The sequence below is a fragment of the Temnothorax nylanderi genome, unplaced genomic scaffold, assembly GCF_030848795.1.
Source record: "Temnothorax nylanderi isolate EJ_2023f unplaced genomic scaffold, tnyl_v1.0 TNYL_tig0480_pilon, whole genome shotgun sequence".
NCBI classification, from domain to species: Eukaryota; Metazoa; Arthropoda; class Insecta; order Hymenoptera; family Formicidae; genus Temnothorax; species Temnothorax nylanderi.
In genome coordinates, this window is record NW_027249542.1 from 1 (window position 1) to 72,089 (window position 72,089).

At 40.0% G+C, this 72,089-nt stretch overlaps 1 protein-coding gene, 2 long non-coding RNA genes and 2 pseudogenes across 5 annotated transcripts; 2 read left to right on the forward strand and 3 right to left on the reverse strand.

The window, feature by feature from the left end:
* Window positions 1–26: 26 nt before the first annotated feature.
* Window positions 27–8,758, reverse strand: LOC139783229 (uncharacterized). 2 transcript variants are annotated; one of them, XM_071722390.1, is made up of 4 exons: window positions 8,444–8,758; window positions 7,432–7,779; window positions 7,148–7,310; window positions 27–2,996 (listed from the first exon to the last, which is right to left on the reverse strand). In XM_071722390.1, exon 4 carries the CDS (start codon window positions 2,841–2,843, stop codon window positions 729–731), a length of 2,115 nt encoding a protein of 704 aa, XP_071578491.1. In that variant the 5' UTR covers window positions 2,844–2,996; window positions 7,148–7,310; window positions 7,432–7,779; window positions 8,444–8,758; the 3' UTR covers window positions 27–728. The 2 variants fall into 2 exon arrangements, with proteins under 2 accessions (XP_071578491.1, XP_071578492.1); XM_071722391.1 differs by lacking the exon at window positions 8,444–8,758 and adding an exon at window positions 7,990–8,126.
* Window positions 8,759–12,904: 4,146 nt separating this feature from the next.
* LOC139783230 (uncharacterized) lies at window positions 12,905–15,968 on the reverse strand. 2 transcript variants are annotated; one of them, XR_011721174.1, is made up of 5 exons: window positions 15,523–15,968; window positions 15,321–15,430; window positions 13,542–15,184; window positions 13,147–13,386; window positions 12,905–13,059 (listed from the first exon to the last, which is right to left on the reverse strand). It is a non-coding gene; the product is annotated as an uncharacterized lncRNA (long non-coding RNA). The 2 variants fall into 2 exon arrangements; XR_011721173.1 differs by having other exon boundaries at window positions 13,147–15,184.
* A 77-nt stretch (window positions 15,969–16,045) lies between these two features.
* Window positions 16,046–17,501, forward strand: LOC139783236 (uncharacterized). The gene is made up of 4 exons (XR_011721176.1): window positions 16,046–16,198; window positions 16,310–16,405; window positions 16,509–16,586; window positions 16,677–17,501. It is a non-coding gene; the product is annotated as an uncharacterized lncRNA (long non-coding RNA).
* Window positions 17,502–17,816: 315 nt separating this feature from the next.
* On the reverse strand, window positions 17,817–19,703 carry LOC139783234 (putative nuclease HARBI1; annotated as a pseudogene).
* Window positions 19,704–68,255: 48,552 nt separating this feature from the next.
* On the forward strand, window positions 68,256–69,982 carry LOC139783231 (putative nuclease HARBI1; annotated as a pseudogene).
* The last annotated feature ends 2,107 nt before the right edge of the window (window positions 69,983–72,089 follow it).

Consider the following 72,089-nt stretch of genomic DNA (forward strand, 5'->3'; position numbering starts at 1 on the left):
AGTAAAATTTCAAATTTACTTTTTGTTTATTTAATGTTGAAGTTTACAGTTAAATTGAATTTATTATTGAATGGATACATTTAATAATTAATATACTATTATCATCTACTTACGTTTTTTCACACATGATGACTTCTGGATTATTATTATCTGACGCACTAACATATATTTGGTCGTCTCCGGTATTCTTGAATTTTTGGACTATCAGTCGTAGTCGATCAATTTCCTGCGTCATGCATTTCATAGATTGACTACTCTTAAATTTTTTTTGGGACGTTTAGACTCATCGTCCGAAGATGTCAGCAACTTTCTTGAAGGTTTTAGAACTCTACCAGTACTCGAAATTTTCAAAACTTTTTTCTTTTGTTCCACTTTTTTCTACATGTTGCTACGATTTCAATGAACAACAAAGTGATTTGTAGTGATTTGAAACTGCATTTTAATTTTAACAAATGTTAATCTCGTGTTTTTTGTTGAAAGTAATAATAAAATGTGAATAATACATAGAATTTCTATGCGGATTGTGTAGTTTATTATTTTTGGAAGAGTAGTCGGTATAATTGTACTTAGAACTTGATCCGTTCACTCGTTATTGAGATCTCAAAATCTCGGGTACTCGCAACTCGTGCGTTCGCGTAAATGAGTTACGGTGCGTCTCGCTCCGCGCGTACTTGGCGCGAGACACTGCCGTCTCTCTTGATTGTCTTCAGAATTTCTTGTATTTAATATTAAGGTACTATTAGGGATGTAAGTAGAGATACGCATATCCACTCATTTGCAAGAACGCACTCTTCTTGGCCTTCTACACCACTCCACTTCGGCATTCTGTACATTTTGCCTTTGACATCGATTAAGTTGACTGCCTCGACTGCGTGTGACAGATTTAAGCAATGGTATACTCCTACAAAATCGGAAGTCAGTCCGACATCATATAAAGCAACCTGTGTACGAAATTTTTGTACAACGAAGAAAATATTTCTTTCCATTTGTACGATGTTCGTTATTAAGCAGACCTTAGAATTTTGAAGGAAAATGCAATTATCACGCATGGATGTTGAAAATGTGATTTTTCCAACTTGCAGCTTCCAAAATTGCTGGCAACGGCAGACAGGGATGTGTTCTACTAGAGGACCCTCTGCATGAGGTTTAGAGCAACGAATTTGGATACGGTTATCGACGTGTGCAAAACTAAAATCATTTAGTTCACACATTCTCTTATAGAATTGTTGGAGAGCGAGGTGCGGTTTTCGAATATGTTTTCGAAATTCCGGCATATTGTTCTCATAGCAAAATGCACTAAACGTTTCCAAAGAACCTAATTGCCTAACATCGTCGACTATGTGCAAAAGGCCATGTACATTATATGAAAGAAATTGTTCTCCGTATAGTTGCTCACACATATTGACGTAGGTCTCCAAAGCTTCTTGACAGAATGCGTATATTTCTTCAGCCACGTTTTCAAAACTGAGAAGGCGCATCACGCAATGTAGCAAAATAAAATGGTGATAATATTCTTCACTAAAAACATTTTGCAGAACAGCCGGAGCAGTGTATAGCAGCAGTTGTCTAAATTCAGTACCTTTGAAGTGATGGAACATAGACAATTTATTTGGGCGGCGATTGAATTCCGTGGGAAAATATGATGTAAGTGCCGTCATTCTCGAATCAAGAATATCCAGTTGTCTTACGTTCAATTTTTTAGGTCTATACTTCCCGTGAATATGAGCAGAAAAAACTTTCTTAACATTTCCTATATACACAAGGTGTAAGCTTTTGAAAGGAACTTGCTTCACTAATCCCAACACCGGAGATAATGGACTTCGGCCTTTGTGGTGATCTTCGTCTATCATATCACGGTACTCTTCATCCGTTTTTGGTGGATGTCGAATCTCTGGAAAAATCATCGCTCCCCGAAAACCAGGTTCTTCACAACGATGACCTTGAACTTTGCATTTTGAACAGGCGTTTGATGATGTATGCCCATAATGATTTAAAGCAAACGCCCTTGCAGGTGCATCGGCAATAAAACATCGGACATTTAACGGAAGCTGTCGATTGCGTATGAAAATTCCACCTTCTTCACGTATATCCACAATTTCTTGAACAAACTGAGCGAAAAAATCAAATGCATTTGATGGTTTTTGTTTTCCTTTGAACACACCCGCTATTACAGGCTTTTTATCAATTAAATTCAAAATCCGATATTGAATAGGCCAAAATTGATATGTGCCACTTCTGTGCATTTCAGCACCGTCGGTACTAAAATCTATTTCGATAGTTTCAGGCAACATATCTTCAGGAAGATTTTGCAGTTTCTTTTTAAGTGTGCATTGTAATCCCATATGTAGGTACTCTCCCCCAGGTATTTGTTGAACTTGTGTAGTAGCGACAGTAGTTGGAGTTTTTAATAACGTTCTCGTATCCTTGGGTAGACAAAGCAGGTTGAAAGGAAACTCACGTAATGTTTTAAGCAGTACATTTCCCTGTTTATGTTTTAAATTTGTTGCTAAAAATGTATTTTTTAATATCCTCTTCTTCATATCTGCAAGGTTTTGTAGTACATTGTCGTTCTCATCTTCTGAAGAGCTCGATGTATTATTGTGTTCTTCTATATTATCGTATCCCACTTCTTCTCCATTGTTTTCATCGCGGTCCTCTTCTTCTTCTTCTTCAGTACTTTCACCGTCTGCTGCTTCTTCCTCACTATCCTCTACTTCTTCACCTCTGTCAGAAGTTTGTTCATCGTCATCATCAGTAGATTGTTCCTGATTGTTTCTGATTGTTCCTGATTGTGCCTGGTTCATTCTCTGACACATCTTCTGATGTGGAGGAATTAGAACCATCAAAATCCTGAGCTATTGATACAAAGCCTCTTCGGTGGCCTGAGATTACAGACAACCGCCTTCTCTTGTGCCTCTCACTGAGGTTAACGAATCTCTTGAATTTCACAGACATCCTCGTCGATGTAAAATTCGTCTATTACTGATAAGTATGGCCTTGAAAATAATTTTTAGGATATGTATCTTATTTAAACATTTTGTACCAATAAAACAAGCGCAAACAGACGTGAGAGCAGAGATAAGGAAAAATTATTTTCATTCAATAATCGAAGCCATGAATTACGTGCAGGACCACCACCTTAACGTATTTAAGATATAATAAGTATATAAGCCCTATAATATTTAGAGAAGAGTAAAACTGCCTGAATAAAATAAAGCTGCCAACTTTTTATTTGAAAACGAAATAAAATAAAATACACTGTTCTAAAAAATTGGGGGATCACTTTTTCTCAGTAAATTTTTGTCCATTTTTAAACTGTGATTACTCAACAAATAATTAACGTGAAAATAATATAAAAGAAGGTTTTACAGGGCAAACTTTCTACTATAATGTGTCTCAGTTCAATTTTTACTCAGTTTAATACTCAAAGCCGTAGTCAGCTTTAACCCTTAAATGCCACCCGGGGTCCAGCGGACCCCAGATCCTTTACAATGATATATTTTCAAATGTTTCCCCCAAAAATGAAGCTCATGCTCCCATTGATAATAGTTGAGTGATTGACCTACCCGGTTGTACACTTAGCAGTAGGGGAGACCGCGGCTAAGCCGACACTATTTTTTCAAAGGCAATTTTTAATATTTAATTAAAATTTTTAGGCAAATTTAATGGTACATATTTAAAGAGTGTTTCTTCAGGTACAAAATTGATTCAGGAAGTTTTGCTGTACGTCGCTTTGTTTTGCCGCCAGGAAAGGAAAAGTGACGCGAAGACAAATTTTCGAATTGAAAAATGCCGGGGCAAACTCGACACCCCGCCGGGGCAAACTCAACACTTTGTCTGATCGACACAATTTGATCTGGAACTTATTTTTTACTGTCTGAAAATGAAAATACATTGTTTATTGTGTATTTAAAAAGTACAAAAAGTCGGAATAAAGTAGCTAGAACAATCATTTAAAATAATGAGAACAAAAATTGTTAAACTTTCAATTATCTTCATCTAAACTCATGTCTGAAAAACAATTAATGCAGGTAAACTCGCGATCGGACGTGCGCATACATTTGTCATGAGCCATACGGCTGCATGACAAGCATCGTTTGTTACTGGGAGCCGACGAAACGGCGTGGTGTTGACTTTGCCCCGGACGTCGTTTTTCACTTTTGTCACTTCAAAAACATAAAAATTTTGAAAATATGCAAAAACGATTATCGGATTCATATAGAGCATCAAATTTCCCATCAAAATCACTTACCGGTAGATTCGCAAGAGTAAAGCTCGATGAAAGAGTAGACATTTTCGAGAGATCAGAAAAATTACTTTTCACTATCAAAAACGCTTATGTCGCGTTAAAAATTACACTATAACTCAGAATGTTACCAAATTCCGTTGATAATACTGGCACATAAAGACGCATTTACAGTAGGAAAGGCAAGTTTCTACGATAGATTTAAATTGGTAAAAAGCCTAGTGTCAAGTTTGCCCCGTTGTCGGCTTAGCCCCGGTCTCCCCTACTCATTGTCAGTTTACTTAATTTTTTATACTATGTTAAAATTGAAATTTTAACAATATAAGCATTTTATTCTCTTTTCTAAGCCTTGAACAACATTGAAAATAATTTTCATAACTAAATATCAAAAAATCAATGAGTAAGGAGACATTTTTCATGCTGGGGTCTTTTAGACCCCATGTGTCATTTACGAGATTCTTGAGAGGTGTGGCATTTAAGGGTTAAATAAGGACGTATTTGAGATATCCAAATCTGGAAATTTGCAGTCTTCCACCGTACTTTGAGATGATATCAATAATTATGTTCGCCAATTTTTTTCTTAGGCGGTGGAAGACTGCAAATTTCAAGATTTTGGATATCTCAAATACATCCTTATTCAAAGCTGACTACGTAGTACAGTAAGATTAGGTCTGAAAATGGCAAAACGGATTGACAAGCCAATTTTTTGAGGGTGAGTAGAGGATTATAAGAGATGCCCAAAAAATTCACAAAGTTCCAACAAATTTTCCCTGTGTATCAGCGGCTATCTTGAAAATAGGGGTAAGTTTGGATATCTCAGCTCCTATTGGTCGGATTTTTTTCCATTTCTTTTTGTTTTGTAAAAAAAATATATATAATATATATATTATGTATATAATATATTGTTACAACTTTTGTTTGAAAAATTTTTTTAATAGCTGTCAAGGAAAAAAGTTACAACAAAAAAGTGCCGTTAATTTGAACATTTTTATTAACAATTATATTGCTCCCTGTTGGTTTCATCAAAAAAATATTCTAATAAAACTTGTAGAGGACTCAATTCTCTACAATTTTCGTATATGCGCTTTTGGTTTTTTTGATAAAACCAACAGGGGGCAATATAATTGTCAATAAAAATGTTCAAATTGACGGCACTTTTTTGTTGGAACTTTTTTTCCTTGACAGCTATTAAAAAATTTTCCAAACAAAAGTTGTAGACAATATTTTTCCCTACAAAACAAAAAAAAATGGAAAAAATCCGACCAATAGGAGCTGAGATATCCAAACTTACCCCTATTTTCAAGATGGCCGCCGACGCACAGAGAAATTTTGTTGGAACTTTGTGAATTTGGGCATCTCCTATAACCCTCTACTCACCTTCAAAAAATTGGCTTGTCAATCCGTTTTGCCATTTTCAGACCTAATTTTACTGTACTACGTAGTCAGCTTTGAATAAGGATGTATTTGATGTATTTGTTTTTTTTCTTTCGTTAAGAATTTCCTGAGATATTTCAAATTTTGTCATGTAAATTTTATTTTTCATGTAAAACATGAAATATTTCGTAAAGTATTCACTTTTCGATGACTTTATCTTGATACTTTTGTATGTAGATTCATGAAAGAAATCAAATAATAATATTGATTTTTTACATTTGTAATTTTTTAAAATAGAATGCATCTACAAAATGCAATCAAAAATTTTAAAATAATTTTGTTTTTTTTACAACAAGCGATTTTTTTCATTATTCTACATATCAAAGTATCAAGATAACGAGTGATATATACCTAACGAACGAACCAAGTCACGCTATATCTGATACTGAAGGTACTCTAATTTGAAGTCGTAATTGCGCGCAAAGCGTGGAAAGTATATATATGAATCAAATGGGATTTATTATATACTCATTTAGAAAATGAGATTATGAGTAAGACACATAGGCTATGAAAGATTTAAATTAAGAAAGTATAAAACAAACACATTTTAAAGTATTATAATTACACATTAGCATGTTTTTTTATTAAATAATTAATAAATTAATTAAAAGATTGTTACATGACACATGAGATATTCCCTGTTCTCTTATTTATTCTTATATATGACGTGCATATTGAAAAAATTTGAGTATTTATTTTTTTCAGCAGTTTCTATGATATTTAATCCTTGAAAGAAGCTAAATAAAAATACTTAAAATAGAATTTTACTTATAATTTCATTTTACTTTTTTATTTTTTTTCTTGCAGTATTTATTAAAACAATAATTCAAATTTAATCAATTTTAACATATTTAATATTAAAATTACCCAAATAATATTATTAATTTGTCATAATGTCACATTTTCATGATCTCTATTTTATTTTCTGAAAATCTGTGTATAGAGTGCTAAAAAAAAGTATAAGAAATGATATCTTTATCAGACTTGGAAATGACATATTTGTTAGATCATCATTTATTACTTTTTGTCGAGTTTAGTCTATCTGTTAGTATCTATTATTTTTCTTTTTATACTCACAAATTGTTCTTAAACATTTTAGACTATAATTGCTATCGCGTAATTAATATTTTGTCGTATAATAGAACATTAAAATGTGTCAATAAATAATATATTAATATAAGCCCTATTCTATACGCTTAATTCATATGTGTGCATCCTTGCATGCGCAATAAATCAATATCATGCACATATAATCCAGGATTAAATATCACTATTAATCTATTCTAGCCCATCCATTCCAAGGCAGTGGATATCTATGAGATATGACATTTTTACGTGTAATATTCTTATATTTTTAGCCTGATACACACGTCAACATATATCTAGCCATATATTATACATGTAATTCGATACAATTTTCGAAGATCCATTACTTCAAATTAAAATAAAATATGATTCATGACTCACCGATATACGATGTGCAGCAGCGGAGTTGTAGACTACGTTGTCAAATATTCAAATTATAGCAATGTCAAGAATAATTAATTGTTTCAAATAATGATGGTTATGCGGTAAAACAATTATTATAGCAAACGCTCGAGGATAAGCCAATCAATCAATAATAGTAAATCTGCAAAATACAAAATAAATAAATTTTTTAATAATATATATAAAAAAGTTAACTAAAACTATATAAATTTAAGGTAATTATAAAGGAAAGTGGTTTCCTCATCGATTTGACTGAAACTTACCAATATTGTATATTTTTGTACGCTTAAATGTGTTTAAGAAGAATGGCGATTTCTTAAACAACTCGTATTATTCTTATGTCGGTAGCAAACAGTCTTAACAACGAGCGTAGACTAATCATATCACGTTCCATAATCGTGTAGTTCTTGCGTCAATATGCGTCATGTTACATGATGGGAGTTAATAGCTCTTGTCAGGTGTAATGTAACAACGTTAATAGCGGTTGGCGATTAGCGACAACGCAACGTAGTTACTTAGCCACTGGTACCATTAACCAGAGCTTCTTTAGGCTTATTACTCTGCTACATACGAGGAGGATGATACCAATGTTCTCTTTGGCCTTTAGGTCCCTAAACAAATGTATATAGATTAATTCTATAGAATGTATTATATAGAATGTTTTCACATACATATATGTACAAGTGTGCGCGTCAGCCTACCGATCGAGCAAGACCGAGCAAAACGAGTATAAGAATGCCTCTTTGTATATGTAACCGATCGTCGTAAAGAGATGACGACGCGAGCTCGATACTATGACGGAGGCGAAAGGATAGGCCTACCTATCTGGCTAGCACTCATTGGCGTTAAGCTTCGTTGCCGCGAGCGCCGAAGTCGTCTTCGCCTTATTCCTTTAAGTCCTCCCTCCACACTCGATACTGACTCTATACATACACAAACCATTGTGACCATCCGTCAAACTCGCAATTGATATTTAAAAGGAGACTTGACCACAGATAGCGAAAGCTGCACTGCATACGTTAATAGCATGCAACAGAATACATATTTATGTAAATTTGACGATAACATTAGTGTTAGATGGTCACAAGAGTTTGCTCCACGTCACATGCTAATCTCTAAGCATTCCGATACGTCACACGTTGCTCTGTCTTTAGGGCGAAACGGTTATGGGGGATTGTCATAAATACGCATATATACGCACACGCGTAAACGCGCACGCACGCACGCACGCCCTCACACACGCGCACAACCAATAAGTATTATTATTATTATTACCTCTATCAATACTTGAAACGTCTTGGCTGTCTAAAAGAGTGAGTCTCGATTGCGCACATTACAAATCGGACACGACAATATTTCCCGATCGGACACATTCCCGATCGGACACGGTAACGATCGGACACGGTGTCGATCGGACACGGTGCCGATCGGACACGGTGTCGATCGGACACGGTGCCGATTGGACACGGTGTCGATCGGACACGGTGCCGATCGGACACGGTGCCGATCGGACACAGTTACTATCGGACACATTTAGTTGCATTCGGACACGGTGTCGATTGCACACGGTGCCGATCGGACACGGTAACGATTGCACACGGTGCCGATTGCACACGGTAACGATTGCACACGGTGTCGATCGGACACGGTGTCGATTGCACACGGTGCCGATCGGACACGGTAACGATTGCACACGGTGCCGATCGGACACGGTAACGATTGCACACGGTGCCGATTGCACACGGTAACGATTGCACACGGTGTCGATCGGACACGGTAACGATTGCACACGGTAACGATTGCACACGGTAACGATCGGACACGGTAACGATTGCACACGGTAACGATTGCACACGGTGCACGCGTTCATCGAAGGATCAATGTGCTTCCAGTATCAACACATATTTGCATAAACCGTTTATATTCATAGTCAGGTAATATCCGTGTATATCTGTATACTTTGCAATAATGTTTAAAGTAATCTTAAAGGTGCGATTTCACGATGACGCTCGACGCTGGATTCGAGCGTCAAATCTGGTCACGTGATAGATTCAGAGGGACGCGAAATATAACCTAACCACTGGATTGGCTGAATTCGAGCGTCGAGTGTCAAAGCTAAACACAGTTTAGCTTTTTGGCGCTGTTTGACGCTCGAATCCAGCGTCGAGCGTCATCGTGAAATCGCACCTTAAAAGTAACAGCCAATTACATTCGATTGCTACTGAGCGGCTTGTTCTACTGTACTGAACGCGCTCCTTGGTTTTATGGCTCGTCTACAATAGCCGTAAAGCTTTGTGTTCACGATGCTAGAACTGCGTCCGAGTTTCGGTTTAAGCCAATGAAACTGCTGCTTTTCTGTAAAAGCTGCAAGTTGATTGGCTTAAACCGAAACTCGGACGCAGTTCTAGCCTCGTGGACACAAGGCTTTAGGGCCCGGGCACAGAGAAAGGGCTATCGCACACAAAATTGCATAGGCTGCATAAACATAGCATAAAGGCCATCGCACACAAAATGCATAGCTTAGCATAAGCGTAGCATAAGACCGCTAAACCAATGAACATCCAGCATAATGTCGCCATATTAATTTACATGAAATGCTCATTGGTCCAGCGGTCTTATGTGGGGTCTACAATGCGAGTCGCAAGCAGTCGCAAGTCGCGAATCGCAAGAAATTGACCAATCACAGTCGATTATTCTTTTCAAATTCGAATGTGATTGGTCAATTTCCTACGACCCACGACCCATGACCCACAACTCGCATTGTAAACCCAGCATTATGCTATGTTTATGTAGCCTATGCAATTTTGTGTGCGATGGCCTTAAGACCACTGGACCAATGAACATCTTATGTAAATCAATATGGCGATTTTATGCTGGATGCTCATTGGTTTAGCGGTCTTAAGCGGGGAGCACACACTTCTGCACAACGCATAATGCTAGGTCGAGATACCATAAGGTACGCCTATTTAGCAGGCTAGAGTCTCGTTCGTTATCGGAATTAACCAGACAAATCGCTCCACCAACTAAGAACGGCCATGCACCACCACCCACCGAATCAAGAAAGAGCTATCAATCTGTCAATCCTTCCGGTGTCTGGGCCTGGTGAGGTTTCCCGTGTTGCCCGGCGTTGTGCAGAAGTGTGTGTCCGAGCCCTTACACTCAAACAATAGGTCGAAAATGTAAATATATATACATTACGGGATTTATATATATATTACAACTATAACTATAAGCTTAATTTTACCAAATTTTACTTACCAATTTATATGTATTTGTGAGAATATGCTCATACATGCACGACACATACATTATTTAAATACCACGGCATAGATAATATATTACGCTGCATTCTGTGGATAATTCGTTAAAGATGATTAATAAAGTATACACAGGTTTTACCTGCCTAAAAATATAAACGCTTTATACATTCTGCAAACATGTGTAAAGATTAGAAGCACATTGATCCTTCCATGATAAACACAGCAACCAAGTTAATCACAGTAGATGATTCCATAACATTTCACAAGATTCTGAAAACGGAGACAATAATAATCAACTCTCGCTTAACGGAATCTTATGGTTTGTAAATGGATTTTTTCTTTAATATCTGAGGATATTCCAGGCTTATGTAATTACTATAGATGCATAGAATATCTCATCCCCAGCTCCTATCAAGTTGAAGGAAAGTGATACTTAATAATCTAAATTAAAAACATTATAAATTAGAGTTTCGTACACAAGTAATTTTAATAGAAATGTCAACAATAGTATGTACCTTTACCAGCTGCTAAACATAACACATTAAAGGTTAGCAAACAGCAAATAATGTTCAGATTTGAAATTGGAGTCCTCACTGTAAATGCATGCCTTTACAGTGCTCCTGTAAATTACGTAGATACAGAGATACGTCATTTCTGACAGTAAAATAATTATTTATTGCGCTACACTGAAAGAAAAAGGAGCTAAATCTCTATTAAATCATTGCTAAAACATTGCTGTAAATCAGTAAACTGCAATCTCACATTATTAATAAGTAACACTAGTGTATCTTATTATGTATAAAGAGGAAGAATTAACTTCAAATTATTAAGATAAACAAGTTATTTTTTATTTGACAAAAGTATACTCACTTAACGCCACTTAGTCTAAAAGAGAACAAATATTTCGAAATTTTATGTACTGTTCGAGACTGTAAAAGCAATATAATGAAGCACTCTAATGAGAGGACGACTTGAGGTTAGGAAATATGTCAATCGACTTCATATTTGAAGTATACGACATTAGAGTATAATACGTATCCTTATATAGATTTTTAACCTGCCTACCGCTTAATGTGCTATCTGTAAATAATTAATATAAATACATAATACGATCACAGATTTTTTAACCTCGCGTAATGCTACAGTTTTTTAGTTTATTATTGTTTTACAATCTCAAACATATATATATATAAACTTTCGTATTTTATTTCCAAACGGGACCGTGTCCGATCGTTACCGTGTCCGATCGACACCGTGTGCAATCGTTACCGTGTGCAATCGACACCGTGTCCGATCGACACCGTGTGCAATCGTTACCGTGTGCAATCGTTACCGTGTCCGATCGACACCGTGTGCAATCGTTACCGTGTGCAATCGTTACCGTGTCCGATCGACACCGTGTGCAATCGTTACCGTGTGCAATCGTTAACGTGTCCGATCGACACCGTGTGCAATCGTTACCGTGTGCAATCGTTACCGTGTGCAATCGTTACCGTGTGCAATCGTTACCGTGTGCAATCGTTACCGTGTGCAATCGTTACCGTGTCCGATCGTTACCGTGTCCGATCGTTACCGTGTGCAATCGTTACCGTGTGCAATCGTTACCGTGTGCAATCGTTACCGTGTGCAATCGTTACCGTGTGCAATCGTTACCGTGTCCGATCGACACCGTGTGCAATCGTTACCGTGTGCAATCGTTACCGTGTGCAAACGTTACCGTGTGCAATCGTTACCGTGTGCAATCGTTACCGTGTCCGATCGTTACCGTGTGCAATCGTTACCGTGTGCAATCGTTACCGTGTGCAATCGTTACCGTGTCCGATCGACACCGTGTGCAATCGTTACCGTGTGCAATCGTTACCGTGTGCAATCGTTACCGTGTGCAATCGTTACCGTGTGCAATCGTTACCGTGTCCGATCGACACCGTGTGCAATCGTTACCGTGTGCAATCGTTACCGTGTGCAATCGTTACCGTGTGCAAACGTTACCGTGTGCAATCGTTACCGTGTGCAATCGTTACCGTGTCCGATCGTTACCGTGTGCAATCGTTACCGTGTGCAATCGTTACCGTGTGCAATCGTTACCGTGTCCGATCGACACCGTGTGCAATCGTTACCGTGTGCAATCGTTACCGTGTGCAATCGACACCGTGTGCAATCGTTACCGTGTGCAATCGTTACCGTGTGCAATCGGCACCGTGTGCAATCGTTACCGTGTCCGATCGGCACCGTGTGCAATCGACACCGTGTCCGAATGCAACTAAATGTGTCCGATCGGCACCGTGTCCGATCGGCACCGTGTCCGATCGACACCGTGTCCAATCGGCACCGTGTCCGATCGACACCGTGTCCGATCGGCACCGTGTCCGATCGACACCGTGTCCGATCGTTACCGTGTCCGATCGGGAATGTGTCCGATCGGGAAATATTGTCGTGTCCGATTTGTAATGTGCGCAATCGGGACAATCCCGTCTAAAATAGTGTCTTCGTCATCGGAAGTACGACGACGTTCGTCTCTACGATCTCTACGCTGGAATTAGTGGAACCTCCCTGATAACCACTTCTTACTACTTCTTAGCGGTAAATCCCGAACGCGATCTTCACTGCCGTCTAAAGTATCTCCACGTAATCCTAAAGAACGTATGGTTAATCGTTAGATTTTTGATACATGTAGGCAATTACGATATTTTTACTTGCATCTCGTATCATCCTACTAACCTCGCGCAACCGATGCCAGCTATCACATCACACGACACATACATTAACATATGAATACATACATATGAATACATACATGTCTGTACCGACGCGAAACTCGCAGCGCGATCTCGATCGCCGCATCATTGACCGCACGCACGCATCGGCCAATCACGCACGCGGAAAAGCGGCAACATTAATACCGACTCGACCGCGGGCCAACTTCTCGCGTCTACATGGAAACTTCTCGCGTCTACATGACTTTTTGAATATAGGAAGGACCACAAAAACGTGCACATACCGACAGGATTCGGGTAAAAAAAAAAATATGATCAGAATCGAGAAAAACGGCGGTGTATCAATTATTCATTCAAAATATAAATATTATATATATTTATATAATTAATCCCACTAACCTCGCGCAACCGGCGTTGATCGATTAGCTCGATCCTCCTCCTTACGACGGCGACGAGGGACGAATGGCGAGGCGCGGACAGGCGGACACGCGGACAGGCGTGAGACCGCGCGAGCGGAAGCGTCCCGTTGAGATATAGGCTGCAGTCCATTTAATGCTATAAATGCTTCGAATTCTCTTCTCTTTTCTTTCAATGAAGAAAGAAGAAGACAAAGAACGCTTCGAAGCATTTGTAACATATCAAATGGATCGCAGCCATAATCGACCGGCCGGTCGCGCGCGGACACGCGAGATTCTTAAAATTCACACCGCCAGACGGATAGGCAAGGCTCGAGGATAAGCCAGGAAGGCGTGGATGGCCCGTGAAGGCAGAAATGGGTACACGGGAACTATAATATATTATTTAAGCACTCGGATTGCTCGGATACAGAGCACGCGGAGCACGCGAAATGTTACCGCGAGGACGTTCGGATCACGAAGGACGACAAATGACAATCCAGCCGCTGCTGCCGAGCGAGTCACGTAGGCGGGCGAACAATGAAAGACGCGGGGTCGCTTAGGCGTGAGGCGTGAGATGCGCGTGAGCGGCCGGACCACTGAGGACAAGTTCGGGTGGAGATCGAGCTTGGATGAATAAATTAACACATTTCACGATCTCATTATATATAGACCCACACAATTTGCATAATTAAATAATATAATAAAAATAATAAAATGATATAATAAAATAACAATTACATTAAAATTGCTATTTTAATCGCTATGCGGGCATTTTGTTATTAAATATTATAATATAATAAATCGCGCGCGGATATTATAAATTATAATATATTATACCTATCCAAATAACAATTCGTGCGGGGTCATGTTACATTCACGGCGTGATTATCACACCGTGCATGCACGAACGCATCATGCTCGCTTCACGAAGTGATTTTGGCATACGTACCCGAATTTATACGTATTTGTAACGTTTTTGCCATTTTATCTGATATTTAAATATTATTTTTATATGTAGTGCGATCTTTTACGATCAATATTATAATTCATCATCAATTATATATTAATTGTAAAAGATCGCACTATGTCATCATGTGTGTGTTCACTATGCCATCACGTGTGTGTAATCACTATGCCATCACGTGTGCGTAATCACTGTACCATCACACGTGTAATCACACGTGATGGCATAGTGCGACCTTCTATACGCGCACGTATGCCAAAATCACTTCGTGAAGCGAGCATGATGCGTTCGTGCATGCACGGTGTGATAATCACGCCGTGAAGGTAATATGACCCCGCACGAATTGTTATCTGGGCAGTATAATTACAATTAATATGACCAACCTAAAATGTGATTTAAATTCAATATTTGTATATCTTACAACAACATTTTCCAAGTAATTTTTTATTTTTGGTGTTACCCTTCTTTCATTTATATCATTATTTAATAATATATTTTGTAATTGCTCATCATCATCATCGCTATCACTAGAAGACAAACTACTAGAAGATTAAAACATAATATTTTCGACTACAAAATATTCTTCCATAATAATAATAATACTGATTAAATTTGTAAGCTATTCCTGGCACTGACTTTTTCGTTTTTTGTTTAGTAGCAATGATACAAAGGGAAGAAATCTGTAAATACATTTACATTATGTATAGATAAATATAGTTTGATGTAATAAATAGTAGAAATAATTTATGGACTTGTATTGACAAATAATAATCAATTACAATTAGGTATAAATAATAGAAACATAAATATGAGTACCGTAATACTTATACTCTGTGCTTTGCCACCAGCGTTAATACATACGCAGAGTGCAATGAATTATCTGCAGCAGCAGAATAATTTAAGTTGCGGTAAACCTCTTTTGTATCCTGCAAAATAAAGAGAATGTGACTCAAAAATATATACAAAAGTAATGTGTTAAACTTTATTTTATAAATAAGGAAAGAAAAGGAAGGATTACCTTAGATTTAATCGATGTGGTTGAGATAGCCGAAGACGCAATAAAACAACGTACAAAATTATATGACAAGAAAAAGACCGATACTGACCAGGAACTCGATTCTTTCAGTCATATGAAAAATTTTCGTATATGTAAATAACGTTGCACGGTCCACTGATTGGTGTATAATTTACGATCTAAGCAGTATACACTAATCAATGTTCACACGGCGTTATTTTCGTATACGAAAATTTTTCGTATGCGTTTCAGAATCGGGTCTCAGTACTAGCAATAGGTTATGTTTCACAAAAGGCGTTGAGACCGATACAAATAAATATCTGCACTAGTTGCCCCCATTCTATCAATCTCCAACGTTTCCCAGTTGGGAGAAAACGAACGCAGTGTTGGGAATTCTCAATACTGCCAACTTTATTATTTTTCCCAACACCAGCCGAACCTATTTTCGAACGCACTAAGGGTCGGGTCGAGTCAGATCTCAAGTTCAATTTAAAACTCGATATCTTTAGGAACGCACTCAGTATCATGGCGGAAGGTGTGTCTCCTAACCTATTACTGACAGTTCACGGAAGCTCTAGCACTATTAGCACATGCGGAACTTCATGCTTCAAGATCTCGCGAAAGTTTTTCAGCTCGTATTAATAAGTAAATGTAATAAATATAACAATGAGTAGATTAGGTAAGAAAATTGTACTATGTTAGTAATTACTGTTAATTATGAAAAAGAACAAATGTACATACAATATTAATTGATCGTAACAAAAAATCATAAATGATATAATTTTTACAGGAAAGAAGAAGACAAATATGAAAATTTGTCGCGATGAAAATGGACAAATAATAAAAACGGCCGAAGGAATTCTGTATGAATATGTGGATAACGACGGTAAACATTTTATTTAAAATATTGTAAAATTAATTATATGCTTTATCGCCAATGAATTTCCACTGCTGTAGCATTAAAAATATAAAATCATTTTTTTCCTCAGGAAATACCACATTAAAATTTATACGGACAACACATCCGTGCTGTAGCGAATCATCATCATCAACATCAGTTGAAAGTGGTAAGTGATTTGTGTGCGCATTGCTATGCGAAAAACTTTGAACAATAGAAATATTGCATTTGAGATAACGATGAAGCAATTTCATTCCAGAGAGCATAAAGCCATGCAGTACAGCATCATTTAGGAATGAAGAATCTATTAAGGAAGAAAATGATTCACATGGAATTGTATGGACAGATAATGAAAGCAAAAAATTACTAGAATTATATTACGAAAATATTAGACAAATAGGCCCATTTGCCACATTTAAAAATAAGAAATGTATGTGGGAATTTATAAGTAATGAAATCACGAAAAAATTTGGAATTTTTCGTTCGCCCGTGCAGTGCGAATACCGATATAAAAATATGTTAAAAAGAAGAAATGCTGCAAAGAAAAATAACAAAAAATCAGGGAATGAAAAATGTAATATCGACTTTGAAGAAAAATTTGAATTAATCAATAGTATCGACGATAGCATCGAACCTGACGTTTGTTTCGGTATAGGCCAATGTACTATTAAAAAAAGAACAATAGACACTTTGAGCAGCGAAGATGAAGCTGAGAGGAAAATTCAGAAACCTTCAAACATTTTTGCACTGTTACAAGACATTAATAACGAGAAAGAAAAGCAGAAAGAGCGTCGGCATAAAGAAAAGATAGAAGTTCTTCGAGAATTATTTTCCACAAATAAAAAATAAATTATATTTCAAATAATACTTTTTATATGCAATAACCAAAGTTTATATTATAACAGCAAAAATTGAGAATTATATCGCCAGTAAGTGAAACAAATTCAACTCAGGTATACTTAATTCGACCCAACTGGCTAACTTTATTTAACAGAACGCACTGCGAACGCATTGTCGAATTAAGTATACCTGAGTTGAATTTATATTATAACAGTAAGCTTTTCCATAAGTATATATATATATATATATATATATATATATATATATAATATAGATTATAAATTTTTTATTTTATTTTCGATATCGTTATACTTTATATAACATTGTGATATTAAATGTAAGATTTGAAGAAGCAATGATATTAATTTGTCACAAATGTTTTAGTTAATAGAAAAATATGCATTAAGTTCCGTTTATTATCATTTTTTATTTTCAATATTGTTATACTTTAACATAATATTGTGATATTACATTGTAAGAATTTAAATGTATGATTTGCTAAAATAATGTGATATTATTTTATAAGCGTTTTAGTTAAAAAAAAAAAGATTTACTGTCATACTGATGACTTTTATGTTTGTATTATATGTTATTAAATAAAAAAATTTATTTAATAAAATTTACATTAGTATAACATTCTATTATAGGTCCATAAACAAAATTTTAATCAAAATTTAAATCAAATCAAGCGCTATGCGATCACGTTTCAACTGTCCTAACATTCTTATTCTATTATTACTATAAATACATTGCTGAATTGGAAATGGAAGTTCTTCATATTCAAAATATTCAAACGTATCATTTTCGTCTATGCATAAATTATGTAATACGCAGCAAGATATAATAAATTTGGACATTGACATTACGGACCACATATCGAGTCTTGTCAATTGTCGGAATCTGCACTTTAATAATCCAAACGCGTTTTCAATTTTAACTCGCGCTCTACAAAAAAGATTATTAAAATTTGCTTTCACTGGTGTTAATTTCCCATTATATGGGGTCAAAAGATTTATAGATATTGGATAGGCTGCGTCGCCAATAATATGATGAAAATCACCCATTGCACAGACACTTTTTCTTTAACAAAAGATATATCATACACACGAGCATCATGTAGTTTACTAGAGACTCCAGTAAAGCAATCTATAAATCTTTTTTTCGCATCACATATGCCTTGTAAAGTAAGTGCAGTTTCGTCGTATCTATTTACATATGTATGACGAATTTTTTTCGCAGGTGTTCTAATCGGAATATACCATCTATACATCCAACAATTCCATCAATCCCGCATATATTTCGAAATTCTTGAGCTTTTTCTTGACGTTCTTGTTCCGTTGCAGGAAATCGGATTATTGTTGGAGCCAAATCTACTAAGAAATTTGTAACTCTTTTGATAATAAGGTGCACTGTAGCGATTTGCATATCAAAACGTTCTGCTACACTTCTTATTACTGTTTTATTTGCAGCAAACCTGTATGTGTTAAAAAACATATATTTCTCGACAAGTAATATTTAATAAAACGGTTTCATATATTTGTAAATAAGTAATTTAAAAAATGATGTACCATAAGAAAACTAAAACATGTTCTTTAGCTGTTTTATTTTTTCTCCCTCGAAAGCCCTTAGGACAATATTTGCTCTGTTCGAACAAATTAATAATATGCTCACAAGTTCTTCTTAAAAATCTAAAATGTTTCTGAAACTAAAAGAGATCATAAGATAAAAAATAAGCTCATAACACATTGGATTTAATAAATATTTTTAATAAATATTATATTTACCTCTTCATCAGTACATTGATCAACGACTTTTCTAATATAATGTTTCACTCGCGGTATTCTCTTTTTCTGCACTAGGCATGTATATTGTAATTCTTCATTAGAACTATCTGACGAAGAAAGTAAAAAGTCATGTGCAATGACCAATTTTTCCACATTTTTATTACAATTATTTTCTTGCGTAGTGCTTGCTGTTGTACTGCATGGCATTATGCTCTCTGGAATGAAATTGCTTCATCGTTATCTCAAATGCAATATTTCTATTGTTCAAAGTTTTTCGCATAGCAATGCGCACACAAATCACTTACCACTTTCAACTGATGTTGATGATGATGATTCGCTACAACACGGATGTGTTGTCCGTATAAATTTTAATGTGGTATTTCCTGAGGAAAAAAATGATTTTATATTTTTGATGCTACAGCAGTGGAAATTCATTGGCGATAAAGCATATAATTAATTTTACGGTAATTCTTCAGTTTAGCTACAGCAGCACAAAAAACGATGAATTTAGGCTCATTCGACGCGTTTTTGCACGAAACGACCGAATCTGGCAGAAAAAAGTGTCGCTCTGCTCCGCGACGCGAAATATTAAACGTTAAAGTTGACAGGAATCAGGTTATGATTCCTGTCATACCGACGAGATGCAGCGACTACGACCATGCCCTGCGGCCACATGCGCATGCTCAGTAGCCGCACGCGTATGTAAAACTGCGCCAATTTGAAACTAGTGTCAATCGTGCAGAATAATCAAGCATCTCGATTCAAGCAGTTAGGTCTCACGCTGGGAGTTTCTTTAGTTTAATTATGCGGCGGAGCCCCTTCACCGCCTAATTGCGTACTATTTACACGCATGTATACAGTACATGTGTATTGTTGGTACATGTACTGTATATATGCGTGTAAATAATTAAAATTGACTGTATTATTTTGAAGTTGTGATTTTCATTAAAGCAGATATTTTGTATTTAACTGCTTAAAGCGCTTCACTAACCTACATAGGTTAGATGACGCGCTTTAAACACTTAAATACTTTTAAAGCGCGTCATCTAACCTATGTAGGTCAGTGACGCGCTTTAAACAGTTAAATACTTTTAAAGCGCGTTATCTAACCTATGTTCATCATTGAAAGCTAATTGTAAGTGATATGTAAGTGATTTATTATTCTAATAAAAGAGAATTAATAGATTTTTTAATTCAGCATTTTACATAATATCGTTTTCCACATCGATATGTTAATGTATTTTTATCAATATTTATATCATTACCACACTGACTACACTTAATTGTATTTGCTAATACGCCATGCTGAATTAAAAAATCTATTAATTCGCTTTGGCTATATGTTAAATGGGAGAACTCTAACAAACCCAACATTATTGCACGTGTCTGCGACTTCACATATGACTTTAGCGCGTTTTATTTGTTTAATTCTACTTGTTACTTTGCACACTAGTTTCAAATTGGCGCACTTTGCATGCGCGTGCGACCACTGAGCATGCGCATGTGGCCGCAGGGCATGGTCGTAGTCGCTGCATCTCGTCGGTATGACAGGAATCATAACCTGATTCCTGTCAACTTTAACGTTTAATATTTCGCGTCGCGGGGCAGAGCGACACTTTTTTCTGCCAGATTCGGTCGTTTCGTGTAAAAACGCGTCGAATGAGCCTAAATTCATCGTTTTTTGTACTGCTGTAGCTAAACTGAAGAATTACCGTTATAAACAACGAATAACAATGTCCACGCACTACTTCTGTATTCGTGAGACCCAATGTCCACGTTTGGGTGTATACTTCTATAGGCACGACCGTCGTTAACGCTATTACCGAAATACTTGCACCTCGTTTACGATTAAACAAGTTATTGTTGCTGGTATCTCTGTACCTCTCGCTATTGTTGAACGAGTATTTAACGCGCAAATACGCGGGAGTATCCGGTTGTAATATACAGTCAGGAGAACGTCCGCACGCTCCTACTGTATCCGAAAGACTGCCCGGAGGAACGTCGCTCGCTCTGCCTCCCCACTACGCCACGTCATTCCCACTTTCGAACTTTCTCTTTTCGCCTATTGTATTCGGCACGTACGCCTGGCGCGATTACGCGAAAACAACATGACTATCACGCACCCGCCGAATGACTTACTTCTAGAATGTTCTACGCGTGGAAGATTCTCGTCGTTCTTTCGGTGATTCCTATACCTCTCCGGACGTCCTGAACTATGCAGTTACGAGGAATTTGACAGTGACCCGTGGGTGTCGCCTACAATGGTGACGTCCGGAATCCACGCGGATTACAGACTTACATATTTTGTGCACGGTGCGGCGCGCGTGCACAACTATGAGATTACGCGTGCAATGATGACTGGAGGAACGGAGAGCAACTCGGTTGACAGAGGAATCGTCGTCCTTAAACCGACGTTCGACCCGAGAATTATAAACGTTTATCCGTTGTTCTCATCCAACATCAAAACGATATACATGTTGCCTATAAAACACCAGTGGTGCATAACAACAGCGGTTGAAAACTTGGCGTTCGACGACAACGGAACGCCTAAGGAGGATCAACACATACTAATCTTTAAGTACTTAATGGCATCCTACGCCTCGTGGGCATATAGCCATAACATAAAAGAAGACACGACCGACGAAAAAACAAAGGAAAGAGCCCTTGAATACTTCACACATGAAACTAAGGCATTCAAACTGAATACCTTCACCGAAGAAATAATGAAACGTCCACGGGAACACAGACAAACCGTACGTGCGTCATATAAAGCGCTAAAAGCGAAAGACATAGCCGAGGAAATGATTCGGCCAACGGTTTCACCATTCGCCAAGATTGTCAGAATGACACTGCGCGTTGAAGACGACAAAAAATTGATCGCGACAATTTGCAAATACTTAAAGCGCAACGTCCAAGTTTTCCCAGCACATTTAGTCCAAGGACGCGACAACTTATACGCCTGGGCCAGATTAGAAGTCGACGACGAAACAACGCAAAAATTGTCCTACGAAAAGTTAAAGGAAACCGTACAAAACGCTCGTTTAGGGAAGAAAAAACGTAGCAGCCGTCGAAAATCCAAATCCTTACCAAGACTATCTACAGTCGAAGAAGAGCCAATGACGGTGCCAGAGTCCGAGACGGAGAGATCGGCCTCGACGTCTCGTGCCGTGAAACGCCGATCAAAACGAATCGTTTCGTCGAGCGAAGACGAGGACGACGGCGCCACCGCCACCGCCGTCCTCGCCGGACACGACGTCAGGAGTGGGAACGTCGATAACATCGACGCCAACGACAAGACTGGCATTCGCAAGACTGTCATTGAGAAACAAGTCCAAATCTCCAACGCCCGTGATGGATCATCCGTCGCCGTCGCCGCCACTGCCGCCGCCACCGCCACCGTCGCCGCCGACATTGAGGAGATCAGCGAGGCTGTCCGCGCGGGAATCCGACGCGGCAAGGACCGACGACAGTACCAGTACAAACAAACCAAACAGAAAAATGGTTATGAAAGTACGTCACTTCAGCGAGGCGATGGACCTCACTTTAATAAACCACGGGTTAAAGACGTGGGCCATAAATAATTTAACAACGTGGTTATGCTTGAAGGAGACACGACCAGACTTATTTGCGGCGTTCACGCCATCGCAGATGAGATATCGAATTAAGCAGCTCAGTGCCGGGATACACAAGAACGAATTCGGCCAAGCGCACGAGGAGGAATTGTCATTGATCCGCGACATAGTAAAACGCCAGGGAGTGCGATAGTTTAAATACTTCTAAAAAAACAAAAAAAAATTTAAAAACAAAACACAAAAAAAACATTAACATTTAAGTCTCCCAATATTCCCCTTCCCATTCCAATTTCCCTTTCCTTCCCATTCCCCTTCCCCCCCGCCAATGTGGCCACCACCTTGTTGCGGTAGCGGGGCTTGAGCGCGCATTCCCTCCTTGGGGACGCATTGACCAAGAGCGGTCACGATTTAACAGAGAATCCCTTGAAACTTAGAAAAATTTTGAAAAAATTTTCAAAAAAAGTAAAAAAAAAGGGGGAGGTCTAAAACGCGTTTCTCGACATTTGAAATTGCATGGCATGGACACTGGGAGGTCGATTTTTCAAAGGCCACCCCTTGGAACTTAGAAAATTTCAGCTTCAACCCCCCTGGTCCAAGTATACAGAGCCCAAAAGGGGGGTGCGGGGAAATGGGACCTGGGGGGATGAATAGTCCTCCTCGAGGGCGTCAACTTGCCCTTTTACTCCACCCCCCAGCTCCCACCCCTTGGAAGCTACAGTCAAAAAACCAAAATGCCCAAAATCACCACCAGAAGGGGTTGAGCTAGGGGGATGGGACCTGTGCCACTTTTCAAATCATGAAAAAGCGTTTCAGGTTCCATCATACAAAATTTTGGCAAAATTTTCAAAAATTCATAACTCCTGAACGGGGGGTGGTGGAGGAGTGGTTCCGGGGGGATGGACGCGTCTCGTCGAGGACTACCTTCGGTCCTCAGAACCCAACCCCCTAGCTCCACCCCCTTGGACGCTAGAGCCAAAAAACCAAAAACGCCAATTTCAACCCCTTGAAGGAGGGGGGGGGTGGGACCATGACCTAAATCCGTTTCATGAAAAAGCGATTCCATATATGCAATTGTGACCGAACGGAGGTTCGTCACCACCATACCACACGCAAATTCCAATTATTTAACGGTCGCCACTCGATTTTAATCTATGTAAACCGAGAAAGATATGACTGTGTTATACCGACCCTTCGCTGGACCTCCGTTAATTCCCCTCACTCTGCTTTAGGTTTCAGGTTCTCATCGCCGGGACTCTGGACCGCCGCTGGACACCGCATCTCTGGACCGTCGTCGGGGCCGCAGCTGTGCACCGCTGGACTCTCGCCCCTCTGGACCTCCGCTGGACCGCCTCTGGATCTCTCGTCGCCGTATCGGAACACCGACAGGTAAGTATTTCTCGGGAACGGGTAAGTCTCTTACGCGTTACGGATTGTTAGACGGGAATCATTCAAATAATCGTGACTCTGTGATTGAGCAAGGAAATAATAATTTATTCTACCCTTTTATGTTTCAGGTACAACGATCAAGATTCTCTCGCAATTTCGTACAAGTATTGTTCGCGTCTTTGCGCTATGCTACAAATGATCGCGATTATCGATTAACGGTCGAGTTGGGTTCTACGTTTCGCGTATTATAAGGATAATTCCGCGTTGTCACAAACGTATGTTACGGACTATCGCGCCGCACGCGGGTAAGTTCCACTGGTTCTGGTAATGAGTATCTCCTAATATTTAACCGATCGACCGCACTCGTCGAGAACTCCCAGTGGACTCCTCGATACTCCGGTCTGACTGGGCCTCCCGGCAGTCGGGCCGGCTTCCCACTCCTCGACCGGCACGCCCATTATCACGCACCTGCTGGATGTGGGCCTTTGTTCCCCTCGGTACTGGCTTTCGCTCGCTTCCGCGTTCCTCGATAATTGTTCACGGCTGTTTCGTTTGCAAACAATAAGTACAATGGGCTATTCATGCATTCCGCAGTTTTTGCATGTTTTTCGGTCTTCGACAATTCGGCTTTGAGCACGTACGCTTGGAATAACTATATTTCCATACTTTACTATGTCGCTCGAGAATGTTCTCGCATCGCTGCTTACGTTTGCCTTCGCGAACTTTCGATTCGCTTCTACCCGAGGTTTCGTTTCCTTTTGATTATTATTACGAACAAATTTATTTAAATGACTTATAGTCAATGCCAACCGCGTCACATCGTGGAAACGGAACTTCGCGTTTACAGCTTGGAAGCTCCTCGCTATACATTGGGATCACGATATCCCGACGCCGTCCGCACATCTGGGTCGCCTGAGACCGGTTCGCACTTCCGGTTCGCGTTCTAGCGTTCCGCTTGTCGGACAATGACGGAATCCACATGGTGGACATCCTTGTGACCCACTGAGCTCAAATATACCGCAACATCTCGTAGATTACCCTTGGTTCGGGATTACGAGGTGATCGGATAACGTCGCGGGTCGCACCGCTGTGCTGTTCTGGCTCGACTTGACCCCATTCGACCTTCGCCTCTCGCCGCGGAGTCGCGGTTCGCGATTTCGCGATCCGGTGATCCGATTGCCTCGGTGATCGATTTATTGGCTTTACGGTAGCCCTACGCACGCGTCCCTATCGATAAATCACCTCGATATCCGTTGGACTCCATTAATTAGCACCGGCTAATTAATTTCGCAATTAGGTGCTTCACCGCCCATATCGCACTCCCCCGTGCGTCGTAGTCGCGTTACTGACTCGCTCGTATACGCCGTTCAGGATATCCGCGTCCACGCGTTTGTTTGGAATGTAACCCTTGCGACACCCGGTATATCCGTACTGCCAACGATATCGGGCATCAATTTACTTCTTACGCTACACTCCGTACTCATTCGCCTGCCGTACACCCGAAATTGCTCTTAATCCATGCGTCACGATTCCGAATAGCAAATGTTACAATTAATCGTAGCGATTAACAAAGTAAACGAGAGCATCGCTCGGGTCGGGGAAAAAGGAAGGAAAATAACGCATTACTCCGAATACCGTTACTAATATTTAATAGCCGTTGTGAAACGGTCCTTAATCCGCACGCAGACATATCCTAAGGTCCGTTTGACAACGCCTCGCAAGTCGTTTCTCCCGCTACCAACATACCGTTGTGAACAGGCCTTTCGGGCCTACGCAGAGGTAACTTAAAGTCCGTTTTACACCGCAATTTCCATCGCGTAAACTTAATTCTAGTCGCTGTACTCTCTTGAACGGAACTTTGACTCTTTTGATAATTCGTCAAGACGAGAAAATAAATCATTGAATCATTTTATATCGCCACGCGGGAACAACTGGAAAATCAAATAATATAATTTGCTTAATCTACGCTATGAGAAAAACACGCACGCTTACATACTACCGCAAACTTATTATCTATGTTACACTCTATTAATGATCATTGACGCGCTTGTCGGTAATGAAATTAATGTTATCGCAAATGAACCTTAACGCGCCTATCATTAATGAAAATAAATCAATGCTATCGCACTCGCGGAAAATAATACATTCATGATTTATGTAGATCAATATTATCTAATGGGAAGGAAAAATTCTTACAACTAACTCCTTTTTCTTTTTATTTACAGACGCGCCTTTCGTCGCTTATTCGCGCCCCGTTGGCCTTGTCACGCTCCGTGGAGTCGACGTCCTGCTCCTGGATTGCCTCGAGACGGCGTTTCAACACCTGGACCTGTTTCCTGTACGCCCTCCCGGCGTGTACCATTGGCTGGGACAGCAGCACGTTCCCCAGGACGACTGGTCGCTTTGGTTGCTTCGCCGGCGCCTCCTTGATCGCAGCTGACGGCTGCACAATAAAAAAATTTTGCACGTAGTAATTTACCTGTAACCTGATTTCTGTCAACTTTAACGTTTAATATCTCGCGTCGCGAGGCAGAGCGACACTTTTTTCTGCCAGATTCTTTCGTTTCGTGCAAAAACGCGTCGATTGAGCATAATTTCAACGATATTTGAGGTGAGGCCCCTAAACTAAATAATTACCCCGTCGGGTCCGGGTGCCGTGCTGCTAGACTTCTTGGCAGCGATAGATTCGCTGACTTCGTCCGGGGTGTTGGAGTTCTGCCCACTTCACAGTCCCCCAGATTCACGCGAGACAACTCCCTGCCAGGTGGGAACAATTTATATAATAATCGGTTTAAAATGTCTGGCTCCAAGGTAATACTGAGCCCCGGAGTGGATTTCCGCAATTTATTTAACACTATTTTATAAGGGAGACCCCAAGGGTCCTCGTCCAACGTAGATATTAATTCCTGCCAAGCGGACGACTTGGCTCTACGGATCTCGCATTTTAGTTCAAACTTAGCAGAAACGTACGCAATCCTCTTAGCCTCCATTATCTCCGGTCGATCTCTAGCCCGACCGCGGGTCCAGACTCTCCTAGTCGCAATGGTCTTAATCCTTAGCTGTGCGATAGACTCGTTCCACCAGTATGACCCTCCGGATCTTCGAGCACGCAGGCGGGGAACAGCCGCGCTGCATGCATCAGATATGCAACGGTGGATCCAGCGGTTAGGTTTTGCTTCAATCATATACTCCGGATCTTCTGGAGTAACGGCACACCTCCACTCAATAGCCAGTTGATATAATCCCACGTCTATTTTCTTAAAGTTCCATTTAGCAGGTGATGGCCGCATCAGATGCTGTGAAGATGTGTTCGAAATCCTGAAAGATATGTAGAAGTGATCCGACATTGACTCCATATCCTCGTGTACCGTCCAGTTTAGAATCCTATTAATCAAATTCGGAGAAGCCCAGGTCAGATCTATGATAGAGCTTCCCTGATGGCTTGCGAAAGTAGGATGTCTACCAACGTTCAAAAGACGCAGGTCTAATTGGACAGCCAATTCCTCCAATGCTTCGCCCTTAACATCCGTTACGTTCGAGCCCCATGAATGTGCGTGGGCATTAAAGTTACCACATACAATTATTCTGTTATTGTGGGTTACACTCGAGCATCTGTTGGAAATTTCCTCAAGGAAATCCGAAAATTCTTGAAGATTAATATTCGGCGAGACATAACTGGACATTATAAAGAAGTCACCGAATTTCACGAGGACTGAGCTCCGGCCTCGAGCAATAAGCACCGCGGGATGGGCCGCAATCTTCGTGTTAAGATAAATACCCGCCAGCTTATCGTGGCTGTAATACCATTGCTGGAGGGCTGGAGACATGAGCAGGTTCCGAGACCAAGCAAATGGCAGGCCCCACCTCCTCCGAGTGGTGCACAAAGAGATCCTGAGCCTCCTTGTTCCTATTGAGATTAATTTGAAGACACAGGGTCATTGTCTCGGTCTTTGTCCTCTTCCAGCCGTGTCCCTCCGCTGTCTCACAGGTGGATCCCTGCTTGCGCATCCCTCAAAAGAGCCTAGGCGATGATTGCTTGGCCTTCCAGCATTCTTACAAATAATGCAGCAAGGGTCAGATCTGCAACCGCCAATCTGGTGATCTCTCTCGCCACACCTAAAGCAAGCACCAGTACGATCCTCGGGAAAGCTGCACGTAGTGCAAACGTGGCCGAAGCGCCAGCACTTGTAACATTGCACGGGCCGAGCCTCCAATAGCTCGACCCGCGCCACCGTCCAACCAATTTTAAGCTTATTAACAGCAGTAACTTTCGCAGCTGCAGATAAGGGACATTTGACCCATATAGAATTTAAGCCATTGTTCATCTTGCGAATATTGCCAAGCTTTATCATGTGCTCATCGCAGTCTCCCACGATAGAAATCTCGTTCAGAATTTCAATAGAGGTAATAGAATCGTCCAAATTCCAGATGCGCATCTCTGCCATAGTGGTTGGTCGAGTGATACGCACCGTGTTACCATCCAAAACCTCCCTGAGTTTACCAACCAGAGTATCTGCCTTCGAAATCCCATCCGATCGATGATGATACCACCGTTTATACCCCTTCTGATTTTAGACTTTTCGATCCCCATGGTATTCAGGCTAATCTTATCTCGCGCCTTCTTGAGTATTTCAGCATAGCTAAGATCTTCCTTGAAGCTTGTGATCGAGACCGCTGGAGGTCTGCGAGGACGAGTCACCGGGCGAGAACCGCTTCTCGCAGAGTCAGTCCTGATATTTGAATTAGTCAAGGCGCGCCGATTTCGTCTGACATCTACAGGTGTAGGTGCAGGTGCAGACAAGACAGCCTCACCATCAGAAATACCTGAATTTTCGGTAGTCTCGCTTTTAAATGAGGTTTTCCTGTTCTTCTTGGTTTTCCTTATCTGGCTATCCGGGAGTCCATCATGATGAGCTCTAAGCATAGCGCGAAGTTCCTTCGTTCTAGCGGATAGCTGAGCAATCTGCCTATTCATCTGATCCAACTCTCGGGCGGGGCCCGTGTCGTCCTCGGAATCCATCACGCGATTAGGAGTAAATCCGATGCGAGATCTAGAGTTCTTTTTTGAGTTATCTCCGGAATCTTCGATCAGAGGTTCGTCGTGCGTACGAGCCTTATCAGATTTACCATTCCTGAGGGAAGAGATATTCTTCTTATCCGGCACATCCATACGGGAGGTTCATTTCCTAGTATGATTGGTATTGGAAGACAGCTCAGTGTCAGACTTACCAGGAAGCAGTGTCATCTTATTTGTAAAAATCAGGTTATCGGTGATCCTCGGTTTCCTCTGCGGAAGAGGACGTTCTATAATACGATTATCGTCGGATCGTTTAGACGGATCCATATATTTAACCTGTTTAGAAGTTTTCTCAGTTTTAGGTGTTTCCTTGACCGCTTCCTCCTTTTCCAATTCAACTGCGTCCACCGGAAAATCCGAGAAATCAGTATCGGTTTCTTGAAACCGACCATTTTCATTTCTTACATTTTGAGAAGAGGAACCAGATGGTTTTTGAACGTTCTTCTAGCTTAAAATCTCCTCACGGAGAGCCTTTATTTCCTCACGAAGTTCTGCATTTTCCTTCCGTAACTGGGAATATTCCTTTTTCTGGACTTCCTGTTCCCGAGTAACGTTACGCAGTTGAGCCGTCAGGTTTTTGTTCTGAAGCTCGAGGTTGGAAACATCGCCAGCAGCCTCCAACCGTTCTCCGAGTATGGTGATAACCTCCATAACGTTACTAAGTCCATCCCTCAGGTAGCCGGTAAAGTTGCCCTTGAGGTTTTTACTACGAGAACGTACAGATTCCATCTTCCCAATACAATCAGACGCATAATTCGTCAATTTCTCCGTATTCAATTCTCTCAATTTACCGCCAGAGACTGGATAAATACTATCCTTGTGTTTGGGCAATTGAGTCACTGGAGAGAGAATCAGGTCATTGGAGGTGGTATATTTCCTTTTTATAGGAAACTTGGCAGGAGGGGAGATGTCCTGTGAGTGAGGCGACGACTGCGCCTTCCTCTTCTCGTTTCGACAAGGAGTAGGCGGGGGTGGAAAATCCTCCTCATCATCTTCTGGATTAAACTCTGGAAAATCCTCTCGAGTGGGATCATCCAAGGGGAGATCAGAATTCTTATCTCGGTCCACACTCTCCAAATAGTCACCATGCAAAATAGATCTGGCCAAGTCCACCACAGGGGACCCAGCCGGTGGCAGCATCGGTGTAGATTCTTCAATTGACTGCTGAGATGACGTTCGCAAGTCAGGGCATGTAGTCAACGGTTGTCTGCCCTCTTCCACGGTAGCAATTTTACTACCGACGCCCGTAGGCAACGCCGGTAGTGGCCCTTCGCCAGTTATTGACGACGCCTCCGCCCCAGGGACGATAGGGGGACTGCGCCGGTTGTTAGGATCCGACCTCAACAGTGTTTCATTCTTATCCTTTGTCATTGCCATAGTTGTCTTTTGTGGTTTTTTATCGGGGTGGCCTTCCCCTAGGACTATGCCCGACAGACACAACTCGCCCACGTTGTGTCTAATCATAGTCGATGTTGTGACCACGGGAAGATCTCTGCGCCAACGGGCAGTACGCAGAGAAATTAATATATTTATCTTCAATTGGAAGATCCCACATGTTTAAATAAGACTCAGAGAGTCAGTTGTCCATAATGATAATTGATTTATATCTTCAACAATTGAAGATCCCATTCGTAATATAATTCAGAAACAATATAGAAATCGCAAAGGGTTTTGCAGTTTCATATATCACATATATGGTCATAGATTGATCAAAAGAGAGATTCCAATATATATCACCCGGTAAGTATTTATTTTATTTTATTTTATTTTATTTTATTTATTTTTATTTTGTTTTTGTTTTTTATGTTTTTGATTTTTATTTTATTTTATTTTATAGTTTATATTTTTTCTAAAATACCAGGTGATTTACAAGTCATAGATTAGTTATAAATATAGTAATTATGTTTAGGCAAAGTGATTTCCAATCAGTGCCAGATATTTGGTCCAATAACAAGTTATCAGCAAAGCAGTCAAAATTTGAACAAGTATATAAATGTGAGCATTCAATAATTTCATAATTTTATAATTTCATAATTTCATAATTTCATAATTTCATAATTTTATAATTTCATAATTTCATAATTTCATAATTTCATAATTTCATAATTTCATAATTTCATAATTTCATAATTTCATAATTTCATAATTTCATAATTTCATAATTTCATAATTTGGTAATTATTCAGTTTACACCCCTCACCTCCGATTTTGATGAACTTAGGCTTATTCGACGCGTTTTTGCTCAAAACGACCGAATCTGGCAGAAAAAAGTGTCGCTCTGCCACGCGAAGCGAGATATTAACAGTTAAAGTTGACAGGAATCAGGTTATGATTCCCGTCATACCGACGAGATTTAGCGACTGGTAGCGACATAAACATGCCCCGCGGGGGCATATGCGCATGCTCAGTGGCCGCACGCGCATGCAAAACTGCGCCAATTTTAAATATGATGACTGGTCAATCATGCGGAATAATCAAGCGTCTTAATTCAAGCAGTTAGGTATCACGCTGAGAGTTTGTTTAGTTTTATTATGCGGGGGAAGGGGTTCCGCCGCAGGCTACTTCTATGTAAAAATCACAACTTCTATAAAGCAGGGCATATACACACGTGTGTATGCCCTGCTTTAACGGAAATCACAACTTCTATAAAGCAGGACATACACACGCGTGTGTGCCCTGCTTTAACGAAAATCACAACTTCTATAAAGCAGGGCATACACACGTGTGTGTGTGTGTGTGTGCCCAGTACATGCGTGGGCGGGGAAATTTTGCTCTCCTGCACCCCCCTCCCCATGCATGTACTTTATAATTTCGCTTTACAACTTAGCATGTACTTTAAGTTGTAAAGCGAGTTCCACGCTGCCTACCGGCGGGGTGGGTGCGGGGGAGGGGGGGGGGCGAAGGCCCGCCCCTCGCACCCCCCCGTTGTGTGTGTGTGTGTGTGTGTGTCCACGCGAAACGAGGTGCCACATGGGTTCATGACGCGCTTTACAACTTAAAGTACATGCTAAGTTGTAAAGCGAAATTATAAAGTACATGCATGGAAAGGGGGGTGCAGGGGAGCAAAATCCCTTCGCCCACGCATGTACTTAAACGAGCTTGTAAAGCGCGTCATGAACCCATGTGGCACCTCGTTTCGCGTGGACACACACACACACACACACACAACGGGGGGGTGCGAGGGGCGGGCCTTCGGCCCCCCCCTCCCCCGCACCCACCCCGCCGGTAGGCAGCGTGGAACTCGCTTTACAACTTAAAGTACATGCTAAGTTGTAAAGCGAAATTATAAAGTACATGCATGAGGAGGGGGGTGCAGGGGAGCAAAATCCCCCCGCCCACGCATGTACTTAAACGAGCTTGTAAAGCGCGTCATGAACCCATGTGGCACCTCGTTTCGCGTGGACACACACACACACACACACAGACGTGTGTATGCCCTGCTTTATAGAAGTTGTGATTTTCGTTGAAGCAGGGCACACACACGTGTGTATATGCCCTGCTTTATAGAAGTTGTGATTTTTACATAGAAGTAGCCTGCAGCGGAACCCCTTCCCCCGCATAATAAAACTAAACAAACTCCCAGCGTGATACCTAACTACTTGAATCAAGACGCTTGGTTATTCCGCACGATTGACCAGTCAATAGTCATCATATTTAAAATTGGCGCACTTTTGCATGCGCGTGCGGCCACTGAGCATGCGCGTGCGGCCACTGAGCATGCGTATGTGGCCGCAGCGCAGGGCATGTTCAGTGTTGCTACATCTCGTCGGTATGATGGGAATCATAACCTGATTCCTGTCAACTTTAACTGTTAATATCTCACTTCGCGTGGCAGAGCGACACTTTTTTCTGCCAGATTCGGTTGTTTTGAGCAAAAACGCGTCGATTAAGCCTAAGTTCATCAAAATCGGAGGTGAGGGGTGTAAACTGAATAATTACCCATAATTTCATAATTTCATAATTTCATAATTTCATAATTTCATAATTTCATAATTTCATAATTTCATAATTTCATAATTTCATAATTTCATAATTTCATAATTTCATAATTTCATAATTTCATAATTTCATAATTTCATAATTTTATAATTTTATAATTTTATAATTTCATAATTTCATAATTTCATAATTTCATAATTTTATCATCATGACCATCAGAATTATAACCCGTCAAATCCATCGTTTACAATCAATCGATATATACATTCAAAGTATGATAAAATATCAGCTTAAACATAATGAGAAAAACTTAAGTATTTTACATATTTACAAATTGCGTGTATATATATACAGCAATAGTGCATTATCGGGTCACAAAATCGTCATGATGATGAAAAATCACCGATTCGCAGATACACTTGGGTAGAATAATCGCCAATTTAACCAAGTGTCTTCATAATGAATAATTATTAGGTAATAATCAAGCTCTGTACAATGAATTTTATCTAAAACAGTATTTGGACATAAACGGATCCATAATTATATATAAGTAATTAAATAGTATTTACAATAAACAGAGTTAACTCAAAATTGTCCAAAAGTTGTCCAAAACTCCTAGCATAAAGGAGCTGACACATGGAAATCAGCCCTAGGGGAAAATCCCTAGGTCGCAAAGAGTCTACCATCTATGTCCAGTAAGTTGGCATAGACTCAAGAATTCATACGCGCGTCGATCTATCTAACCTTATACGCGTGTGACTTAACAATAATAAGTGTCAAATAGTTAATTACCTACCGTAATAACATCATAATAATTTATATAGAAGATGGAATATAGGTGCGTGTATATATTGTACGTATAAAACAAGTAAATAAACATTAATACATAACGGCAAGATCAAGTATATTGTTTATAAAATAATAATAATAAATAAATAAATAAATAAGTCATTCAAGTCTTAATAATAGTGTTTCCTTTATTTCTTCCTTCCCATAATCCTGAAAAGAAGTAAGTGTATTCAAAAAATACGATTCAGCACCGACACGCGATAGTAGTATTAATTAATAATTAACAACCATCGTATATAAACAGAAGTCAGTTCACGTGCATGTAGTGCTGAAAAGCATTTAAGATCTCGCCGTATCTAACGAGGCATAAAACAAATAGTATCATATTCATTGCAGAGTAAAACACACATAACCTATAAGGTCAGAGTGAACCAGTATAGATATAAATCAATTGATCAATAATTATATAATAAATAAATACATACAACGAAAGCAGGCCTCAATAAGTAAAAATTGCCCAATTGTAAGTCCTAGTCTCTCAAGAGATTGCAACAAATATAAAGTAACCTATATAGGGTTAGTGCAAAGTAAGTTGTAATGTTTAAAGGTGATCATTTATCAAACATTAAGCAACGAGATGTAGTCTGTGTTCCAGATATAGTATAGTTTAGTTCAGGTTAATAATTGTAGTAGATTCAGTAAATTTCATAGATAATTCAAGGTCTAAGTTGATGTCTGAGTGTGACATTTACAGTCACGCATCAGTCCGAGTTTAGCAAAAGGTAGCACATTGTGTGGGAGAATAATTTAGAGACGGAATAAATACTAGAACAAAACTTTATTGCACGCCGTTACACACACGACCTACTCTATTCCGCCATCTTCTCTATTCTCTACCTCTACCTTCCGCTCGTCGCTCGCTGCGACTTCGATATATCGATACGATACTTCTCGCTCGACTCTCTCTTCGACTTACAACAGATTCGGCCATCCTACTCGGTGACGTCCTCGTCACTCGTATTATATTGAACATTCCAGAACATAACATAAAATATCTAATCTTGGAAGTACACAAACTTAAGAAATTGAACATATATAAACTCTAAACTTATATTCCAAATGCAACTATCTTAAACTTAAGAACTTAATGTTATAAACGCAATCTTAATTTTAAAAAAACACATTTACTTCGGTATGATTTTCAATCGGTCAGCTGCAATAATTCCCTTATATAATCGCGAAGACTGTTGTTCACCCTCAATATCCTGAATCAAATATCGATCTCTTTCTAAGGATTTAACAATTTCATAAGGTCCCCGGTATTTTGGCTCTAATTTTCTACTTCTACCAGTAGCCGGTGCGTCGCTTCTGATCATTACTAAATCGCCCTCCTTGAACTCAGGCGCCTCTCGTCGGCCCTTATCGAACTGCTTCTTTTGTACTTCGCGGTTTTTCTCAAGGAGACTTTCTACCGATTCTTTTTTTTCGCTTAAATTTTGCTCCTCATTTAATCGTATAACCTCAGCTGTTAAAGGATTATCACTAACGCCACTACTTCTATGACGGTATACTATCTCGAAAGGAGTTCTTTTCGTTACTCTATGCTCGGTATTGTTCATCGCCCATTGTACATCTAACAGTCTTTTGTCCCACTCATCTCCTTCCTCGTTTGTTGTTGTAGCAAGACTAGTTGTAATTATTTTATTTATCCGCTCGACTTGACCATTCGCACGCGGTGTTGCCGAAACTACCTTTACATGCTGAATGTTTAGATTTTTACATATTAACTCGAAGTCGTGAGACGTAAAAGCTACTCCCCTATCGGTGATAATCCTTGTAGATCGGCCGTACGTAGTTACAAACTCTCTGACGAACTCGATCGCTTCTTGTGTCCCTGCGCTATGTACAGCCTTCAATACGCAATACTTACTAAATCCATCTATCGCCGCAATTACATAATTGTTCCCGTTCTCAGTACATATAAACGGTCCAAGGTGATCTATATGAATGACCTCAAATGCTCGGCTTCCCTTGTCATATGGGTGTAAATATCCTACTGGTTTTCCTGTGGGTGTTTTATAATAAATACAATTAATACATCGCCCGACGTATTTCGACACAAACTCTCTCATCTTCGGAAAGTAATACGTTTCTTTTACTGCTGCTAATGTTTTGTCAATTCCCATATGGCAAAGTGCTTTATGAGCTTCCGAGACTAGATCATATCGCAATTCATTTGGTACATATAATCGCCATTTACCCTTCGTAATTTTATAGACTCTTGCCTTATACATTGTAAACTTTTGATGGGTTTCCGCATCTCCCGCTTCTAATTTTCCGCGTATTTCTAGAATTTCCGGACTCGATCGTTGCATCGCTGCTACCCAATCAGTATTTATCTTAATTCCTAGTACAGGTAATCCTTCAACTTCTGTTTCTACAGCGTCTTCTACAGGATTTCGACTCAATGCGTCTGCTACGGAATTTTGTTCACCTTTATGATATTCGATAACATAGTCAAATTCGGATAATCGAACAAACCATCGTCCTATTCGTGGTTTCAATTCTCGTTTTGATGCTAACAATTTCAGACTGTTACAATCCGTTCTTATCGTAAATCTAATACCAATTAAATACACTCGGAATCGTTCCAAGGTACACACAATCGCTAATGCTTCTAACTCGTATGAATGATAATTAGATTCCTCGCGCGTCGTTTTTCGGCTAAAGTATGATACTGGATGTAACTTCCCATCTTCTTGTCGCTGTAATAGAACACCTCCTAACCCCAGTGAACACGCATCTGTATGGACTTTGGTCTTTGCACTCAGATTGTATACGCTCAGTATCGGACTTTGAATCAATTTTCCCTTAATCTCGTCGAATGCTTTTTGTTGCTCTGTTCCCCATTCAAATTTTCTATCTTTCTTTAATAATTCGGTCAACGCTCTAACAATCAAAGCAAAGTTTTTTACGAATCTGCGAAAATAACTCGCGAGACCTATAAAGCTACGAACCTCCCTTATGTTTGTAGGAGTTGGAAACCCTCGAATCGCTTCTACTTTTTTCTTTCCCGGCGCTATTCCGTTAGCTGTAATCTCGAATCCCAAATAATCAATTTTTTGTTTTAGAAAACAACATTTTGAAAGGTTCAATGTTAAGCCTGCTTCTCTAAGTGCTTGTAGTACACGTTTTAATTTTCTAAGCCCTTCTTCAATAGTCTTAGACGGAATTATCACATCATCAAAATATGCCATCGCATCGTCCCCTAAATAACTGAGAACTTTACTAATTAATCGCTGAAATTCTGCCGGTGCGTTACACAAGCCAAAAGGCATACGCTTAAAATGATAGTGACCATCGGTCGTACTAAACGCGGTAATGTGCTTTGAATCGTCTGACATAGGAACTTGATAATATCCGCTACTCAAATCTAAGGTTGTAAAATATCGCATACCCTGAACACGGTCTACCTGATCATCAATCCTCGCCATCGGGAACGGTCTTCTAACAGTTTGTTTATTTACTCCACGATAGTCGATACACATACGTACGTCGCCATTCTTCTTTCGAACAAGTATAACTGGACTCGCAAACGGTGAATCGCTCTCCTCGATGATTTCCGCTTCCCTCAAGTCGTCGATCATACGCTGAATTTGTGCCCGCTCCGCTTGAGACATTCGGTACGGCCTATAATGTACAGGCGTCGTGTCATGCAATTTAATCTTCATCTCGGCCTTTTTTGTGCACCCAATCTGCCGCATATTTCTAGCAATCAAATCCTTATACTGGTTAAGTACTTCGAGAAGTTTAGGAATATCTTCCTTCGGCGCGTCGGTGTCTATCTCTTCCAGCTTTATTTCTTCTTCGTTGACCTCTTGTCGCCTTGGTGTTTCGTCGGATAGAGTTGAGATATCGCCCCTCGTGATCGTTGCGCCCTCTTTAATTTTGAGGTCCTTACCCGTCATGTTTAATACAGGCAATATTGATCTTCCATCGTCATCAGCACTTATCAAACATCTTGGAATTAACTGTCCATCTTCTTGGATTCTTCCTTCGACACTGACGTCACATCCTTGCAAGTCTCCCCGAACCATGACATGTCCTAAGAAATTGTTCGGTATCACTGTTGCTTCTGTCGCCCACAAAACGGTCTTCCTTGTCGATTCTGGCTCAATCCGCAAAAGATCGGACTCGTCGGTGCCAATCCTCAATTCGCCAGGCTTGCTTATCATCACCACGTTACTCGCCTCCGTATACGGGTGACCGACAATCAGAGGAATAGTTTGATATTCCTTTGGCACAACATGAATTTTAACCCTTGCCGTAACACCGTCAACCGTTAAGTTTGCTGTAAATAAACCCTTTGGTTTCACCTCTCCGCTTCCATAACCTATCAGCGGCTCGAAATCTCCTTCCAGGTATGTGAATCCTTCCTCCTCAGCGATGTCGTCTCGTAACACCACGCAACTGCTTCCCAAGTCGATGTAGCTCTTCACGTATTTGTCGTTGATGTACGCATCCTTGAAATATTTTATATGCGTCTGCGTTCCTGTGATCTGCATCACTGTCGTTGCAGTATTGCTTGCTCCGGTTTTATTCGTCTGCTCCTCACCTTTACAGTCTTTTGCGTAATGTCCCTTACCACTACACTTAAAGCAAACAATCACTTTCGCTTGTGGACACTTATTAGCATGATGTCCGTCCTCTTTGCACTTGAAACATTGAATCGACTGAGACGATCCCTTCTTATCCGAACTTCCTCGTTTCTCTGGTTCTTGACAGAATCGTTCGGCGCTCTTCAAGTCAGGTAATAATTTACTAGGCCTATCGTATCTGCTCAACGGACCAATGTATTCACGAATCTTCATATTTTCGATACCTAACACTAACCACTCGATGGTCTCCGCATCGGACATTTGAGCTTTGTTACAGCGAGATAACTTTTCGTAAAAGTACTCCACCATGTGTTGTCCAGATTTCCGTTTGTAATTTTGCGCCTCCAAACGCTTCTTAGTGACACTATCGTCCGACGGAAAAGCTTCTACTAACAGTTCCTTCCATTCCCGCCAGGTGAGATTTTGCGCGGGAAGGCTATCCCGCCATTTCTTTGCAACACCGGATAGCTTCACTAGCCCGTAATGACGAATGGCTACATCGTCCTAATTGTACAATTCCCCGAACTCTTCGATCTTGTTTATCCAATCTTCGATGGAAATATCCCCTATAACAGGATAAAATTTCGGAAGTGCCTCGTGCACATTTCGGAAATAACGCGGGCCATTGCCGTTGGTCGTTCCGTCGCCTGTATGCTCGTCCCGGTTATCTCGTCCGTCATGTGTATTCGCCATATCTGCCAGAGTTTCTCTTCCACGAACGTTTTCAGCACTCGTGCCCGCTCGCCCTTCACAAGGTTTCAACACTCGGCCAGATCGTAACGTCGCCACGCTGCGTAAATTCTCGATCACGAATTTGTCCAAAATATCGCGTTATCGCCACTCTCGGCCGCAATATTCGAACGATCGCGACGTTTATCCCACTTCTGAACTGTGGGAGAATAATTTAGAGACGGAATAAATACTAGAACAAAACTTTATTGCACGCCGTTACACACACGACCTACTCTATTCCGCCATCTTCTCTATTCTCTACCTCTACCTTCCGCTCGTCGCTCGCTGCGACTTCGATATATCGATACGATACTTCTCGCTCGACTCTCTCTTCGACTTACAACAATTGTTGCAGCCAAAGCATATAATAATGGTTTATTTAGTGTTATTTTATATTATTAAGTAAGTTTCCATACACAATTGATAGATAGCTTGAAATAGATAGCCATTTACAGAGGTAAGATAAGCTCTCAGAATATGACCTCCGTCACATGTGCCATCATCCGTATTTAACCAGTAACAATAGGACATTGCATATAATATTTAATACTGGTTTATTTGAGACTAAATTATAATTAAACAAACCTCCATACCTGTTACAAAGTGTAAGTATTGAGTTCACGCAATGTGGTGGTTAAAACTCACATTATATCCATGTTTGATTAATAAGAGCAAAATATTACATATAAGTGCTCAATAAAGGTTTAAATAGTACTTATTTATTATATAGATTTTAGTATATAATTCAGAAGATATATGACTATTGATAAAATAGATTAAACCATCAAAATATGACACTCAACACACACATTATTGTCCATTGTTAACTAACAGCAGTAAAATATTGCATATAAGCGCTCAATAAAAGTTTATATAGTGCTAATATATGTTATTAAGTAAATCTTGATACATAATTCAAAGTACAAATAGCTATTAGTAGAAATAAGTTGCAATATCAAAAAGTGACATTCAACACGCGCATATTTACCCATATCTGATTAATAGTAGCAAAAGGTTGTAATTAAATACTTAATAAAGGTTTATTTAGTGTTAACTTATATTATTAAATAGATTATAATGTATAATTCAGCGTATAAATGACTATTGAGAAAAATAATTTGAAGTGTCAAAATGTGACATTCAGCACATATATAATTGTCCATATCCGACCAATAACCAAGGTATATTACAAACAAATACCTAGTGGAGGTTTATTTAGTGCTAGTTTATGTTGTTGGATGGAATTTAATGTAAAGTTCTAAGTATAAACAGCCATTGGTAAAAATAGGCTGAGATATCAAAATGTGGCGTTCAGCACACACATGATTGTATATATCTGATCAACAACGACAAAATATTGCAGACAATCACCCGATAGAGGTTTATCTAGTGCCAGATTATGTTATTAAATAAGATTTAGTGTGAAGTTCAAGGTATATATAACCAATGATTAAAATAAATTGAAATATCAAAATGTGATATACAGCACATACAATATTGACCATATCTGAACAATGGTGACAGAATATTATGAATAAATTCGTGGTAAGGTTTATTTATTGCTAGTATATGTTATTAAGTAAGTTTTTGTATTTATTTTAGAGTTTAAGTAGCCATTGGTGGAAACAAGTTGAAGTGTCAAAATGTGACATTCAGCACACACATAATTGTCTATATCTGACTAATGGCAGTAAAATGTTGCAGACAAATACTTAATAAAAGTTTGTTTGATGTGAATTTATGTTATTAAATAGGTTTTAATGTATAATTAAGAGTATTAATAACTATTTATAAAAATAAGTTGAGATATCAAAATGTGATACACAGCATATACAGTATTGTCCATATCTGAGCAATAGAGGCAGAATATTATGAATAAATTCGTAATAAAGGTTTATTTATTGCAAATATATATAATTAAATAGGTTTTAGTATATAATTTAGGGTATAAATAGCTATTGATGGAAATAAGTTGAAGTATCAAAATGTGACGCTAATCACACACGTAATTGTCCATATTTGACCAATAACAACAAAGTGTTGCAAGCAAATAGTTAATAGAGATTTATTTAGTACGAGTTTATGTTATTAAATAGATTTTAATGTGTAATTAAGAATATAAGTAGGGGAGACCGGGGCTAAAACGTCTACGGGGTAAATACGTCTAATCAAATATCTCGGAACCTGTATATTGTGCGAACTCGCTATTAACATTGTAAACGCTGCTTATAGTACCAATGTGACCAACGGAGTTTCGGCAGGTTACCTGCCGTGTTATGATTTTTACGAAGGCAAACGTGTTTTCGGAAGGTGAAAGTTACATTTTCTGCGCGTGGAAATTTTGTAATATCTGTAATAATATTTGCTCTCCAAATCTCGAGGTACGTGATTATAAAGAGTAATGCATGCTGAACACGAATCCAGTGTAGTTTTTTCATTATCGTTGATGTCTAATATTTCGTGGGCGATCAAACCTGAAACTTGTGTTTGGGGCTAATCGGTCAGTAAGCAGTCCGGGTGCATTTCCAAGGCATTTTCGGGCTCACTGCATATGGAATATGGATGAGACGGGAATTACAACCGTTCAGACACCGAATAGAGTCATCGGACGTCGAGGAGTGAAACAAGTCGGGCGAGTGACTTCTGCGGAAAGAGGAACCCTCGTAACTATTTTTTAATAATGTTTTGCATAAAAATTTTAAATAAATTTTTATATTTTTCTCTTAAAAAACAATTATTGCATGTATCCTATTATTTTTTAGGATTAGATGTACGTATATGTATTGAAAATGCAGTGCAGACTGTTATACCCCGGCATTTTTGAAATTTCAATTTTTCCACCGTTGTCGTTTTTGCTCTATACCGGTTAAACAAAGCGACGTAGACAAAAATTTCCTATATAAATTTTGTAGCTAAAGGTTCACTCTTTACAGTGGTATACCACATTTAACTACAATTATTTATTTTGTTGTTAAAAATCGGCACCGAAAAAAAACGGACTGTTTAGCCCCGGTCTCCCCTAACTATTGATGAAAATAAGTTGAGATATCAAAATGTGACATTCAACACACACATAATTGTAAATATCTTATCAGAAACAGCAAGTGCTGCAAATAAATACTTAATAAAGGTTTATTTAGTGCCAATTTATGTTATTAAATAAGTTTTAATTATATAAATCCAAGTGTAAATAATTATTGACAAAAATAAGCTGAAATATCGAAATGTGACAACAGCACATACATTGTTGTCCATATTTAACCAGCAGAAGCAAAGTATTATAAATAAATGCTTAATGAAGGTTTGTTTGTTACTAATATATATTATTAAATAGTTTCTGGTATATATATCAAGGTGTAAATAACAATTGATTAAATAAATTGAAATAAATTGAAATATCAGAAAAAGACATTCAATACCTACGTTAATGTAACTAGTGGCAGTAAAATATTGTGTATGAATACTTCATAATGGTTTGCATAATTCGTATTACATGGTACAGAATATAAGTAGTTATTAGAAAAAATAAAGATAAACTTTCCGGAACATCAAACATATTTAAAGATAACAGTAAAATACTATGTATATAATGTTAAAAGTAAAGAATAACCCCTTCGTTGGCAGAGAGAATTCGACAAAAAGTGCCCAAAATGGCAGAAAAATTTTTTTATCCTGAAAATTTGTACCCTGGGGTTTTTGAGGGCGCTGATTACGAATCTGAACTTAAAATTCGAAAATTCAAAATGGCGGATCCAATATGGCGGACAAAAATACAAAAACGGCTTAATTTGGATTTTGTATTTCGCTCCATGTTATTGGATTCGCCATTTTGAATTCCTTCATTTTAAGTTCAGCTTCGCACTCAGCGACTCCAAAAACCCCCGAGTGCAAATTTCATCCCAATCAAGTAATTTTTGGCATTTTCATCCGCCATTTTGGATCCGCTATTTTGAATTTGCAAATTTTTAATTCAGATTCGTAATCAGCGACCCCAAAAACCCCCGTGTAAGATTTGGATGCCAAATCTGAGCAAGTTAAATAGGAAAAAAAGATTGACGCACTATTGCGTCAATGCCACACAGGGCACCGATTAATTTGACGCACTATTGCGTCAATGCCAACGAAGGGGATAAATAGAGAATAATAATGTAATTTTGTAATCTTAATATTTATTACATTTTGTCACGTATATATTCACCAGAATGTCATGTATGTAATAAACATACATAGCAGAGGATAAACTAACCTCAAATACTTATGAGAGTGTACACTCACCTTCAGGCAAAGAATTATATTCCTACAATACAATATATTAGAGGCAGTCTAAGAATCATTACATATATTCGTTTATTTATTACTAGCAATAAATATTGATACAGTAAAACAACAGACAGTATACACTCCACCAACATATACATTTGACAGAGCACACTCACTGTTCACTAGACAGAATAACAAAACGAAGAACATATTTTGCAGGCCTATTTGTTAAAGCCATCGTTATCATATATATATATATATATATATATATATATATATATATATATATATATAAACTGTAAGATAAAGGTATCGCAGGTAATCTTACAGAGCTAGCCTACTGTTAAACTATGCACCTATTCAACGCATGAATTCTGTCATAATTTATCAAATCATTTACAATATGCATACGATCCAGAACGATATGGATATAAATTAGTTAATAAATACAAGTTCGAAGTTGTGAATAACGCACGGTAAAACGCTGTAATAAACGCTGTATGGTGCGCAGAGTCTATCCCACGAAAAACGTAACGAGAAAAACGTTCCAGACGGAGAACACTCCCGGAGTTGATACACCACACTCGGGGAACGGCGTCTCGACTGCCGACCTGAACACGCCGCAGACGGCCCGACAATATGATAGTCTCCTGACAGCCACACAGTTCCTGACAGGAATCCTGCCCAGAAGACACGACCCGACGATGCCGTCACCCGCGCCCACGCGGGGTTATGATCAGCTTGTCAAGACGCATACTGCTTCCGGCGATCGTACTCGAAAAAGAAACACCCGTCGTGAATCAAGGATATCAGCCTGACGGTACCGTTCTTCGCACACGAAAGTACATCCGAGCGAAAATATCACGCCCGTCATAGATCCAACTGGATAATGGCCCGACGGTGCCGATCACTATACACGCGCGAAAGCATGCCAACGTGAAGGCGATATCTGAACGAAAGTATGTAAGTCGGCCATTATCGCGGAGGGTGGAGACGATTTGACACACAGCCATGTACTTCATAGCCATTTTGGTCATGATCACCACGAAAGTCGGCCATTATGATAGATGTTCACGATTATACACGAGGCAATCCGCCTCGATCTTTCAAAAATGGCTGCATAACGGCATATACAGAGAGACAGAGTCAAACGCACATTTCTCACACAGAAAACAGTTAAGACTCACCAGAAACCATTGCGAAATAAACAAAAACGTCCTTCTTATTATACTTATGTCCGTATATTCCTATATGTAGGTCCGTCAATTTCATATAAGCTCATCAATCGATATCCAGATAATCGCAAGTCCGCCATGTGAGCATAGTACATGATGCTCTTCCAGAAAATTAGATGTGGATCTCATTCAATAATTGTATATCATTATAATATATACATCTTTGGATATTCCAGAGATCCTGGTATGGAGTCATTGTCTGATTTCCAAAGATACACGGCGGATTAAGACTGTATCAAGATCTTAACGGGCATCACGAAACATAACGTAGTGACGTGGCAGAACAGACAATATTCGATTTCTGGCAGAATTCACCGAAATCACTTAAAATATACATCTAGCAAGGTGCACAAATACATCCGGTGATAAACTAAAGTCAAAGTTGTCAATAAATTGTTCGGATTATTGAGATATCCGAATATTTTAAGTGGATGCGACTCATAAGTGATATGCATGGGCGTGCCCGTATATGAGATGAAAATGTTAATAACTTTCGTATATTAAGTGCGAATGACAAAAATTGTATATCATTCAGCTTGTTTTCGTAGCACAGTTCACCACTGATATAAGTTTTTCGAAAATTACAAGGTTTAAATACACCTATATAGTACTTGTACGGAGCGCTCTCGAGACACGTCCACACTCGACGAGGGGCCCCTGCCAGACTCTAACCTTGCAGCCGCTCACTTCGGGTAAGCAGCCGAGAGCGGGTGACACTGCGGGAAACGCGTAAAAAGGCGGAGGTAACGACCGAGCCGACTTTCGACGGCGGTGGAAGCCCAGGCAGCGGCGTGGGCGCAGAAACTCGCGTATTCCATTATGTCCCGTTTAGGAAAAAACGACGCCTGCGCGACAGCGAACGCATCCGGTGCAAGATGAGAACAAATCGCCCGGCGAGCACGAAACAGAGACTCGTCGTGAGGAGTAGGCGTCAAATCCAGGCGACCATTCGGATTACTTATTTCCCCTTAGACTAAGACTGCGCATTGCCCATATGGCTATTTCTTCTCTTATTAGCATTTAAGTATCGCGTTAGGCCCATATGGCCATACGAGGTTATAGGCCCATTAATAATTGCGCGCGCGGTCCACGGGGCCAATCTAGGTTAAGTATTTTGTTGAGTAGACCGCTGACCGGTTGACACATTTAATCTTGACGGTTCACTGTTTTGGATAAGGTTTATTTTAACGCACAAAGGTCGGCACGGTAGTTCGTGCGTATATTAGGTGAACCGCGATAATCTCCAGGAATAAGGTTCGGAGGACCATCAGCCGGACCTGGAAAACACACCTACAAGGTCGGCGTCGTCGGCGGGACACAAGTTCCGAAGGGGAACATCTTCCCCGAGAACAGAGGCCCAAATCACAATCCGTGAGACCTGGGACACTCGCCCATAAGGTCGGCGTCGTCGGCAGGTCACTGGTTCCTATGTGGAACATCTTCCACAGGAACGGAGGTCCGAAACTATATCCGAAGGACCTAGTAGACACCGAAATGGGGTCGGCGTCGTTGGCAGATAAGTGGTTCTCTTTTGGAACATCTTCCACGAGAACAAAGGTCGAAATCACAACTCTCGGTACCTGGTAGGCGAGCCTACAAGGTCGGCGTCGTCGGCAGATAAGTGGTTCTCTTTTGGGACATCTTCCACAAGAACAGAGGTCGAAATCGTAGCCAGCGGGACCTAGGAGACACGGCCACAGGGTCGGCGTCGTCGGCAGAACATTATTTACCATCCGTAATGTCTTCCATAGGAACAAATGTCCGGACCGATTTGCCGAGGACCTAGTACACGCACCCAGGGGGTCAGCGCCATTGCCCGATCACCAGGGAGTTTGGCAAGGACCTTCGCCGAGAAAAAATACCCGGGGAGGCATTGTAAGCGCCCCGGAAGCACGTATAAAAGGTCGGCGTCAACGGCAGGCGATGACGAGCGCACCCGGACATCTTCCACGGGGAATTGACCCGGAACCGTCATCAGGGGCATCTCCGACGAGGTGCGCACGAGTCGGCGTCAGCGGCGCACGAAATCGGTCAACCGAGGAAACCTGGTGCAGCGGCACCGATAGAGGAGGATCACCACGTCACGGCGCAAGTGGAAATTTCCAAGGGAAACACCGCGTAGAACGTTCTGGAAACATGTCAGGTGGCGAGTGCGTGATAGTTATGTTGTTTTCGCGTGATCGCGCCGGGCGTACGTGCCGAATACAATAGGCGAAAAGAGAAAGTTCTGACGTCACAGCGAGCGGCGAATAACAACCCGAGAGTAGGGATGGTTTAGCATAGTGGGGAGCCAAAGCGAGAGCCATTGCTCGAGGCAGTCTCTCGAGTATAGCCATAGCGAACGGACGTGTCTAGAGATAATAGCGCGTAGCGCAAACATAGGCTACGACATTAGCTATCGGGGATACTTAACAATCGGGAACTCCCGCGTAATTGCGCGTTAAATACTCGCTCGACAATAGCGAGAGGTACTTAGTTACCAAAGTAACATTCAGTGATAGTCGAATACAGCGGTGACGAATAAGTGCGTATCGAGTATACTACCATCGCGGACATCGAGTCTCGCGACTACAAGATATTGTACGAACAACGTTGCTTGTTGTATTTAATATGCTGGGATCAATAAAATCAGCGATTACGGGAAAGCTCATACATAAAGCGCGATCCACATCGAAGCGCGGCGACACCATTGTGAAGCACCTTTATGAAATTGTGAAACGACCTGTAGAGTTGAAATAACGATCTGAAATTAAAGAATTGTTAATTCTGAAACAAAGTCTCAAGATTAATTATACAATTATTCGTACTTACCTTCTACTTACCTTATCCATCGACGATGATCCATCGTTGTCCAGCGGCGATCCGGTACGCGATGAAGCGGGGATCCGGGGAAGTCCAGCAGCGGCGATGATCCATCCGCGGCAGGAACCTGAAACAAAAGAAGAGTATTAGTACATTAATAATAATAGTTAGCGAGACATATGGTGATCCGGTATGCGATAAGGCGAGGATCCGGGGAACCAGAGCAGCGGTGATGATCCATCCTGGGACGTCATCCTAAAACAAATAAAATAATATTAGCGTCTTGTGAATAATCAAGACAAAAGGCGAACTTACCTTCTCGGTAGTTAGAGGTCAAACCGAGTGGCGACCGTTCGATGGAAAGATAACCGCGCGAATCGGGCTCAACTTGTACCGTCCGGTCACAACCTAACCTTAACCTTGCAGCCGTACCCTCCAGCGCAGCCACAGGAGCCGATCACACGACCAACCGTGCATATCACGGTGGACCCACGGGTAATAGTGGAGCGAATGCAGGCGACAGGCGTGACCAGGTCAGCGGAGGACGAGCGCCCCAGCGGACCCGAGAGCAGTACGGCCGGACAGGAGACCGGAGTTAACGACCGGTCGGCGGAGATAACGACCGGGAGATAAACCTCCCGTAGAATGTAACGAATCCGTAATGGATGATCACACCGCGGTCATACGTAGAATTAAGTTGTTTCTGTTCATAATAAAGATATATACATATATAATTTGATAATTGGTGACGGGTAATATTATATAATAAAATATACGGGGAAATAAATAGATTAGGATAAGTTACGAGCCGCGCTCGTATAAGATTACGTTTCGTGAGACCGAGTAGTCTCAGGTTGACCATATAGCAGATCACACGAGTGATCCGACGACCCACGGGGGAGATAGCATGACCGCGAATGCGCGATGAGAGAATGGTCCGCGAACACGCGAACCGAGCATCGAGGCCGAAAATTAATGATTCAGGCGAGCATAGGAATCGCATCGTCATCGTTCTAAACGACCCGCGGACGAATAGGGCCACCGGGTCCGTAGATCGCGAACCCAGCGACTTCCGCAAGAAGTCGGCACACCGGTGCGTCAAGGAGGCGCCAATTAACGTGACGCATGGGTTGACGTCAAGCCCAGCACCAGGGCCCGCGAAAACGCGAGCCGGCAACCCCCGCGAAGCGAAACCCCGCGAGGCGATCGAGGGGGGTCCCCATAATCATCCCATGAGGACGGTGTCAAAGTCCGAATCCAGGTTCGCGAAATCGCGATCCCGACCGCTTCTCCAGGAAGTGACGACGGATTCACGTTCCGGGGAGTCCGACGAACACCCCGATACCGTTCCCGTCGACGTCAGGCACCGGGCCTGGAAAATCCGAGGCCGGGAATCGGACGCGGAATCTGCGAACGGATATCGCATGAGAGCTCCCACGGAAACCGACGTACGAAAACGCATCGAAAAATAAACGAATTTCGATTCCGGAGGTAACGACCGAGAGTCGGGAGATAGCGAACATTGGCATTAGGATAGTTTAAGTATCGCGGTGCGAAAGCGTTTCGAAATTATAATATGTAAAGCGTCGAGAATATTCCGCGTGCGAAATTCAATGTATTCAATAGCGAGCGAACAACGGCGAGCGGAAATTTCCACGAGCAAAGTAAACAAGAAGGAATGCGAGCAAAAACGGGCCGTGCGAGCACAAACACGTAGGAATGCGGACTCACGGTCGGAGAAAGTCGATCGCGAGCCATGGTGGGGGAGCGCGAGAACGAATCGGCGAGACCGAGCGCGAGCGAAGACTCGAGGCAGTCGCTCGACGGAGGTACACGCGTTAACACGTATCCGAGATACCCTCCGAGAACAATCGGGCACTTAGCCGCGGATACTATCGGCGTATAATAACTTAGCGTGCGAATCAAGTCTTGTAAAATCAACCAACAGTATTGGTCATCGGGATTGTAAGGCCACTCTGAAACAGAAACTGTTTGTAAATTAGTCAATGAATAAATGATCATTGATTTATCTGAAACAAAAGTATTTCAAATTAGTACGTACCTACCTGATACCTACCTGATCCTTCGAAGTCAGCGAGTCCTGGTCCAGCGGCGATCCACATCCGGCGTTGGTGATTCATCGTTGTCCATCGGCGATCCAGAGTCACGGCGTTGGTGGTCCATCGTTGTCCAGCGGCGATCCAGCGAAGACGGGAACCTAAAACATAAAGAAATGGTTAATACTGAATTCGTTCTAACGAGACATACATACCATACCTTCTCGGTAGATTATTGGTTAAACCGAGTGGCGACCGGACAGTAGATCAACATATTTCGCGATTCTGAGCCGCCACTGAGCCCCGTCCGGTTACAACCTAACCTTGGAACCGCAGGATAAACCCTCCGTTCCCATTTTGAGCCGAGGAAGCAGTGGCCGGATTGGCGACATGACGAGCGACCTGTCAGAGGCAGAGAGAGCAAAGGAGCAGCAAGGTGCAGACTCTAGTGCACCCATAACGGCCAGCCAGTCAACGGCTGAGTGTCATAGCGATCTCTGCGAGGCCGAGAGCCAGGTCAATCCTGACCTGCTCGAGTTTGTCCGTAGCGAGGAGGTGCAAAGGTTGCTGGAGGTGGGCGTACAGCCCGCTGGACCGGCCGAGCCGAACGCGAGAGCAGCCGAGGTGGAGGTAGTGCAGCTGACTGATGCAGCCGAATCGCAGGAAAAGCATTACCAGAGCCTATAGGGGCAATGAGACATTAAGCGTTTTTTATTTGTATCATCTTTTATTCATTTTGTGTTTTGATATACAGGGTGTCCCTGAATGTTTGGTACTTTTCTCATATTTAGATAGAGCGAGCCAAACTGAGTCGAAAAGTCATGTACCATTTTGCAATTTTCGCAATAGTTGATGAGTTATTAATGATTAAAAATTGCCGTATTGGCCCGGCCCACCGCCAAATCCAAGCGCGCGGCGAGATGCGGCCGCCCCGCGGTCGGCGCGCGGGTAGTTGTTTACTACAAGCGGCGATGATTACGCACGAGCGGCGCGTAACGCCGGGCCCCCGTCCTGAGCGATGATAGCTTCTCGCCTTTTTTAAATACAAATAAAATGTTCTAACAACATAGAAAAATTTTTTGTGCGTACGTATGTACATACGTGTGTACATGCATACACAGGAAAATATCAATTGTACTGCTTAAAAAAGCGATTACTCAATTTACTTTTTTTCTTTTAGTAAGTAACGGTTGTCTTTAAGAAAGAATATTTTCTTGATAATAGTCTTAAAATGTACAAATTTTAGAAAGAGTCTTTATCATGTACTCGAAAGAAGAATTTATACTCCTTCAAAGAACATAATAAAATTTTATCAAAGAAAAGTCAAAATAATAAATAAAGTAATATGAGGACACTCGAGATTAAAATAGGAGAAGTCAAGGCTATGAGGGTCAGACGCAGATCACAGTGCGTAATATCAGAAATAACTGATTTATTCGTCGTTTTGATACATTACATATCGATCCGTACGTTTCGGCTCAGTTTTGAGCCATCTTCAGCGGTAGTTACAGAAATTAAGTTACACGTTCTCCGTACCGTATGGTGAGTTTACTGATTCAAAGTATCAGAAACATAGACCAATTGATCCATATCTGTAAATTTGTTCAATTAATGTTGAGATATTTAAAAGATCCCTTAGGAAACTCACCATTTAATCTGAAAAACGTGGAATACAGAGCCATGTACATAATGAATACTCTCTGCGAGAAGACTTGACGATCTTATCGACACGACACATGCACAGCAATGATATGAAAGGTCTTGCAAGAAGAGGCATGTCGTAGGTCAACACACCGGCGAGGATTATAACAAAGCACGATTTGACACCGTCTCAAAATGACACGGATTTTTTGCATCATGTATATGTCACGGTTTTGAGCAAATTATAATCCATGCTCATTAACTTTGGTCGTTGGCAAATCGGGGTTTTACTATTGGTACATGCAATATTGTGACAGTGTCAAATCGTGCTTTGTTATAATCCTCGCCCACCGTCGTAGGTCAACACACCTGTTGACCTACGACATGCCTCTTCTTGCAAGACCTTTCATATCATTGTGTGTCGTGTCGACAAGATCGTCAAGTCTTCTCGCAGAGAGTATTCATTATATACATGGCTCTGTATTCCACGTTTTTGAGACCGAATGGTGAGTTTCCTAAGGGATCTTTTAATATCTCAACATTAATTGAACAAATTTACAGATATGGATCAATTGGTCTATGTTTCTGATACTTTGAATCAGTAAACTCACCATACGGAGAACGTGTAACTTAACTTCTGTAACTACCGCTGAAGATGGCTCAAAGCTGAGCCGAAACGTACGGATCGATGTAATGTATCAAAACGACGAATAAATCAGTTATTTCTGATATTACGCACTGTGATCTGCGTCTGACCCTCATAGCCTTGACTTCTCCTATCAAAATAATTAGCAAATCGAATTTTTGTTTTAATTTTATATTCTTAACTGAAGAACTAAATAATTAGAATTTAGAATATTATGTATTTTAAGTAATATTATCAAGAAAACATTTTTTGTAAAGATCATCGTTACTTAAAAGAAGAGAACTAAAATAGAGAAATTGGTTTTCTTAGCACTAGAATAATATTTTTTGCGTGTGAATTTTGCGTACATAAATAGCAATCGCGATATAAGATCGCGAGCCAAAAAATAATTATTTTTTTTTTGGGCAAGAAAATGATAGAGCGCTACCATTTCCACACACCACCTTGCGGCAGATAGCATGGCGCATTTTTTAAAGTGGTATCCTTAGTAGGTCTAATCCACTTTGTATTAAAATATTCTCATATTTTAATGAAAGAACTGTTCGAAGTGCCTTCCTCGTTCTCGTATACAGAGTTCGGCCCTTCGATTAATATTGCGCGTCGCGCGGTGCGCCATTTCCGGCGTGATGGTATCGAAAGCTGCGAGAATTTCTTCTCGTACCTCAGTTTCTGTACCACCACGCCGGTGTACTCGACTAAATCTTTGATGTAACCCCAAACGAAATAGTCGAGCACGTTAATATCCGGCGACCGCGCCGGCCAAATGATTGTGCCACCTCGACCCATCCATCTGTCCAGATATCGCGCGTCTAAAACATTTCGCGCCTGTCGCGAAAAATGCGCATTTTCCAATACGATGGGGTTCCTGCGGATTTTTCGCGAAAGGCGCGAAATGTTTTAGACGCGCGATATCCAGACAGATGGATGGGTCGAGGTGGCCTAATTATTTGGAAAAAGGCACTTCGAACAGTTCTTGCATTAAAATATGAGAATATTTTAATGCAAAGTGGATTAGACCTACTGGGGGTACCACTTAAAAAAATGTGCCATGCTATCTGCCGCAAGGTGGGGTGTAGAAATGATAGCGCTCTATCATTTTTTTGCCACAGAAAGAAAAAATAATTATTTTTTGGCTCGCGATCTTATATCGCGATTGCTATTCATGTACGCACAATTCACACGCAAAAAATATCATTCTAGTGCTAAAAAAACCAATTACTCCATTTTAGTTCTCTTTTTTTAAGTAACTGTTATCTTCACAAAGAATATTTTTTTGACAATAATCTTCAAATACACTCATCACTCTCTTTACTTAAAACAAATAATATTCTGAATTCAAATTGTTTAATTCTTTAATTAAGAATATAAAATTAAAACAAAAATTCGATTTGCTTATTATTTTGACTTTTCTTTGATAAAATTTTATAATGTTCTTTGAAGGAGTATAAATTCTTTTTTCCAGTACATGATAAAGACTTTTTCTAAAATTTGTGATGAATACATTTTAAGATTATTATCAAGAAAATATTCTTTCTTAAAGAACCCCGTTACTTACCAAAAGAAAAAAAGTAATTCCAGAATTACAATTGTGTACATAATAGAAATTCAAGTATTAAAATTGCGTACATAAGTAAAATTGGGGAATTACAATTATGTACATAATTTTAATTCCCGAAAAATTTTTATGTCATAACATAAAATAAATTCGGAATTAATATTTTGTCTAGACATAATTTTAATTCTGCATTTTCAATTATAGCTTATTAATAATTCGATGAATTATAAGTATGTCTAGACATAATAATAATTTTTTTTTTGAGTATCAATTTAATTTGGTAGAATTTTTATGAAGGTATTAAATAGCAAAACGGCGTGCCGTATACGCACACGCAAAAAATTATCATTCTAGTGCTAAGAAAACCAATTACTCAGTTTTCTCTTCTTTTAAGTAACGATGATCTTTACAAAGAATGTTTTCTTGATAATATTACTTAAAATAAATAATATCCTGAATTCTAGTTATTCAATTCTTCAATTAAGAATATAAAATTAAAACAAAAATTCGATTTGCTTATTATTTTGACTTTTCTTCGATAAAATATTATAATGTTCTTTAAATAAGTATAAATTCTTTTTTCGAGTACATGATAATGACTTTTTATAAAATTTGTAACGAATACATTTTAAGACTATTATCAAGAAAATATTCTTTCTTAAAGACAACTGTTACTTACTAAAAGAAAAAAAGTAAATTGAGTAATCGCTTTTTTAAGCAGTAGAATTGATATTTTTCTGTGTACATTGTAACCCGATTTTCCTCGGTCTCGCCAGCCGAGGTGGCGCGGCCACAAATTAATTGCTAATAGACAGACGGCAGCTCCGAGGTGTTCACGGAGTCAAAGTCCTCACCGTCACCTTCCATATACGTTATCCTCGACGAAACATTCCGATTGGGCGCCAGGTGCGATTACGCGCACCACGTTTCGACAATTTGGGTCTCGAAATCTGTTCCTACTGCCTCACCGCAAGCTCAGGGCGTAGTTCCAAGTCACGAGGGGTGAAGGCGAAGAGGGAGCGTAACGCAATCGACACAAAATAAATAATAACAATAGAGATATACTTCACATAAGCGGTATGCACAATATGGTTGGAATTCAGGAATACAGTTCCGATGTTCGGTAGCACCGCGGTAATCGAGTCGGCGTCTAACACACGCACGGGGCGCGTGATCGCCTTATGTCCGCGAGGCTCTCTTTTCGAGCAAGCGCGATAATACTTGTCCGGACGAACTAAGTCTTGATCCTGACTCTTAAGCGAGCTCAGCAATCTCGATCCGTACAGTCGCGAAAACGCGGTAATTCGTACGACGCGAGTACGCGATATCCTCAATCCGCATACGCAACCCTTCCCAAAACCTCGGCGCTACACATCAAACACGAATGCACAATCGGCCGCGAATGCACAATACCGTAAACTCGAACACGCAATGACTCTCATGAACGCGACATGGTACACGAAACGTGAATTCACAATACGTTCGCGAAATTCCCTTTTCGAGCGAGCGCGACGATACTTGCTCGCACACGCGACGCAAAATATCCGCGAAGCTCTCGACGCAACGCAATGTGCCCGACGCAATACACTTCTCGAAAGTACACTCGCGAAATCCCTTCTCGAGCAAGCGCGACGGTACTTGCTCGCACTCACACGACGCAAAACATCCGCGGAGCTCGCGACGCAACGCACGCACGATGCTCCTCCGCGCACGACGAGCACCGATTTCCACAACTACGCAACACTATACAACCATATCTGCCGAAGCGCACCGCCCGCGGCACGCTTCCGCCCACGACTCACGAATATGCAACATTAGACAATTAACGCGGATTGACTGTCGACCGCGTTTGGAGCTTTCGAGGAGGGCCTTCACTAATTTTCCTGACTGCGATCCCGGCCGGCCACGCGTCCGCGATCTTAACTGCAAGCCACGACAAGCGAATCGGCATCCACGGCAACGGGAGCCGGCAACCGCGTGCAGAAGTTAATCCGGTCGATCTGCACGGTAATCTAATCGGTATTCACGCTCAATCGTACGGGGCCGTGGCCGAGATCGAGCCCTTAATATCGCGGCAGTACCGGAGTGGAGATCTTACAGGTTGGCTGCTCGCTGCTGCTCGGCGGCGTCGGGGCGCTCGTCCAGAGGTGGCTCCTCGGCTGCGGCTGGTTCGACAGTGCGGAGTGGGGGGAAAATGAACAAGCCACCGTTTTACAATAATGATTTATTATTTTATTATTATTCTTGAGAGATAGATTTTAAATACACGAAAGTACACCCGAGTGCATTCGACACGAATTAATAATTAAGATTGCGAGATATTTACAAATAAAAACAACATAAACAACATAATTACACATAATAATAATATATATACCCCAAGTGAAAATATCCTGTCAAAGTTCCACAATGATTAACGACAGAACTTATATAATTCTTTTAACATTTATAACAATACTATTCGTCATTTTCATCATATATATGATCCTACTTATTTATCCAGTTAATATTACATTCAAATCAAACAACGATCCATGCTATATGCAATAATGCAGTTTAAAGAGTTTATAATAATTTCAGTAATAATATTTTTCCCTATACTTACCTGTTTCCCGAACATGGACATAGTCCTTACACTTTACACACTGTTCACACTATACATATTAATTTTAAGCATAGGAGTCGATCCACGATTGATCCGCGAGTGACAGTCGAGTCAAATAACATTTACCATTCATTTTACACTTAAGTTTATATAATTGCGAATAATTCTAGCCAGCGTTGATAATTCAACTTATTTTATATTATGCGTTTATTTAGATTTCACTACTTACATTGACAAAGAGCAGGACGAATTCCTGAGTATTTTATAACGATTACATGTGTTTTAAGAATTTTAATAGCGATTACACTTTCCTTACACTTTTCAGTACCAGTTACACTTTTACAGGCCTTAAGCCGATTGGAACGCATGTTTCACTTAATTACAATTATTCCATGATTTAGTTACAGAAAATGACTTTTTTGTTCGATTGAGAGTCAAAGACATTTAATTTTTAACATTTACACTTTTCCAACACCTTTTACACCATCTACACTCGACGACTTAGAATAAGCGTGCGAGATGAGCCAGCGACGGCTCTACACTTTTTCAACACTTTTTACACCATCTACACTCGACGACTTAGAATAAGCGTGCGAGATGAGCCAGCGACGGCTCTACACTTTGATTACACTTTCTTACACTATTTACACTTACATCTTAGGATTAAGCATATGAGATGAGCCAGCGAAGGCTCTACACTCTTGATACACTTTTAGCACTTCAAGTGCAGTTTCCATTATATTATTGCTATTTTCAATTAATTACAAGTAATTATGATTTCCGACGCAGAGAACAGTCAATTGGAGCAATTCCAGAACAGAAAGATTAATTTCATGATTTATAAGACACTTTACAATTATTTCATACATTTGATTACACTTTATTACACTTTTGTGAACTATCTACACTTTAACACGGCCCTTAGCCGATTTGACTACTTTATAATAATTTTGATACTTTTATAACATTCCCTGTCGATTTAAAGATTGATTATTATTATGCGTGCGATAGTTTTAAGTCGCGATATACTTACCTTTGATACATACCTTTACTTACACCGATCCGGTGGTGAGATAAGACGACTCCATAGCGATTCTGGGTACCTGAAAGAAAGAAAGAAATTAGAAATGGGTAAAAATTACCTGTACATACTTACCTGGAATCGGGATTCGTCATTGTGACTTTTAAGAGTCACTCGGTGCAAATCGAGTGACTCCTCGTTCGCTTGCGCGATTTTCATCGGTGCAGCGACGTGATTGGTTCACGCACGAAAGTCGGGCGATAGCCAACTCGCGCCGTTGCACTTAAGGTAGCATCTCTAGAACAGGTGCCGAGTCCCAACATCGACTCGGCGCACGAAATGCAGATGGAGCGGTACCATCTACACCCCACGGTACCAATGCGATGGCCTCGCGCCTAAAAGGCGGACTCAGCGCATGCGTGAGTCCGAGGTGGGAGAGCTCGACCCGTTTCTCCCGGACAGTCTGTCGCGAGCCTTCAAGACGTTAACACGTTGCGTCACAATAATTGAACAAGGCGGCCTTATCCCGTTATCCGCTAGCGTCAGTAGCGTGATTAATCTAATTGTAGAGACAGTGAGTGCGTGATACGGGAAATCCTATTGCGCTTATTGATCATTACGATCCGTGCATACGAAATTAGCGGCGGTTTGAAAATACTCGACGTACTTCCACGCGATCGAGCGAATACGTCCGCGAATAGAGATTGCTGTACGACCAGTATTAATAAATTGTTATTTGTTTATAATAACGAAACGAGTGTTGATTCGCGACCCCAGTGAATATCCTATCCGTATATCCGTATATTACGCTTCGCTTAATAAGGGCGTGGCCGACGGCCTTGAACACGTCCGCGACGTAGAAGACGGCAGCCATCTTGCTGAGAAGGAAGATCGGGGCAACGCAGTTAACTAGGCTTTCTGTATTGATGCCTGAAAATACAGTGGCGACCGTAATTTCAGCCCAAGTAGTAAGTGGCTATAATAAAGATTTTTATCATTTCATTCGTTGTTCCGGTCACAATCTTGGAATCGCATGTTACACCCGTGATTCCCCGACAGAGCCAGGAGCCCTATTCTTGAAATAGTTGCGTACACGCAAATAGCAAATTGCGAATGATCGCAATAGAAAATCCCTAGAACAGTATTCTTGACTGTCGCAAGTAGCAACGTGTACGCAATTTTTCGTATACGATGCAACAAATGGTTTATACCATTCGTTTCGTGAGAAACGTATACGTTTCAGTGATGAAAGACGTAATAGAAGCCTTCACACAAGAGGTTTGTTCTTTATTGCTACACTGAGTTCATACTGCACTGCACTGAACGGAACTAGTTCAAGCAGGACAAGTTATTTGTGAGCAAGTATAAAGAACGCGTCAGTGCAATAATCAACATGGCGATGATCTTGAATGATTTATTTGATTCTTCTGATGATGAAGAAAATAATATGTTTCCATTTCAACCTATTGTGCGTTACGATGACGATGGTATGTATTTTATATGCAATGTATTATTATATTATAAAAAAATTAAAAATTTTTTGAAATTAATTTAACTTAATGTAAACTAACCTAGTAAGTATAATTTTTTATTTGCAGATTTTTATGAGTTACACATGTTACATCCAATTTTCGGATTAGCGCAAAGAATTGAACATGTGAAAATAAACAATTATATCGAACATATTGTTCATAATTATATTAACGTTGATTTTCTCATGCATTTTCGCTTGTCAAGAAGAGCAGCATATCAATTAATAGACCAATTTACAGTGTCGGAAATATTTACTTCTATACAAGGTGTGCATTTAACGAAATCAATTTAACTTTAAATATATACAGCAACAAAATAGTAAAAATAATACTTAAAAATGAAAATAAAAATATTTTATTATTTTGTATATTACTTTATTTTTTCAGAACGTGTACAAAATAATAAAATAAGCGCTGAAAAACATATTTTATGTTATTTATGGTTTGTGGGTCATCAAACAGGATCTTATCGAGATGTAGCAGATAGATTCGGAATAACAATAAGTGCGTTACACAGTAATAACAAGAGTAACCGATTTTATTTTAGCTTTAGCGCATCATATTATTAAATATCCAACTGATTTCGAAAAAGAACAAACCTCAAACTTTTATCTACAACGAAAAGGATTTCCTAATATAATTGGTAAATATATAAGAGTATATTCTCACATTTTTAATGTAAAATATTTTGCTCATTGAAATCTTCTCATTATTGAAATCTTTTTCAGGTGCTATTGATGGTTCTTACATCAAAATAGACAAACCTGCGGAAGATCCTGATTCCTATATAAATCGAAAACAATATTTTTCCATTCATGTGCAAGGGACGGTTAATCATGACATGAAATTTATTGACATATTTATTGGGTATCCAGGTTCCGTTCACGATGCAAGAGTTTTAAAAAATTCAACACTATATAATGATCTACATAATCTTTGTGGAGGTAAATAAAAAAAAATTGGTTTTATAATATAAACATGGACCTATATTATATATGAACTGTTCATCCCTTGCTAGAACAAAGAAATTTCTTGTCTACAGCATGACGAAAAGATGCAAAATAACTTCACACTTTCCCCTTTAAGAAGTGCGCCCATTGGATGGCGCAGACATTGACAACCAATGTGTACACTTCTTAGAGGGGAAAGCTTGAAGTTATTTTCAATCTCTATCATGCTGCTGCTACATTTTTTTACATAAGCAGTTCATATACATATAATAGGTTCATGATTATACATATATACATATATAATAATAATTTTCAGATAATTATTACCTGTTGGGAGATAGTGCTTATCCCTGTTTGAAACAATTGATTGTTCCATATAAGGATAACGGACACTTGACACGTGCACAAAGATCATTCAACCAGAAACTAAGCTCATGCAGAGTTGTTATCGAAAATGCATTTGGCTGCCTTAAGCAAAGATTTCGTCAGTTATACCATTTCAAATTGCGAGATATACCACGAATGGTACAAGTCATACATGCATGTTGTGTATTACATAACATTGCGAATGTGCAAGACCTACGCTATTTTGAACCACAGCTAAATGAAGAATATCCTGATATTGAATTACAAAATAGACCAATTGTAATGATCGATAATGCAAGGGAATATGAGGATGATGTGAGAGGAACGCATGTTCGTGACGAAATCTGTAATTTACTATCTCGATAAAAAGAAAATAATGTCAAATATTTTGTATTATAAATTTTTTTATTTTGTAATATATAAAATATAGAATATAGATATACATATATGTTTATAATATATATGCATAAAATTGTATTATATTGCCAAGTAATAAACAAACATCAAGAAAACAGTTTTGTATGTACATTAGCTTTTACATTACAGTTAGATATTGCAGTTACTACATAAAAAAGTTATTTATTAAGATAATATTTAAAACAAAAGAAACAGTATTGCATTAAATTGAAATAATGCCAAAAACAAAAAAATAAACTATAAAACTTTAAGTCTTTAACTCTTAATTACTTATTTAGTTTGTTTATCAAGAAAAGCTTTTAATAAATTATTTCTTTCTTCTCTCATTTTGTTTGCAATTATCAATTGCTCCTGTACTTTGTCTAAATATTTTTCATACGATTGTCTCATTTGTCTATATTCCGCTAATATCTCTTTTTCTCTTTCAATTTTATCGTGCTTTTCTTCTTGAATACGATCTATCAGTTCTTTCATACTTTCTTGACACGTTTGCAAAACTTTTGCTGTTGTGCCCATTTGTCTCTTGTTTCTGCTTTGCATTTCTTCAACAGAAAGTGTGTTTTGTAGATTAGACTGATTAGACATAATTGATGTTGTTGCTATTGATTCTTGGTTGGTTGTTCCCGATTCAAATATTGAAAAATTTTGACTGGTTGATGCGTTACTTTCTGTCGGTATATTTTCTGTTTCAGATACACCAGTAGTGAACCTATAATGACATTAATTAATATTAAATACATTAAACAATTTGTGTAAACGATATTATTTGTGTATAAAGAAATGACTTCCATATATGTGTTCTTTAACCATTAACTAAACTTTAGTAATTATTATGTAAAAGATTATATAATATTATCTAATATAAGAAATAATACACAAATTATTAAAACAACTTATATAAAACTTACGTAGGTGTAGTTCTGTCAGTTCTTAGTATTGTGCCTTTATTTCCAGATGTAATTAGAGGTTCAATATTATGTTTACTCCCAATTAAATCCGCCAATTCTCTATAATAATGCATTTTATATTATAAAAAACATTTTCCTACTACAATTTTTTTAAGATAGATATTTGAAAAAAGTTAAAGCAAAAAATCTTAGTACATGAGTATATATAAATGTATTATATTATTATGTATATATATTATATTAATTCTTCAGTTGAAATATAATAACTTACGTTTCATATGGACATGTTGCTCGACTTCTGCCAGTTTTTTAATTATTTGTAATCATATTTTTGTAAGCTCTTTCTAATGATTTAAATTTATTTTCAGATTGTATATTTGATACATTATAGCCTTGTATATTCATTTTTTCTGCTATTTTTTGCCATAATACTTTTTTGTTTCTAATTTTTCTTGTCGTAAGTAAATGTATTTTTTTTTATATAAACATAAAAATAATTTTGTGCTTGCATCTGACCACGAAAATGTTTCTTCTATATTTTCTGAGCTTTCTGGTATTCTATTTTCCATGTAGTTGTCTTGTTGATTTTTTTTATTGATTTCGTTATTATTATCATTTAACGGAATGAATATTGACTTGTTGTTTACCGTACAATTTATGGAGTCGCAGTTAAAATTGATCTCTGAATAACAAATTTGAAATTCCAGCCCTCCTAAAAAAAATAATATATAAATTTTTATTATTGTCGATTTCTTAATTACTCTCATATTTTATATGAATATATGATAGATAATTTGACTTACCTTCAGAAATGCAAGTAACAAATCCATTTTCATCAATTGAAATATTTCCTGCCGCATCTCTTTGTATAATTGCTGTTTCATTTTCCATGACTTTGCTTTCAGCTGATCTATTAGTTATAAAAATTCTTTTATATTCTGTATAATGTAAATAATTCAGAATGTTTTGATTATAAATGCAATTTTATGCAATAAATACACTAGTTTAATATTTAATAGGTTATTTTATATTTACAAATAATAAATAAACCTAACTACCTAACTACTTAAATAGATTATTATTCTAATATTTAACAAGTTACTTTAATATTTAATAAGTTAATTTAATATTTATAATTTGTTGTGATTACTTTATTTATATTACTATTTATGTTTTCAGCCATTTTTACTTACCCGGTCCTTGCACTGCACTGCCTGACCCTGCCTCAGACCTAGGGCAGCGAGTACACTGAACTATTGCACTGAACTTGGTTACACTGCAATAAAGAACGTGTTTGCTCTACGTTGCACTGCAATAAAGAACGCTTCGGTGTCACTAGTGTACACTAGTGCAGAAAGTTCGGCAATAAAGAACAAACCTAAGAACGTCCACATCTTGATTTGAGGTATCATAACCTATTAGGTAAGCATATTACATATTTTGTGTTAAAATAGAAGTATTGAAAATCCACTAAATTAATTGTCTTATAAATCTCAAGAAACACAAAAAACGCATAATTTATGCAAAAATGGATTTGGAAGACGTTGTAATAAACGCACCGATTATGAACGCTTTGGAAAATGTGGACATTCCAGAGAGAAGAAGACGAAGATTTCATATCCGGAAAGATCCTTTCGAATTAAGTAACAAAGAATTTGTGCAATTATTCCGACTTAATAAAGCTGCTGCGACAAATTTAATAGAAATTGTTGAGCCACGTTTGGCTCCTCAAACGAGAATATCTGCTATAAATTTGACAGCAAAGGTAATGTATTAATATTGTATAACTCAACTTAAATATATATATATATATATATATATATATATATATATGATATGCACACATTAAACTAAAAAACAAAACAATACATGGGTTATAACAGCATTACGCTTTTTCGCGAGTGGATCGTATCAAATGAACATTGGTAAAAATATTTACATGGGTGTTAGTCAGCCAACAGTCTCTCGCTGCATCCATGAAATTATTAATGTTGTATCGAGAGAAGAAATTATGAAAGAGTGGATTAAGTTTCCTAATACATTAGCAGAATTGAATAAACTGCGAGCACAGTATGAATCTAATTTTTTTTGTTTTAGCATACAAAAATAAACAATACATATATTACAGTATATTAATATTATATTACTGTTTTATTATTTCAGATTCTACAGAAAATTTGAATTCCCAGGTACAATAGGCTGCATTGATTGTACCCATGTTGCTATTTTTCCACCATCGGCGAATAATAATGTTAATCCAGAACATATATACATAAATAGGAAAGGGTACCATTCAATAAATACTCAATTGGTAAGTTTTAAATGAAATATAGCACATTAAATATATTGTTACGCCCGTGCTGTGCGCTCGCTGTGCCGTGCGCTCATACGAGTCGCCCCGTAGCGAGTAGTCGCGAATCGTCCTAGCAACGGTTGTTTGTAAATATCGTTTGTCAGATTTACGCTCTGGATCTTGAACCGGACAGACGTGTCTGGATGTATTGAGGGCAATAAATCCGTGCCTTTTTTAAATAAGAGTATTCTTATTCCCGGTGACGGGGAAGCGCGGCGCGTTCGCGAGAGTGGCGGGAGTGCGAGTGCGACGAACGCGCGGACGAGCGTCACATTTTGGGGGCTCGTCCGATCCTCGCTCGTCCGATCCCGGACGAGCCCCCAAAGAGAGTAAGGTACAAAAGGAAGAAGGAAAGAAAGTACAGAGAGGAAATTGGCGTGGCAGCAGATTTGGCGCCAGCCGCGGAGAGTGTTGGACATGCGGAAAGACCGGGCATTTCCGTTCCGAATGTCCTGATGAAAAGGGAAACGCGGCTTAGTCGAACTTAGCGGGGGAGGTTTGGCTCGCGTTATTAATACCCCGAATTTTATTTGTGAAAATGTTCTGTTGAATGGAAATAATAAAACCGTTTTAAAAAGAAATAGAATTAAGTCGCGTTGTTATTATTTTTGTTATGATGGGAAAGTTGACGGAAGAGACTGTTCTTTCAAGGTTGATACGGGCTCCGATGTGTCCATTCTTAGTAAGAAATTCGTGAAGGCAGGAAAGGAAAAACTTCCATTGGAGGAAATAAATTTAAAATATCCTACTGGTGAAAAAGTTTTTATTGAATTTAAAGTAGAAGCTAAGGTAGAAATAGGAAATCATTCTGTGGTAATTCCTTTACTAGTAGCTGATATTAATGATGATTGTATCCTAGGAGTAGATTTTCTTAAAATCATGAACTTAGAAGAAATCTTTGATACTGCTTTCAGAATTTCAAAATCGGAAACGCAATTTGCTCGAATTGAGGATGTTTCTAATAAAGTCCCTGTTTCCTTGAAAGAACTCTTCGAAAATAATTTTCAGAATCTTAATTTGACTGAGAAGGAACTTTTTGCCGAATTTCTTGTGAAATTTCAAAATGTATTTTCCGAAAACATTGTTGCGGGAAACTGTAATGTTGTTCAACATGTTATAAATGTGAAAGACTCTCTCCCCATAAAACAGGTACCTCGACGAATTCCTTTTCAAATGAGAGGGGAGGTGGAAAAAATTATGGAGGAAATGAAAGCTTGTGGAGTAATTGAGGAATCAAAAAGCCCTTGGGTTTCTCCTGTGGTCTTAGTAAAAAAGAAAGATGGAACAATTAGATTTTGTGTGGATTTTCGAATGGTGAACGCAATAACGGAAAAAGATTCACATCCCCTCCCCAGAATTGACGACATATTTGATCAGCTATCAGGTAACGCTTGGTTTTGTACATTAGATCTAAAAAGTGGGTATTGGCAGATAAAAATTCGACCCGAAGATAGAGAGAAAACGGCTTTCTCGTTCGGTAGAGGGCTCTGGCAGTTTACGGTAATGCCTTTTGGTTTGTGTAACGCCCCTGCAACCTTTGAACGCCTCATGGAGAAAGTTTTGCAAGATTTGCTATCTAAAATTTGCTTACAAGGGGAGGACCAGGTAGTGCCCTCACCGATTTAAATAAATTTTTAATATGTTGTAGGGTTAACCCCCCACTAATTAATGGTAAAGTGGCACGATGCAATACTCTAAATTGTTAATAATGTTTTATTGCATCGTCTTACGAAAAAACTATTTACAGATTCTTGTTCTACGACCCAAAAAACATAAAAAAAACATTAACTTAAGCCATCAACCTCGATAAAAATGCTCAATCGACCTGGCGAATGGACTAAATAAGTAAATTTCGATGCGAATATCTTGCGAATGCTCGAGTATTGCATCGTGCCACTTTACCATTAATTAGTGGGGGGTTAACCCTACAACATATTAAAAATTTATTTAAATCGGTGAGGGCACTACCTGGTCCTCCCCTTGTTAGTCTATTTGGATGATATAATAATTTTTGGAAAGAGTTTTGCGGTGTTAGAAAATCTGGGAAAAGTACTCTTGCGGTTACAGGAAGTAAATTTAAAGATAAATCCTAAGAAATGTGTTTTATTCGGGAAGAAAGTAAAGTATTTGGGGCATGTAATTTCGGCGGAGGGTATTTCTACAGACCCCGAAAAGGTTGCTGCCGTAGAGAGATGGCCGGTTCCTCACACGAGAACTTTATTGCGAAGTTTTCTTGGATTTTGTTCGTACTATCGTAAATTTATAAAAAGATTTTCTTCGATTGCTAAACCCCTTTACGAATTAACGGGGAACCAGGTTAAGTTTATCTGGAACGCGGTTCATCAGAACTTTTTTGATGAATTAAAGCGGGTACTGTCCTCTCCTCCGGTACTTTCTTTTCCGAAGGAGGAGGGCGAATTTATTCTTGACACTGATGCCTCCAATATTGGAATTGGCGCGGTTTTATCACAAAAACAGGAGAGGGAGGAAAAGGTCATTGCATATTTTAGTCGTGTTCTTAATAAAGCCGAGCGAAATTATTGTGTAACTCGGCGAGAACTTTTGGCGATTGTAGAATCAATTAAATTTTTTCGCCATTACCTTCTGGGACGTGAGTTTTTGATCCGCACGGATCACGTTTCTCTACGATGGCTTATGTCTTTTAAAGATTTAGATGGACAGTTGGCTCGTTGGCTGGAGAGACTCCAGCAATATAAATTTGTTGTTTCTTACAGGAAAGGGCTTTCTCATAAAAACGCTGACGGATTGTCAAGACAGACTTGCGAGTCGTTTGGCTGTGGATATTGCGCTAAAGTTGAGAGAAGGAGTTCTGAAAATACGGAAAAGAAAGTCGCTCGCATCGTTTTAGAGGCGGAAAATTTGAAAGAATGGCGAGAGGAGCAGAGAGTAGATTCGAGCATCTCGTTCATACTTCGTGGAAAGGAAGCTGGAGTTCGCCCATCTCGCACTGAGATTGCTGCGGAAGACGTTTCCGCTCAAGTCTATTGGGCATACTGGGATGCTTTAGTCCTGAAAGAGGGAATACTTTACAGAAAGTGGGAAGCTCCGAATCTTAAATCCAGTTTTCTTCAGCTTATTGTTCCTCGGAGACTAGTCAAAGGGATTTTAGAAGAAATGCATGACTCCCCATCAGGAGGACATTTTGGGGTAAATAAGACTTTGGAGAAGACTCGGAAACGCTATTTTTGGGCTACTTGTAAGCAGGACGTAGAGGATTGGTGCAAGACATGTAAAGTCTGTGTTGCCAGAAAAGGTCCCTCGGGGAAGGGAAAATCTCCTCTACAAGTTTATAACGTTGGTACTCCGTTAGAAAGAGTTCAGATGGATATCCTAGGCCCTCTTCCGGTAACAAAATCCGGAAACAGATTTCTTCTCGTCGTAGTGGATTGTTTCACAAAATGGGTGGAAGCTTTCCCATTAAGAAATATGAGAGCAAAGACGGTTGCGGAGATTTTCGTAAGCCAGTTTGTTTCCAGACATGGAGTGCCTTTGGAGGTTCATACCGACCAAGGGAAAAATTTTGAGTCGAAGCTTTTCGCAGAGTTGATGAGACTGCTTGACATAAGGAAGACCAGGACTACTGCTTTACATCCACAGTCAGACGGGCAAGTGGAACGTCAGCATCAAACTATAACCAATTATCTGGCGAAGTAATACTCTGAAAATCAAAAAGATTGGGATCGATGGATCCCTATGTTTCTCCTGGCATATAGGTCCGCAAAACATGAGACAACTGGAGTCTCCCCTGCAGAATTATATTTCGCTCGTGATCTCAGGTTACCTTCAGATCTCTTGCGGGGGAGTCCTTCGAAGTCTCTTGGAGAGGAGCCTCCTCTGGTTGGAAATTTTGTCAAGAATCTGAAGGGGAAATTGGAGGAAATTCATTCCGCCGCTCGGAGGCAGATGAATATGAAATCTTCTCGAATGAAGGCTCGATACGATCGTGGAGTTAGGCAAGTTCTTTTTCAGGAAGGGCAGAGAGTCTGGTTATATAATCCCCGAAGAGTCAAGGGAAAGGCTCCAAAATTGCAGAGCAATTGGGAAGGGCCCTTCTTCATAATAAAGAAGCTTAGTGATGTTGTATACTGTATTCGGAAATCACCTCGACATAAGAATAAAGTTGTACATTCGGATAGACTAGCTAGTTATTGTGAAAGGAAATTGGGTTAAGGAGTTAGAATAGGTCGGAGCCCGGGAGGGAATATGTGAGAAAGACTGGAATTTTAAATGTGTATTAAATAAAAGTTGTGGAGCAACGTGTAAAGTGTTGAAATTTTATTTTCTTATTCAAATGCTCTTGTATTCTTTGTTTCTGTGCGTTTTATTTGTTTTTATAGTGGAACGGAGTCCGAGGAAGTCAGCGGTTCGCGAAGAAGCGTGGGATACCGTGGCAGAACATCGGCCGAAGACTTCTTTGGAGGGGAGTTCCTTATTAAAAGAAGACTGCCTTGCCCTCGGTTTTCGACTGAGGTTTTCCGAGGGACTTGGGCGAATGCCGAGGCAGGGACTTGGGGAGCCTGAGTGGCGCTGGGTCCTCAGGAAGTTTCCCCCCCCCCTTGTCCGAAGATTTAGTGGCGACGTCGGAGGCCGGCAGCGGGGGAGACCACACCGGGAAGAGCGGAGCTCCTACGGGGTCGTTCTGGGACCGTCAGAAGGGGGGAGCCTGGCCAGCTCTCTCCAGAAGAAGGACGGATGGAGACCCGGAGTGCGCCTACCTGGGACCAAGAGGGATGGGGTCCGTTTACTCGGGCAGCAGCTAAAGGAGTGCAAGTGAACCATCCGGTGCCCTGGAGTCTACGGAGTAGAAGAGCTGTGGACCGCGAAAAACTACCCTTCCGGATTGTCGGGGCGACAATCTTGGAAGAGGGGGGGTAGTGTTACGCCCGTGCTGTGCGCTCGCTGTGCCGTGCGCTCATACGAGTCGCCCTGTAGCGAGTAGTCGCGAATCGTCCTAGCAACGGTTGTTTGTAAATATCGTTTGTCAGATTTACGCTCTGGATCTTGAACCGGACAGACGTGTCTGGATGTATTGAGGGCAATAAATCCGTTCCTTTTTTAAATAAGAGTATTCTTATTCCCGGTGACGGGGAAGCGCGGCGCGTTCGCGAGAGTGGCGGGAGTGCGAGTGCGACGAACGCGCGGACGAGCGTCACAATATGTATCTTTTATTTGTATATTGTATATATATTTATTACAGATATGTGACTGGCGCTTGAGAATTATGCACATCAATGCACGTTATCCTGGGAGCACTCACGATACATTTATATGAAATAATTCCAATGCAAAAACCGCTATGGTTCATCTATGTAGGCGCTTTCCACATAAAAATTTCCATTTATTAGGTAAGGCCCGGTTTCACAAGTGTCGGTTAACTTTTAATCTTAGATTAACTCACTCTTCGTCTCTTTCTAAGGGGGACGTTAGAAGGAGACGAAGAGTGAGTTAATCTAAGATTAAAAGTTAACCGACACTTGTGAAACTGGGCCTAAGATGTTAAAAGAAATCGCGAGCAATGTAAAGTATGGTTTAAATTTGAAATGACAGAAAAACATAAGTAAAGTAAAGAGATATGGAGAATTAAACTAAACAAAAGTTCTTTACCGTTTCACGATTATGTATGTACGGCGAATGTAAACGTGCGGTTAGTTTCAGGCATTACCTTGCTATATTTATTTAATAATTATTATAAAAATCGCAAAATACGGTGTAGGACTTTCTTGTCGAGTTTAATGAGCTATACCTATGCATACACACACGCACTCACGCGCGCACACACACACACACACACACACACACACACACACACACACACACACACACACACACACACACAAACACACGCACGCACTTACGCACGCATACACACACGCACACAAGTTTTTGATACTATATATTTATAGTATCAAAAATTTTGACATTGTATGTTTTGGATTGCAGGTGATTCAGGGTATTCTCTCAGGCCTTGGATGATGACTGCTATAATAGGTGCTGTTGAAGGTAGTCCAGAAGCTCTATATAATAGAAAACAAATGCGATGTCGTGCATTAGTAGAACAATGTAATGGACTTCTGAAAATGCGGTTCAGATGTCTTTTGAAGCATCGAGTACTTCATTACTCTCCATCAACAACATCTAAAATTATATATACGTGTGCTGTTTTACACAATATGTGCATTGCCCAAAATGTGCCACTGGACCTAAATGACGATAATGAAGATATAGACTTTGGGATGTATAACGAAAATCATGTTGAAAACGAAAGAAATATGGTTGAAAGAAACGTTCGTAGAATTGATGCAGATCTTGCAGCTGGTAGAAGTAAATAGCGACTAATGATTGTAAATTACTTCTCCTAATTTAGTTGTTTATCATTCTGTATCGTTTTGTCGATAGTGGATTTACATTAGTTAAGAATTAATACATCATATTTTAAGCCAAATATTTTATTTATTCTTACAATTTATAAATACAATAAAAGATATGATATGAAAGAAATGTTTAGAGTTCTCTGACATATTATTACGTATTTCACATGACATGTAACACTGCGACCGCGCGCTTCGCAGGAGCGGCGGGTGACGAGACCAAACCCGCGACAGTCGCGTTTCCCGGGGAAACTGCCGGGCGCGCGAGTAAAAGGGGCGACCGAAATAGATAGGGGCGCGCGCGCGAAAATCGAACTGCGACAATCTCCAGAAATAGAGGTTCGGGGGAATGTCAGCCGGACCTGGTACGCGCGCTCACAGGTTCGGCGTCGTCGGCGGGGCATCAGCTCCAAAAGGGGACTTCTCCCCTAGGAACAAAGTCCCGTATTCATCTCTCGAAGACCTGGGACACCCGCCTATAGGGTCGGCGTCAACGCCCGACCACCAAAAAGGCGCCCGGACAACTTCTATAGGAAGTCGGTCCGGAAACCTGTTCGGGGGCATCTCCAAAGAGGTGCGCATAGGTCGGCGTCAACGGCCGACGACCAGAAACGCACCCGGACGACTTCTCCAGAAAGTCGGTCCGGAAACCTGTTCGGGGGCATCTCCAAAGAGGTGCGCACGAGTCGGCGTCAACGGCCGACACCCAAAAGTGCACACGAACGTCTTCTCCAGGAAGTCGGTCCGGAAATATCATCAGGGGCAACTCAAAAGGGGTGCGCACGGATCGGCGTCAACGGCCCACAACCCAGAGTACACCCAGACATCTTCTACAGGGAATCGATCCGGAATCATCGTCGGGGACGTCTCCGAGGCGGTGCGCACGGATCGGCGTCAACGGCACCACGAAGATGAAGAAGGTGAAAACCTGGTGCAGCGGTACCGAAGGGAGGGGACCTCCACATGGTACTGCGCGCGGAAATTTCCACCCGGGAGCGTCCGAAACGGGGGCACGGGGGGCAAGCGTGACAATCACGCGCGGCGATATGGGAGCGCGTGCGAAAACATGTAAGAACCGAAAGAGAAAGTTGTGACGTCACGGCGAACGACGAAAACAACCCAAGAGTGGGGCTGGTTCGGCATGGTGGGGAGCCAGCGCGAGATAGGCCGCTCAGGGGCTCCAAGCTACCGTACTAAAAGCGGGGGGAAACTAGTAGCCGGATCTTATGGCTTCTGTCCACAGGACGCGGAAACGCTTGCCGCGCGGCAAGAAGCGACGCGGTAGCCAATGCGACAGCATGCAGCTGTTTTAAAATTGGGGTTTTTGACCTCGTGTGACAACCGAGGGTTAAAGACAATATCAAGAGACACGGTAGTGTCTCGTGCCAAGTACACGCGGAGCGAGACCGACCGTGACTCTTTTACGCGACGCGACGGGTTGCGAGTACCCAAGATGTTGAGATCTCGATAACGAGTGAACGGATCAAGTTCTAAGTAGGCTTGATCGATAGCTTGGGGTCGACTTTGGGGGGGTATCTCCTATAATATTTTCCGCTACGTGCCCTACGAGCGGAGATATTGTGACGCAAAGTCCAAATGTGAAAATTTTTTATTAAGATACGTCTACGTCAACGCTCTCAATTCAATATAACATATATATATAATAAGAGGGAAATGTCACTTTCACTTTTTCGACGCTGGCGGCGCAGGTATCGCCAGTTTCGATATCGCGCGCGTATTTCGATCGATCTAGTAGGTAAATTAAATAAGGTCGATAGACTTATCGGTCAGGAGGAAGATTTCTATTTAAGTAAATTAGGTATATATATAATACATATTGAGTCAATTGCTTCATGTTTATCTGGAGAGATTTCGTATCCTTACATCGTATAAGGTGCGATTTCACGATGACGCTCGACGCTGGATTCGAGCGTCAAATCTGGTCACGTGATAGATTCAGAGGGACGCGAAATATAACCTAACCACTGGATTGGCTGAAATGAGCGTCGAGTGTCAAAGCTAAACACAGTTTAGCTTTTTGACGCTCGAATCCAGCGTCGAGCGTCATCGTGAAATCGCACCTTTACCACCGCTGCCGGAAAAGAAGGTTCTCTACGCTTGGCAGAAAGTGCCGCTAGGGAATTTTTAAGTCGATTCT

What these genes read in the sequence shown, in the direction of transcription:
- LOC139783229 (XM_071722390.1), bottom strand. Translation starts at nt 2,843, where the DNA reads ATGGTTCTAATTCCTCCACATCAGAAGATGTGTCAGAGAATGAACCAG.